The 60,948-nt window shown below is 40.3% G+C and overlaps 3 protein-coding genes across 3 annotated transcripts; 1 reads left to right on the plus strand and 2 right to left on the minus strand.

Moving 5' to 3' along the window:
- Nucleotides 1-32,089: 32,089 nt before the first annotated feature.
- MAIP1 (matrix AAA peptidase interacting protein 1) lies at nucleotides 32,090-39,245 on the minus strand. The gene is made up of 5 exons (XM_041403480.1): nucleotides 38,898-39,245; nucleotides 36,857-36,928; nucleotides 34,956-35,082; nucleotides 33,829-33,979; nucleotides 32,090-32,493 (listed from the first exon to the last, which is right to left on the minus strand). The coding sequence occupies exons 1-5, from the start codon at nucleotides 39,207-39,209 to the stop codon at nucleotides 32,415-32,417; spliced, it is 741 nt and encodes a 246-aa protein (XP_041259414.1). The 5' UTR covers nucleotides 39,210-39,245; the 3' UTR covers nucleotides 32,090-32,414.
- Nucleotides 39,246-39,275: 30 nt separating this feature from the next.
- Nucleotides 39,276-49,101, plus strand: TYW5 (tRNA-yW synthesizing protein 5). The gene is made up of 8 exons (XM_041403478.1): nucleotides 39,276-40,051; nucleotides 40,952-41,106; nucleotides 44,097-44,166; nucleotides 45,061-45,105; nucleotides 45,584-45,721; nucleotides 46,333-46,420; nucleotides 46,888-47,004; nucleotides 48,710-49,101. The coding sequence occupies exons 1-8, from the start codon at nucleotides 39,965-39,967 to the stop codon at nucleotides 48,964-48,966; spliced, it is 957 nt and encodes a 318-aa protein (XP_041259412.1). The 5' UTR covers nucleotides 39,276-39,964; the 3' UTR covers nucleotides 48,967-49,101.
- Nucleotides 49,102-54,656: 5,555 nt separating this feature from the next.
- On the minus strand, nucleotides 54,657-60,040 carry CUNH2orf69 (chromosome unknown C2orf69 homolog). Its single transcript, XM_041403691.1, has 2 exons — nucleotides 59,811-60,040; nucleotides 54,657-58,105 (listed from the first exon to the last, which is right to left on the minus strand). Exons 1-2 carry the CDS (start codon nucleotides 60,030-60,032, stop codon nucleotides 57,266-57,268), a joined length of 1,062 nt encoding a protein of 353 aa, XP_041259625.1. The 5' UTR covers nucleotides 60,033-60,040; the 3' UTR covers nucleotides 54,657-57,265.
- Between the last annotated feature and the right edge of the window lie 908 nt (nucleotides 60,041-60,948).

Genomic DNA, 60,948 nt, shown 5'->3' on the forward strand with positions numbered 1-60,948 from the left:
ATCTCTTGGGTCTTTTCTTCCACTAGCCTTGCAAAATGGTCAGGAGCACTCTCCTCAGTTACTACAAAAACAATAGGAGCAAGCCAGACTAAAAGAGGCTCTTGATACCAACTGCTGGTTAATCATTTGCCTGTTAAATTAAACATGTAAACAAAGCCTCACAGCAGAGATGCTTGTTAGGGAGTATTTATTAGCTCTTTCATGTTTCCCTTCTTAAAAGTTCTTTCATTCTTCAGCGTTGTATCTCGATGCTAATTTTATTACATTCAGCTTCAGCAATATAATCTTGTAGTATAAAGCATCACCAATGGTTATGCAAGAAAAGGAAATTAAGAGAGAGCTCAAAGGCAGATATATGTCTGTTACAAGGTTTGTCAAAAACATCCAAGTCCTGACACATGCTGTGAGTTGAGTGGCAATTACACAGAGCTGAGATAATCACTGGGTAAGCCTGTGCAAAGTAATCTGGTGAGCCCACCTGCATATGGTCCTATTTCTATTACCACCCTAAGAAGCAGAACTGAGGATGGACTCTGGCACCCTGTGGTTCCTGTACTTTGATGTATCTTTATAAATCCAGTGCCTGGCTTTTAGTGGCAACTTTGCTTTTTCTGTCACTTAATAAGACCCACGCTCAGTAACTTTAGAAATACTGCAGTTAAGAAGATATAAATGTTTTGCCGTAATGGTCATGACTACAGATGAATTTTTTTTTATTTCAGCAGCTGAACTGCAAATGTGCACAAGTGAGGAAAACATTTAACAGTGGTGTGTCAAGAGGATAGCTTAAAAAAAATCCCACCAAATGGTTAGGATTGAATAAGTAAATTCCAGTTCATCAAAATTGAGAACAAAATAACACGTAGTTGTCATTGATGCAGAAAGCTGGGATATGCTCTCTAAAACGTTAACTACGTATAGTTCAACCTATAATTCTTCAGCCCACCCTAACAAAGACTGCAAGGTAAGGCCCTTTTCAGTTATAATGCTGACTATGGCAGTATGACAGATGTTTCCTGTCCCACTGGCTCCATTACTGCTTCATTCAATGTCTGTGTTTCCAGCAAATGCTGGCTAACTGATAGGTTTTAATCTTTCTCATTCATGCTATTGTCTCTATATCAGGCCAGTTCAGATGCCTCCAAATTAGCTCAGAGCATTAACATTCCAGATTCTTCATCATTTGAACAAGACTCATGCATCATATTTTCTTCTGTGAGTTCTCAGAGATGATTTGAAGATGTTTTTCTGTTTAACATATGCTTGTGTCAAGAGCTACATGCTTTGAGATCTCCAGTACTTGCTTCAATTTTTCCTATTTTCCACTTCAATTTTCCAAATAAGCTTTTGGAATTGTCACCAGGAGGGAGGATCGAGGAAAAGGCCCCATAACTAAGTGCTGAGCTCACTTCACCATATGTGAAGTTGCAACTAGAAGCCAAGGCAGTTTTTTGTATCATCTAATCTATTGCAGAAAACACCAGAAAATGGAGGAGCCAAGGACTTACCAGGTACTGGGCCAATATGAGAGCACTGAAGGCCTATCCCAGCTGTCAGCAAAAGCATTGGGGAGACTGGATCTGGGCCTAAGGTTTTTAAATCTGAAGCTAGAAGGGTCTTGCCATAAGAAGAAAAACATAATAATCTTTATTTCAACACTAACAGTAGCCTTTTAAAATTGCTCCCAGTGTAAACAGCCTCATGAGACAAAGCCTGGTGCCCATGGAAAAAGCTGTGGTAAAATGAGACTGTTAAACAGTATGGAATACATAGTTCTGTGTGTGTGCGAGTGTTGATCCATCAGATCACATAACAGACATAATAATGACCTTGGACATTTTTGTAGATGACTTGGATGGGTCCTCTAATTCTACAGGAAATAGAGCCTGGATTGCCCAGATTTTTACAGCTCTTCATTCAGCAATGCCTTCTGTAATCTTATTCTGTTTAAATATGGGGACAGACAATCACAGAGCAATGGCACCAACCAGCAAGTAAAATAATTTGTACATGTTCACAGGACCCAGGCCTTGTGGTACAGCTAGAAAAAATTATAACAGATTCTCATACAAAAGGTTAGATTCACACACAGCAGAAACTGGTGCAGCTCTTTATTAGGAGAGCTCATAAGGGCTTCCTTTACGCTGTCAACTCTCTCTAGCCAATGTTATAGACATTTAAGGTGACTTACGAGGATATCAAAAGGAGTCAATTCACTCTGATTTCATGGCATTTTAATGGATTTCTTTTGGCAGTTTAGGGGAATATGAAAGGTTGCAGCCTTCTGCAATAAATAATTAAACTGAGTAGAGGGGAGCACTGTTGTTATGAATACATGAACTGTCTATTAGAGCTATACACACCTACAGAAATGAGGGAATATTTTTGGTCAGCTGAACAGGGGAACTGGAAGGCAACAAGCAGAAAGGCAGGTAACAGCCTAAGAAGGAACTATCCAATAAGCCAACAACAGCAGTCACGCCCTCACAGACAAGAACATGCACCCAATGAGACACGCACAGCAGAGAATAGTCTATGTCTAGACACATAGGATAAACACTGTACCTCTCATGTTGAGAAAGCCCCATCTGGGATCTCCTGTTTGTATGGGGATTTTGTAATAATCTTTTATTGCTCTACTTTCTAGTACTTTTCTCCATCTATATACCTTCATACTAGTATAGGTATTTAGGAAATTTAGTTCCAGATACTTCTCACCTGACCATCATTACATGTAAAATACATTGGTCTTTCACAGCTAAAATCTTGTGATCTAGTCCTCACTGAAATTGTCTAGCTTTAGCTTCCTAATATTAGATGCTATATATAATCCTCTACTAAACTAAGGGCTGCTAGAATTACCTTCCCCAGTTATATATTTGTTAGTAGAAAACAAGTTATCTCTAAATTAAAACTGAAACACAGTAAGCCTTAAACACCTCACCCTCAAGTCCTCCCCCAGTCTCAAAAAACATTTATTTTCTACATGTATTCCAAGTGTCCAACTGACTTTTCAATGCATGGACACCAAAGAGCCAGGCAAGTTACAATGTGGAATGATTTTGCTAAAGCTGTTTATAACTTTAATGTCTTCTCTACAACCACAAGACATTCCTTGTTTATATGTCCCACAAGCACTCCACTGAGCTGCAGAATTGCACTGGAAATGCACATGCACCTGCTCATTCAGATGGCCCCAGTCCCTGCCAGGGTTGCTGTATGCAGTGCTCTGGTAATTTTGACCAACATTCACACCCTGCATTTCCCTGTATAATCTCTTCCACCCCATTAGGTAACAGAATGACACCTGTACATCTCAATCCTTGCCAAATGCAAGAAAACTTATATGAAAAAAAATGTTCTAGAGCAACACAACATAAGGACTGGAGATTTAACACAACTCCTACTTAATTTCAGCATTCAGTCACCGCCACCCCTTTATCTCTTCTTGCAAGGATGGTGAACTCTCAAGGTTTACACAGGGAGCCAGAAGCAGGCAGGAAATCAGGACATCTCTTTCCAGGGGCTGCAAGGCCTGAACTAGTCTAAAACAAATCACTCCACCATATTACCTATGTGTTGTTATGCAAAAGCAATAAAAAGACAGAAGCTGGCCACGTGGAAAAACAAGACCTGGGATTCACTTAGCAGAAAGATCTAACTACCAAGCACTAGCAGAAACCCCCTTGTTGGCTGCTGCCAACACCTGTCAGCACCACTGAGATAACATTTGTTTCACACATGTCCTGGCTTGGCAGGCACCTGATTTACATTTTCACACTTTGTATCAGCTTTCTACACACTTGCTTTCTAGCATAGTGTTCATACATTAGACACCACTGTGGTCTCATTTTTCAGGGCTGTCATAGCTAGATTATTGCAGAGGACAAAACTCTTGCTCTGAAGTACACCTGCATCAAATCACAGTAACCTTGAGATAACATATGAATTAATGACACACAAAATTTAGGTTTAAAAGCCATTAACCTGTTAATAACCAAGCCATTTAATTTTCAGACTTCTCCTTACTGCACTCTAATAATGAACTCTGTTAAATTAAAGACAGTAACCAGTAACTATGACTTCACTTAAGAATTGCACCCATTCCTAACAGTCCTAAATTTGGCCCAGGAGCCACTGAACTCACTAATCCCATTTTCTCAAGTGCCAAGGTAGGATAGACGTGTGTCAAAACCCTCTCTTTTTAACAGCTTATAGTGAGCTGGCCTCCAATTACAACAAGGGCCAAAACTGTAAGGTATGTGTTTACTCACCCTGAAGGATGTAGTGAGAATGCTTTGTGTCATTTGCAGCTCCATGGGAAAAATGATGGACTGAACAAACAGGCAAAAATATTTCTGGCAAATCTCTTAACTGAAGTTAACATTGCTTTTCTGTGACCACTAGAGATGTATCACTGAAGGAATAATGCTAAACACTTTTGGACTGTGGCTTATTTGCAGTGACTAAAAAGTATTAATTAACTGCATTAAGGCAGAGGCATAAGTCAGAGAACATATATAATACAGGACCACATTCCTCAGAAATCTTGGTCTAAACTGACACAAGGGCACAGTGGAACAGAGAACCCAAGAGGCAAAATGATCTATCCATGGTAAGTCTGTTGCAGTGTTTGTAACAGTACCAAGGCATTTTGCCATTCAGACCCTGTTCTACAGTTTTTCTCCAGAACTCTTAAGTCCTACACTACAGACAGGTAGGGATGTCAGGATTTTCCAGAGGCATCTGTCTAGTGTTAACAAAAAAGCACTTCTGAGTAATATTTAAGCCACACATGAGTAACTTAGTTGTAGCTATGATTGATAATGCAAGACAGAAAAAATTAGCAACTTTTTCTTACCAAGTAGCTCTTAACAAAGGAGGCTCCACATCTGCATACGGGGCAGTCAGCAGAGCAGTGCAGAGACACAACAGATTGCAAGAACTGCAGCTATATATCTTGAATACAAAAGCCCTGACAGTCTCCTACAAACAGAGATGTGGAACAGATTACTGTATAACATCCAGACAAACTCCCAGAGAATTACACAGACAGATCTCCAATTGCATGAGTTCCTGCAGAGCAGAGTTTTACTGGGCAGCAGCAAACTTCTGGGCCCTCCAGAGTAGCCTCATCTGAGCGTTAAAGATTACAAACTCTGGGAGAGGTTATCACTGACCAACAAAAACTGTGTCCTTCCACCAGCACGATGGATGTTGCTGTCAGGGCTAGTAGGAAATTTCTCATGTGCTTCTGCCCTTGTGAATCAGGTTATTCTTACAAGAAACAGGTCTGGAAATGCAGAGAGCTGCACCCCTATGAGCTCGCATGTCTAGTGCAGGGATTAGCCCAGAAGGCTGAGGTATTTGTGTGGAGTTTGCAGTGGATGTTTATAAGAGATTTGTTACTCTTTCAGCTTTTCTGATGGATGTCATAGCTGAGGTGTTTTTTGTAAAGCAAGCAGAATAACCTAACCTGTGAGAGAAACCAGTGAGATCTTTCATGTGCCATTTTCACATGTGACTGCACTCACATGAAGGTATCCCTAAAGCAGTGTGCAGTTATGCCTCAATCCTTAGCCCACTTGTTTTGTTAAAGCAACAGAGCTCTAGTAGTGAAAGTGTTGGTATGGCCAAGAAAAAGAAAAAGGATGAGTGGGACAAATGAGAGGAAAAAGAATAATCGAGCAGAAAAGCTTGAGTCTTTCCTTTCAGAGGCACAGAATCAGGAGTACAGGAATTGGATGACGTTCCATAGGCCTCACTATAAGGAAGAAATCTATATTTGCCCTGCTAGAATGGTGTATATTAGTAGATTAAACACAGTTAATAAATTAATACTTTACATCTTCCTCTATGATGCTAGGGCAAACAGACTCTCAGTTGGATATAACTGATAGCAGAGCTTACAACTTTCAAAAGTCTCTTAATTCTTAGCACAATCTTGTGATAGCAATAAGAAAGTTCTGAAAATATCTTACCTGGAGAGAAAATGGAATTTTAAAACAAGAAAGGCAAATGACTACAAATCAGGATGTAATCATGTTACAAGCCCACTATGTGGTGGGAAGGATGGCCTGTCAGAATCCACACTTTTCTTGGAGCCATGTTTTTCATTAAGTCTGTGTCACAGGATATGGACCTATTTCAACAAGCACAGAGGTGTTCTCTGTACACCACCATACATCTTGCAACCCAGACTTCAGACAAACAAAAAAAAAAAAAAAGATTGACCTGTCGCTGACTGGTAATGAGAGCCCAAATTTGCCAAACTGTGTGAGAAAGTCTAGCCCTTGGCTACAAAGCACCTCCTGGAAGCTCAAGGAGTTCTGTTTTGAGTTAATCAGCTGCTTCCCAAAGGAAATGGGACTGTGACAGTCACAATGGAGGAGTAATTTTTTGTGTATGTACGCTCACGTCCTGTGTGACTTGTAAATTTATTAGCAGATTTCAAACAAAGTTGACAGAGGAATGGGCAATTCAGAGTTAAGAGGAAACCGGCAGCTAAATAGAGGACACTATCTTCAGCATCTGGCTGAGGGAACAGCTTTTGACATCAGAGAACATAGTTGGAATGCTACTCTTCTAAATTTGCAACTATAAAAAAGTCAAAGTTTGCATAAATCATGAAGCAGAAATCTATAGAAACCAGATTTGTTACTTCATTTGTTCTTTTTGTTCTGAAGGAAAAGTTCAAAGCTTCTCTGGACGGGATACTATTCCCACATTGATTTGTCATTGGTACACAAATCCCATTACTGTATCACAGCACATATAAAATGGGAGACTAAATGCTTCCCCTAAGTGTTTGAATGGTAGACAACAAATATAGTATTTTGCTTAAGAAGTTAAGAGGTTACTTGGGTACAAACACTGGAGCAGAAAAAGGTTATTAAAGTATTTTTGGCACCAGCTTCCTTTCTCCCTTGAATGGTTGTTTTAACTCAGTTTTCACTTTAACCTTGCCCTTCATCTTTATGGAATTTCATTGAATACAGAAGAAAGCTTTTTCTTTGCTGCCTATACTAATGAAATCTGTTGGTTTAGCTCACTCTGAGATGTAGGTGTGTCACCAACAGAGGATTTTGCTGCCAGCATGACAGCAGATATTGCTGTCAGTACAGCTAGACTCATGTTCCAGAAGTGTGTGACCCTGGGGTCATATAGAAGCATATAATTATAATAGAGGGCAGCATGTTTTAGAGAAATAATAAATTCTACAAGCAAGAGGAAAACAGGACCATTGCACAAAGGGCTGAGTAAATGTTACTTTGCTGATTTCCACCAGATGCTGTGTGTTTCCAGTGCTGTAAGTGCCATGTACCCTTCAGACTGGGATGATGCATCTCAAGCTTGGCTGAAAACATATCAGAGCCCTGATGGCTTTCACCTGACTGCGGTGCTCAGGGTGCTGTGGTGGAACAAGAAATCTGGAAGCATAAGGGAGACATTGTCATTCTGCAGTCTTTAATAATGTAACATTTTAAATTTAATTTCAGGGTTATAAAACAACCTTGAGAAAAGGCTTTCAGGTCTCAAACTAGAGGTTATGGAGCTGACATGTGCTTTACTGTCATTCTCCTAGTGTCAGGGTAGAGCTTAAAGAAGATGCTGAAAAGCAAAAATATCATCCTTTCTCCTGGTACTCACTGATCTCCATTCTCCTCTAAGTCAGAAGATGCCAGTCACAAGCACAGGCATATGAAGTTCTGGAGAATTTCCTGTGAGGAAATTATTTTGGTGGGTCCTGACTGAGTGCAAAGACGCTGCTCTTGCAGAATCTGTTCTGTACATAATTAACAAGATGAAAGTAGACACAGGGTAAAGCAAGTCATTAAAGATGACAAATAGGCTTTTTTCACCCAAGTTCATCCCAGCACAGGAAATGATGTGAGCTGTGAAGTGTTTTCACTGGAGAGATTTGCATCAAACACCCACTACCTTTCCTTCTCCAAACAACCGATGAATCCAACATGGCCACATATGGCACACTCCTTTCCTAATTTAACTCCTGTATGGTTGCCTCATGAATCAGATGCTTTGTTGAAAAGATTGTGCTTTGATGCTGATGGAAAGGACTGAGAATAGATACAGAGCTGTTCAGACACTGGTTCGGCTGAGAATTTAAAAGAAAACCAAAACCCTAATGACACATGGGCTTTAATTTGCCATCCAGCATTAGACATGGAAGCCACTCTCTCCAGTTCTCCACTAGGACCAGGGACAAATGGCAAACAGAATCAATCCAAGTTAAAATGCAGTATTTCTTTTGCTTTAACCAGCAATTTCAGGAAATGCTTAATCTTCTTGCAGTTTGCACAGAACAGACATTTATTTAAATAACAGTGGAGCAACAGTATAGAAGCTGACTGGAAAAACAGACCCTGATATTTTAAAAGATTTTAAAAATTACCACTTACAGCAGTTAGAGGTCAATGTCCCAACAGCAGTACAATATATAAAGCTCCTGCCAAATGATTTCTATCCAGCATGAGTTTTTGCACTGATACCACTAATCATATTTTAGCCTCAGTATAAGACAATTTTTGCAGAACTAATATTATTTTGCTACTAAAGACCTTTTCAAAATAAAAGATACCTCAATCTAATTATCTTAATGCCATACAAACTCTAGTATCAGTATTGACCTTTTTACTTCCTTTAGAAATCACAATCAACATCCATCCTGCAGATTAATCCCCTAAATTGTTTCCTTGTCAAAGTGTCATGCTTTTTCATTAGTGATTATAGCTAATTGCAATTCTCTCCAATCTGCTATGCAGCTAATTATCGAAAACAGACTTCACTGCCTGAGTATGCATGTTGTCTCTGTTATATGGTAAAATGCACCATCATTATTTGTATCACCATAGTACTTAGAAGCCCCAAATGATGCTCTGCTTTTCATCTGCTAGGCGCTGTACAAACACAGAATTAATCTAGCACTTCAGTATCAATAAAGGCATGTTCACATTTGAGTGCCCTGGTGCTTGGGTCTGAGCACACGTGTGCAGAAAGCATTGGATGAAAAGCAGACCAGTCAGTCCTTACTGTCTGGAGGCAGGAGGGCCATACAAATGAAACCATCTCATCCAAGATCATGAAAAACTTCAGAAGAGGCAGAAACCAAACTTGGAATCTTCTGATCCAGGTTTATAGCTTCACAAATAGCTCACTTTCAAGCATTTATAGTTCATACATGCCACAATCCAGACGAGGAAAACCTTAAACTGAGTTGTGATAACACAGCTGGCATTTCTTAATCACACAGTCAAAATACAGTCCTGGTCTCCAGAATATACGTGGAGTATTTTCTCTCTAAAGAGAGAGGAAAAGATGGGAAAGACATACAATCTGCTAGCAGCAACATGGAAAGAACCTGCTGTATTTTTACATATTTTTTCATGTACGTGATTACAGCCAAGAGAAGGGCAGTGAACTGACAGCATTATCCCCTTCATATAAGAGGTGGGCAGAGTACAGCAAGGCAAGGTTCTGAAAGGAGCTCCCAAGCAACTACCTGAAGCAGCCATTTTAACATCTTCCTGAAGAGGCACAGAGGTGAATTACAAATTACAACATTCAGGAATAATATTCCCAAAAACCAGAATAGGTTGAATTTTAAAGACTTTGAGAAAACTCACACAATCCTTTCAAGACACAAAGTAATTTTAAAAAAATTAAATTGAAAAGTTCACTTGAGATAAATTACTGCTCTTTTCACACAAAGCAGGACAAAAGCAGCAAGACTTGTGGGATTCTGATGAGAAGGAAAATTTAAACAAGAAAATATTAAACTGTTCTTCTTGGGGAGTTTAAATTGGTATAAATTGGAGATGGAAAGTGATTGAGACTGCTGATGAGATTTTGAAGGGAAGCAGATTCGATGATGTGCTAAGCCAGGCTGTGTCTTTAGGAAGCAGTCAGCATCATCTAGTGTGTAATTCATCAACATTTCTGGCTTCTTCAGTAAGCTTAGGGAATTTTTGTCAACATTTATCTGAATTTCCCACTATTCTCCAATAACATTACAGCCCCAAGAGATGGGCCTTCTAAGGGCCTCAAATCTCTGCTTGTTCATTACCTCCATCATCACTGCAACTTGCAAACACAACCTTTCATGCCAAGGGGGGCTTTCTTCATTACCATCTGCTTTCTCTCCATCCTCTTGCCTGGCTTCTGTACCACCACCAGTGCACAGAAAGGTACAATTTATGGTGATTTATAACCAAAGGAAATTCTGAAAATTATTTGTTGATTGGCACAGCAGGTAAGAAGTTCCTGAAGAAATTTACTCAGGTAATTGGACTGTTGTAATCAGACCATGTCCTCACTTACTTGTGCAAGTTTATCTGTCAATAAATGATCAGTAACAAAGTTAAAATTCCCCATTTTTCTAAAGCTAAAATGGCCAGAGCTATTTAAGAGACCTCACGTTCAAATACTGCCATATTACGAAACAGTGCTATAAAACAGAAGTTACTGCTATATACTCCTAATTACAGCCAACCTAAAGACCTTTCTGAGTGGAGATTTATATAATCATTACCAGATTGCTCTTATATTTTTATTTCAGTAAGTTGCAGTGCTGTTGCCAATTCATAAAGCAGCTTCAAGATCTGTTTGTGCTGAAAGACATTAAGATATAAGGGCAAGAAAATATTCACTAAAGTTTAAGGTCAATAATATGTCATGTGAAATATATACTGAAATGAATTAACTGCCAATACACCACATCAAATATTCCAGGAACTTTACTGTTTATGCCTGTTTAACTTTTATAGATATATACACACACATATATACACAAACACACTCATAAACATGTATTTCCCAAAAAAATAAACTTCAGATCCCTGGCAGTATTATCAACACATTACCATTCAGATATTGCATGTACCTCATTCTTTGGCCCGATAGCTATCACATGAACTTTGAAAGAAACAGACTCCTGTTTCTAATTAATAAGAGCATAAAAGTGTTTATGTAGGAGGAGAACCTAGAGAGTTTATTACACTGAGGCCTGTCCAGAGCCAGTGTGGTTTTGTCATGTGCATGTTAAAACGGACACAGCCAAGTTTGGTTACAGCCCGTAGAGCATCTGCAAGTCATTGACATACTTTCAAATGCTGCAGTGATAAACACACACAGCTCTGTGACCATCTGATGGCTACATCTCAAAGTAAATGAGGAGAATGCATTCAGAAAAGGAGAGGATAAATTGCTTGAACTGAATTTGGGGAATGGGGGGAATGAAGAGGAAGAAGCACAAAAGATATTTCTAAGGACCTGAGCAGAACTTATTTTGCACTCCTTATTCTACACAAAGTTACTCCTGCCACATTTAGATGGTGGAGACATAGCCCAGGGAAATATGGCTATTCAGACAGATAGGAAGTGAGTTTGCTTATCACACAGCTGCCTGACTGACCTCATCATAACTCCCCAAGGGAAAGCTCATTTTGGGCAGAGACTGATCCCAGCATAGATCTTGTCTACTCAAGACCAAACTTCTGACTCCAGCCTGAGCTAAGAGTTTATTTCCTCTCATACACTGGACAGGGCTCCTTCTCAGACATTGATTTTAATCACAAGAATTAGCCTTACTAGCAGTCCCAAATCAATCACTTCAGTGTAAGTATTATTTAAACATACCCAAAGAAATCCTTTTTGTCTGTTTTGCTTTGAAGTTAAGAATCTTTCAGTCTTATTTCAGATCTCTAAGGAATGAGAAAAATGTCCAAAGTTGGACCTGCATTCACACTCTCACTATAGTCAAATCCAATGAATAGTTTGGGTGGTAGAATTCTAGTTTAAGGTCTTTCTGAAATAGCTTGGGGTGTTGGTGACCCTCTAATCTGCTTTATCCATTCATACAAGATCTATTAAAGGACTAACAGGATGTGGTGTAAGTTAGAAGGAATGTGTTTGGACAAGCACTTTGCATTATGTACTTCTTGGCTATGGCTGTCAGCTTCTTTATGATTTTTTTTTTTCTTTTACAAGCAGTAAAACTACTCTAAATTTTCAGTGCATATAAAAAACCAGTAACAGCCTCCTTTGAAACACAGAAAAATGTGTGTACTTGAAAGAAAAGCTTAAATTTGGAAGTTCTACAAGTTCTATTGGTATTTCTGACATTTGCATCAACAGAGACCATCAGATGACTCCTCGTTGGTGACACCTCTTTGGAAAAGTCAGGTGATCTCTGTAGAGTTCCTACTTAGTCAAAAGTTATCAGTATGTTTTTAGATCTGGATTTATACAGCCTAGCCTCTTTGGCTCAAAACATTTCCTATTAAATCCAGAGGACAAGTGTTCCAGTCAACCACGGCCATACATGCAGTAAATGTACCACCAAACCAGCTTCAAGACTGCTCTAATTTACAGTGGTAGAAGTAGGGATGAGGAAAAGCCAGTTAAAAAACCTGACTGGCTTGAGGATTATGTAAGCAAAAATAGCTGTGATTTCTTGCCACAAAATTAGCAATTACAACCTGGAGGCTTGGCTATAAACTCCCAGGACAACAGTGATAGATGGATTGTACTGCCTTCATGCTTTTATCAAGGGACTGAAAAAGAGAAGATGTCATTTCTGTTGTGTCTGCTCTTTCATATGTCATAATGGCCACATTTTCCTATCATTTGACTGCCACAGTGAGTGCAAATGTATGCCCAGTTGTGGGTATTTTTCTCACTCCTAAGATGAGATCTAAATCTTATGGCTGAAAGATAAAGAGCAAGATTAATTGTGATCAAGAAGGTTCAATCTGCACAGATGAGTAGAAATACATTACTTGAGTCAATGTCTTCCTCATTGTTCTGCAAATTAAAAAACTAATAATAAACAGCAAACAGCTACAGAAACCACAAAAGTATGATTCCATAATGGTAAAAGAATGACAGCCCATATACTGGGTATTACTCCAGTCTGCTCAAGTGCCTCATGGTGGATTAACCTGACCCATTTCACTTTGTGTTGATGATGCACCAGGCACACAGGAGTTTAATTCATATTTCTGATATGCAGGGGTCTTGCACAACCTAAACTCACATTCACAGGATCTCACTTACAACCAGTGCAGCAAAAGCACTTCACAGGATCAGACTGAAAGATACACAGAGATATCAATGCCCACACAGGTTGCTTTGGCAAGAAGATGACATTGCAGAGCACACCTTACTACCATGTTTCCTAACATTGTCAAATGACATCATTGCTTCCTATGGTGCTACTTGTGATTCCTGCAGATATAAGCAAGAGTAGATAAAGGTGCAAATTGTCTGGAAACAGTCTTGAGTGAAGAAGTTAAAAAAAAAAAAAAGGGCAAACATGATTTTTTTTCAAGTAGTACAGCAAGCAATTTCTCCTAAAGACAGCAAAAGTCACATCAAATAATTTATTATTCTAACTAAAAACCAGTTGAGATCACTACTGGGAGGAGCTACCATCCATGCAGACAAACAGGTGGCCCTGAGTGGAAGTGGCATGTCAGTGGGACACTGTCCTTAACACAGGACACATGACAAAAGGAAGCTTGCAAACAGCTGGCTTTTTACTTACTTGTAGGCAGATGTGGACAGAACAAGCCCTCACAATGCTGGAGCAGTACTGTAAACCACTACTTCTGCAAAACAACAGTTCTGGGCATCTGGCCATGTGACTGAATACAGGGATGAGTCAATCCTAAACCTAGAGATGCTCAATAAACTAAACAATCAAAGGGTTTACATGCTAGGGAACTTGGATAAACACATCTGTAAAAATTTTAACTTCGTTAAAGATCCAACACCTCTATAAAAATACTTCTTACTCTGTTTATTCCTATGTAATGGCAGGCTTGATAAGAATCCTAAATATCTCAGCTGGGAAAGTGGAAAAGGTACAGTGACTGAAACGGCAAAAACTGAGCACCACTATCAGCTATGCCTGGTGTAGAGAGCATTGCCGCAAAACAGAGGCTTCAGCTGCCCAACAAGCAAACTACTTCCTCCTTTTGAAATTGTATTTCTGGCCTCAAAAATATAGAGACTAATGATAAGCATTCAAAAATATTAGATACATAAAAGCTTAAAGAAAAGTATATAATCCATAGACAAAATGATCATTTTGTCCAGTATAAAAAACTATGCCCAAGGCAGGGGGGGAAGTCACCCATGTTGGCCACTTGAAAGTCAGGATATTGGCTTTGTCCAAAATGTGCTGGTTAGTGTAAATCTGTGATTTCCACTACTACAGCTACCCATCTTGTCTATTTTTATGTGCTGTGCAGTCTATCAAGATTCAGCTAAGTACCTTCTTTTGTCTGGAACTCCAATGAGGATAGGATTAGAAGACAAAGACAGGAGCTTGATTTTTTTTTTTTATTACTCTCTGATGCACATCAAACAAGTCTCTCAGTTATACTAAACCTATCCATACCATCTGCGACCCACAAACTCTTCTGTGCTTCCACAAAGGTGCACAAGTATATCTCAAGCAGACAGACTCATTCTTGTACTGGGAAGTCCAAGGTGGAGTAGGCAGTGAAAAAAGGTGATGTCACAGAAGTATCAGCAAAGCAATATTTATACTTGAGAGAGGCAACTGCCAAAGACCTGGAACAACTCCTATTAGTATTATTGGGAAAAATAAAAAAGCCAAACAAAACTCACACTCCCCTTCCAACTAGTTTAATAAGAGAGTCCCATAAGGTTACAACACATACCCTTAGCTGGTGCCAGAGATGAAGTGATTATTCAGAGGACAACTTCCAGCTCCAGGTCAATAGTCTAAGCCATCCCCTCAGTGTTCTAAATGTCTCTGGGATGAAGAAGATTAATTCTGGGAGCACATTTGGCAACTCACTCAGCACAGGTTGTGCCATTTGCTCTCTGCACAGCTTTGTCACTGAAACTGGGAGATGCCCCCACAGCTCTCTCCAGTGCTCTCCTGCACGAGGAGCCAGCAATGCTGCCCACAGCCACAGCAGCCAGCCAGGCTGACCTGCACTGCTGTTCAGAGCACAGGCACTACAAACAGGATGGCCAGAACCACATCCTGGACATCTGTACTTTCCCCCAGCTAGCCCACCTCCACAATGTGCTCTACCATCAGTCTTGAGCTCCCATAACTAACCGCTGTTTTATTTAACTGCTTAGAGCAGAAATCAGAAAGGAAAAAATCCCTGTAGGGAGTATTACTAATTTAGTGAAATCCTGCAGGGACTCAAAAAATCTGCACTAAAATGTAGCATGCCCTGGAGTTTTCAAAAGACTAGCAGAGTTTGAGAGAAAACAGGTACTCTGAAGCTGTCACTGCTTTTCTTTGCAGAGATCCAGCTTTGTGGAAAAATGCAACATTTTGATTTGTGAATCTGATCCAATTTTTTTAACTGGGCTGCTGTTCAAAGTAATGTATTAAAGAACTTCCTCACTTCAAATTATTCTCCCATTTTAGCTTTCTGGAAGTAGATGCTCTCCACTGACCAGATTTGTTATTTTGGTTATTCACTATTTCCAAAAGCAATGACATTTACTCATTTAAGGGGCTCAGTTCTCAACTCACTATTATGCAGTCACAATTAAACTGGCCAATCATTGGTGTGAACTTGAAAACCTCAATTTTATTTTTAAAATGCTGTTCCCAACTGCAGTATAGACAGTTTCTGGCATGTAACAGGACATTGCATTGAAAGTATGGCAGAATTTAGCCAGAAGCTTTTCGGCACAGAGCCTATCACACCTCTTGCCCTTCTCCTGGACTAGGCATATTTCCTGGATGATCATAAGGCACATATAACTAATCTCAGTAACCATCTATCAAGAACTGAAAGAATTGAGCTGGTTGATACACACAGATTACTTCATAAATCACACCAGTCTCAAAGGCATTGCTTGCTGAGCAGTTTTAGAAAATACATCCTGAGTTGTTATATGTGGCTTTTGGAAACTAATGCAGTATTTATAAAACTGTACTAATAAGATTAACAGCTTTACTTTGTGCATCAAAAAGCTGAAAACTGGCACATCAATTCTCAATAAAACAGCTGAAGAAAAAAAAAAGCCACTTCACAGAAGCTAAACTCCGAAGTCCCAGCTGACATCACAACATCTTGAAGGCCAAGCCCAGAACCACAGAACACAGAAGCACAAGTCCCTTCTGCCCTACCCAGAGATCAGGGGCTTGGACATGCAAAGTTGTTCAGATATCTTCTGAGACTTCCAAGAGCACCTAGCCCAGTTTTGTACTTAAGAAAAAACAAAACAAAACAAAAAAACCCCTGATTTTAAGGCCCCCCCATGCATGAGCACATTTGAAATATTTGCTAGCAATTATCAGCTTCAGTGACCTGTACTGTGTAAGATCAGTTTCTGTCCTCACAGCTAAAAGCTGATCTGAGTATTGATATATATATTTCTGTCCAAAACAGGTGGCAGACAAACACACTCTATTTTCCAGCATGGGTCAATCACGTAGAGTCTGAGGGTCTGAGCACCTATTAGGTGCAGAGAAAGCCTGTCTATTATTTTTATTGATTTTCACTCTATGTAGCATAGACAAGAGATCATATTGAAGAGCAATATAGACTGCATGTCAATTCTGCATGTCAGAAGCAATATAGACTCAAATCCTAGCATTTACCTAGAAACCTCATCCTAGAAACTCATAGATGTGATCAGAACACCCTTCCAGGAAATGGCCTCACCAGACTGCCCCTGGTAACTTCAGAAGACAGCTCATGGGAGCTCTGCCCTGTTCTGGCACAGCAGCTCACGTAAGGATATGCTTTGTGTTTGTAGCAACACAGCTTTCAAAGACACTAAGTTAATGTACTGGGGATTCATGTACCTCCAAAAAAGCCAGGACTAAAGGCAGAAAGAAGAAACGATGGTCCAAAATACTTCTGTTTTTTTTCCAAAGCCTAAACTTGCAACTCAGCTACAATTTCCCCGAGGAGGTAATATCATGTTTGCACTGCAAGTTTTGTCTAGAAGAGATAAGTGATGGTTACACAACAGTGCAAGAAATCATTCTAATCTACCTGATGCCTCTGAAATTGCTTCCCTTGCAGCCAGCCTCCAAGACAGAAATAAACACTGTTGCCACAACCATGAAGAAAAAAAGTGCAGCAGCAATAGTTACAGAGGGTTGAAAATCCCTTTGAAGGTCCCAAAGCTCTGTCCCATGCCCAGAACTGCTCTTCAGGCGCTGTGTGGGGGCCATGGGTACTGCCCAGAGCTCAGCAGAGTTCAGTTGCTCTGTGCTGCTCACACTACACAAACAAGTGTGAGCGAGCTGGTGCTTCATAAACTGTCTGCTTTCATGCTGAGCAGGCAAAGGAAGAGCTTGCTTTGTGCTTAAAGAAACAAGAAAATTTGGTGTTACTGGGGTTAACTATGCTTTCAGTGAGCCACTGACTAGCTTCTTATAAAACACAGCAAAAAATAGAACCAGAACAACAGAACCCTCTTCTTCAGGATGGCATTGTGCAATTTTATACTTTTAGATTCAAGAGGCACATTGCTAGAGATACAAAATACATATAAAACACAACCATAAAACCCTTTTTCTGCTTGTACCTCTAAACCTTTCTCTGGGTTTTAAAATGGAGGACTCCTCCTTTGTTTTGAGCACATTTCCTCTGCATTTCATAAGGTGGGGGCTCCCTTTTGCTTGAGAAGGTTCTCTGTATAGAAAGTTAAACAATGAGTTTGGAAAAGTTTTGATTGATAATAGCTTACATATGGTGCTAAAGAAAAGGAGTCTATTTTAAGGCTTCTTCTTCTCCAAGAAGGGATTCTAAAGAGGCACCATGTGTTCCAAGCTTGCTGGCAACACTTGAGCCTGCTCTCAGAGCCTGCCTCTGGAACTGCTCCCTGGCTTGTGATGGAAACCATAATCCTAAGAGCAGTGGAAGTACATTTTATTTCCTAAGCTTGTGAGGCTCTGAGAATACAGCAGCAGTGGTGTGTAACACATGCTGTTCTGGAGGAGATTCCTAAGAAACATTCATTCTCTGGTCTCAGGTATATGAATACAGAGCCACAGATGTATTTCTTCCACACATAAACCCAGGGAAAAGGGAGGGACACTTGGTTGACGACTTTCCTCCCCACTGTTTGCTTTAAAAAAATTATTTAGAATATATTATTACAAGGAAACACATTTTAGCTAAAGAGATATTTTGCAATCTATTTGACTCAACTGTCTGAGAAACGAAACTGCATGAAACCTTTTATATTAAGATGAGTCTTCAGGTCTTTCACACTTTTCATCAAGATCTAATCCTAAAACATAATGTTAAGGGCACCAGGCACAGTGGCTTTCAGATAAGAAGCTTGTGTTTCTGGCCATAATCAAGAATTCCAGGAATTCTTCTTTCAGCAAATAACAAGCAGGAAGGACATAGTGACCTTGCAACATTCAACCTGCATCAAGAACTGTCTGCCAACTTAAATCTTGCGTATGATTTCTATGATGACACAGCATTTCCTTTTCTAAACAGTTGCATTGCTTTGTGTAACCGTTTAGGATATTATTTACAGAAGGGTGAAACAATTCCTATCAATGTAAGTGATTACAAAACTTGCCAAGAACAAAGTAAGATTATCCTCATCAAATTTTGTAAGAGAAGAATAGCTTATAACCATTTAAATACACTTTTGTAATGTCTACAGCTATGACAAGTCACTTGAAACCAAATTGAAAAACATGCAGAAGGGGTTTTTTTTGTTTACAAATTCTCTGAATTAAATATGCTTTCTATTATCAGCATTGTTCATGTACAAAACCATTTGATCATGGTAACAAGACTCCTAACAATTATCTGTCATCTGTGACATGTCACTTGATAACGCAGATCATAGTGTCTCTGTTTTCTGGGTATCTGCAACTACGTATAATGGAAGCATACAATGAGTTAAAGTTTAAAATATTATCAGTTACCCTTTTCCATTTTCAGTATAAGCTGAGAAGTAAGAAAGCACTAAAAAAAAAGTTGTCTGCTTTACTTACCCCAAAAGGCTTTTGACATAATGATCATCAAATGTCAGAGGTTCATAATATGACTTTCACTGTGATGGAAAAAGATAGTGGTTATCAAAACAGCAAACCACATTGCCTGGTTTTGGTTAAACTACTTCAGTGCTTGCATACTTCTTCCTAGCAGCAGCATGAATTAACTGCCATGGAATTTCATAAATATGCAAGGCCAAAGTTACCTCTAAAGTACAACAAAGATTATTTTGGTGTAAATTAAAACCACCTGAATTTGAATGCAAAATAATGGAAGTGTCATGTGCAAATCCACTCATCCAAAGTTCAATATTTTTGAAATTTCAAATCAAAGACTGGATTGGAGCCTTTTGTCTGATTCAAAGAAATGTTTTACTAAGGATATTAACTTCATTGACTTCATAATGCAGGTAAGTGAACAAAACAACTTGTCATTGGGCAGTTCATAATGCCAGCACCACCATTCACATCAGTAACTAGAGACATTCATGTCCCTCAGTCTTTTAAGTGATGGGTGACTGTGCAGTATTCATAGCAATAGCTTGTACTGGGAACATCAAATGCATTAGGCAACAAGCTTGGCAGAAGGGCAACCTTCTCATCATAATCCTGTGCAATTAATCCTGGCATTGTGAAGGATTGTGAGATTGATGTCTCACTGCAGGTCTTGTCATTTTAGAGATATTTAACATTGCGATATTGTTCTCACCCTTGTGAGAGTTTGTCCTGGTTAAACTGTAACAGAGCTCTTCCTTGCTCCTCAGTAAAGCTTCCCTTTTCCCTTGTGGCACACAGGTATTTTGCAGATCCAGGCAATTTCCAAGCGCCCACCCACAACTCCTTTCCCTGGATACTTCCAGCTCCAGGAATGATGTTTACTAGAAATGCAATTCATCTCCCTAGAAGAACACAGGGAGTGGATAAATGCTACCACTAGGGAGCATTTCACACTCTTCATAAACAGTTAATTCTAGTCAGTGCATGCAGACTTACAAAATGCAACTGCTAAGGAAGAACATATGCTTTCCATACATAAACAATAAAAACTTTCCAAAACTCTCTTTCAAGATTGTCTTTCTTCTTCAGCCTGAGCCAATGCATTCTAATCCCAGGAAGTTGTCTGCCACAAGTGATGCTGCATTTTTCCTTGCAGCCTTCTGAAGCAGTTTCCTTCTCTGTGAGCTATGCTTATCACATCCTGTGCTTCATTATGTTTCCAGGAAAGGCTCCCTAACACAAGCCAGTTCCTCTGAAGCCCTTTTGCTCCATTCCTTTCCTCTGCTGCTTCACCATATGAAGGAAGTACAATCACCTCAGTGAGAAGAGATATACCATGGCTGCTCTGTCCCCCCTTTATTACAACCCCAGCTGGCAGAGAGGCCAGAAGAGAGTCTGGGTCTTGCACAGCTTGAAACTTCACATCTCAGAACCTAGGACTTGAGCTGATTGATACCCTCAAACCAACACTTCCATCCAACTGTTTCTCTGCAACATCCTTCCTAAAGTACTTTAAATGCATAATGTCCATGTAATTAATGTACATAAAACCACCCTGTATCTGCCTTGCAGAAAATAGGAGATTTATTTTTCAAGGAAATAAAGACAGAAAGGTAGCTTTTGAAGAGAGACCCCAAACAGATTTGTCACCTGAGAGAGCAGCACATGGAGCTCCACACAGAGATGTTTACTTAGGCAGCCAGGAGCACAGCATTATGGTCATCAAGATAACTCTCCTAACAGTCATGTTAACCAACCATAACATTCCTAACAATTTGATCCCTGTTACCTTAAGCTATTCAAAATACACAACTCCTCAGTTTGGAGCCTGGCTCTCTGTCAAAACTCCAGAAGTGCTAACAAATTCCAGGTAACAGACTGGCTGAGGGTTAGGAATTTATTCTTAAAAATTCCCTAGATTACTTGTTAATTCCCCCAACCTTCCACAGATGTATGCAAGCATGTATGTGTAGAGGTAAAGCACACAGATTATATTCTAGGGCAGGAACTAAGCTGGTCAAGAGGATTTCCTGTTCGTTGAAAAGAAGTTGAAAAAAGATCCAGTTTCATTGTGTAGTTATTTCTTTGTTTAGTGAGAAGTAAATTTCATAATTGTCATTACAAGTGTAATACTCTAGACAGGCAAATACAAACTGAGTTAAGTTAAATACAAAGGCATCCTTTTTTTCATTTGGACACAGATCAAACATTCTGAGGAACAGTCTGCCATACAAGAACACCCTTCTACACTCCTTTCTTCCTAACAGAAAAAGTGGGTGCTGATTTTGTTTATACTCAAGGGACTGTTATGAATTCTGGCCTTGTCTTATGGAAGATGCAGTGTTAGTAAATAGTGGGAAGATTTGCTAATGGTTGGGGTTTATTTTAACATATACATACATACATACATATATATATATATATATATATATATATATATATATATATATATATATATATATATGGGGAATACTGAGAGACTGTCAGTGTTCCCAGTGCATTAAAATTCTCCTCAGTTGGAAGGAATAGAAAGGTTTCCCTTCCTAAGTCTGAAAAATGCACACAGGGTAAACTACTTTCAATACTATAAAACAGAGAAGATGGAAAAGTTTAAGCCTCAGGATACAGCAACCCGTAGAATTGCATTTAGATGGCTCTGACTTACAAAGTACAGTTTGGGCAAGAATGCCACCACCTCCTTGAAGAGGGTATGTGCCGCTTCGGAAAAGAGAATCTCAGCTGCTAACGCATAGATGGAAAGATCTGAAGATGTTTTTTTTGTTTTCCACAGGCAGGGCTGGTCAGCTGGCTCATGCTTGTGTAATGCCCCCATCTGCAAATATAAGTAAACCCTGCTATCAACTCCTGGGATTCTCATCATACCTCACATGGATCCTAAATCCTGATTTCCTACAAGCATGTGAACTAGGGACAGTCTTGGTGGCACTGGAAGACACCATCCTTGTCTTCAGTATCAGAGAGAACAGCTTTCCAAAATGTGCCTTTAATGAACATATAAACTTAAAGTCAGAATAAAACAAACCAAAAGCAGCCAGATCTCCGAGTTTAATTCATTAAACAAATATTAAGCCATTGCTATAATTTTTACTGTTTGTATTCAGGAACACTGGATCAGAACAACTACAAAAAACTAAGGGGAAAATGACTATGTAGTTTCAGGATGCCAGCAGCTATGCAGGTGATGGTCTGATGTAACAAGACTCATCTGGGGACAGGAGGCTGCCGAAGCACTGGTTCAACTGCAGAGACAGGCTCCACAAGGGAGAACTGCTGCTGAAAGAAGGCAACCCAGCACTGCAGGGCTGATCGCATGCAGAGATGCAATAAAACTGGTTTCTCACACTTTCACAACACTAACAACTGATGAGCCAGAGCAGTATCTGAGCAAATAACCCAAAAACCTCTGAGCACTTGTACTTGAAGCCCAGCCCAGCAGTTTTTTAAAAACTAAAACCAAGAAGTAATAGAGGGAATACATAGCCAACGGCGTGGCAAGGAGGATGAGTAAACCTTTCTTTGCCCACAATAAAGGTGTTTTCAGCAAGCTGCACTTGAGAGCACTGTAGTGAGTGCTGCTACGTGAGGATCCTGGGGAGAGGCAGCTCACACTGCAGCAGTGCTCCCTATGAGGGCGAGCAGGGTGAGCTTTTATCACTACTGGCTATTTTCTCCTTCCTCTAAGAGGCACAGCTGTTAACCAGATACATGAAGCAGGAAGTCCTTCTACTTTCCTTTTCTAGTGCTTTGGGAACAGTTAATGAGAAGTCTGGGTCAGAGCTTATAAATAATATGAAACTTAAAGTAAGCTAACAAATTCCTGCAGGAGAGAGGTTTCAAGAGAATGAGTGCTGTGTTTCTTCTTTTTTGGCAAATAGTACAGTACACAATTTGATTGCTGAACCAAAATACTCTGTGAGTTGCATGGCAATTCAAGCTCTGCCTCTTTTCATAAATGTCCTTCATGTGCTTTTCCCTTCCTCTCATCCTGGCTGCTAGAAAGGCCTGCCTATGGCCCTCTACATATCCCAGGGAACTGGTAAATAAGAGAATGATAATGTAAAAAAATAAGCCACTGATACTTAAGACTTAAATCAATATTAGAACAGGAAGCCTTAGTCTAGTGTATAGGTCAGGGTAGTATTTGAAATACAAACACTGGACAGCTTGGTTCATGGAGAGGGCTGGCTCGGAGAGCTCTGCTGCTCTGAGGAAAGCAGGATACAGCTGCTCTGTGCTGTAGATACAGCTCTGCTCCAGGCTGTTCCCCACAGAACACCAGAGAGACTATTTTACTGCTCCAAGACCATGACAGAGTAGAACAGGCCAGGCTTCATGCAAAGCTGGGGTTTGGACTGCACTCAGAGAAAAGAGGAAAATCATTGCTCCTGCTCTGAGACAAAAGCCACATGGACAGTAAGGCTCAAAAACATGTTCCTAGCAGTACTTAAGAAAACTTATCAAACTGGGAAACTGAGGCTCAGATTTATAAAAGGAATCTAAACCTGGAATTATAAAGTCTGCAATTTGACAAGCACTGTGGCGATAATTTTTGATTTAAAAAAACCCCAAACAAACAAAAAGCCAAACCCTACACAAACAGCGAATTCCCAGAAATTCACAGAACTTAAAAGCAGGAGTGGAACTCTGTAATCCATGGTACTTCTATGGAATATTTGGTAGCACTGGGGCTAGTACACACAGCAGCACCTTACCTTGTTGAGTGCCCAGGCGCATCAGTGAACTGCAGAATATTCTGAAGCACACTGAAATCAGAGTAATTTATAAGTTTTGAATCATGTTTTTTTTCATGAGCTGTTTTCAGTGAAAGGTATTAGGCAGCTGCACTGCTGAAGTCACTGCAAAACTTTAGGTACTAAGGCTTTTGGAAACAGAGTCCTCAGGCCTCAAACAAGCAAAATGCACACTTTAGAAGCAAAAATCCTAGCAGGGAGGCTCTGAACCCACAGAAACTGTATTAACCTGAGTCTGAAGAACTGCATTCTCCCACTGACTTCAGTAAGTGAACCTGGACATTGCTAAGAACTCCTCCACCCAATCCCATTTCCATCTGTAAACAAACATAATAAAATGCTCTGAAAGTTGCATGCAAAACAAGTTTTTAATTTCTCAGTGGTTTAGAAAGACCAGTTACCATGGTTGGCTTACAGGGCAGACACACATGAACATTTGTGCATGAACACACCACCTTTTTAGGGGTGATAGATGTGTTAGGTGTCTGTACCATATCCCCACTGCAAATACACTGAAGTGTTAGCGCATGAGATGCACTGTTAAACCACTCTCTGTGATCTGGTTAAACAGTCATAACCAGGAAAACATCAAGCTGTGTAGAAAGCAAAACCAACAATTGTTCTCATCCAAGAACTAAGCATGAGGAAGATGAGCAAAATTGAAGCACTTGAAAAACCAGGATTATTGTGCCACCACGTCATATATTTACAAGTGCTTTCTGACCCTTCTGAAGTGCTTATGTCTTATGCCCCATGAGGACTTACTTTGGTACCTGTTATTTTAAAAACTGCCTAAGGATGCCCACACACAGCTCTACAGTCCATGGTTTAAGAATTCTGGCAGACCCATCCCAGGATAATCTCAACTGTGCAGTAGCTTGCCCAGTGCCTGAAGAAACTCCATGCAGCACAGTCTGCTCTTTCCTGGGAAGACAAAACAAAACCCTGTCTCTCATCAGTGCTCTCTCACCAAGGACAGTATTACTACAAAAGTCACAAAAGTGACTTTTCTTCCACGTTTATTTGGTTTTGCTTATTTGCATTGGTAGAAATTGCCATTAAGAATATTAGGATGGAATATGGCCTTGAAAATAACAGGATGTGAATAATGGAAAGGTATTCAAGTAAATGATAATAACCATGCTGCATTTAATCCCCTAACACATACAGTGTATTCTTTTTAGGAATTTTGATCTGCATTTAGGACCAGACATACAAGTATCTACTGGAAACACAATCTTTCTAGACAATATTCTAGGGGGAAAAACAAAAACAGAAGAGGAGAAAGTGAAGCATGGAGAACACAGAAGCTAAAACTCAAATCCAGAGCTGTTTCACAAACTAACAAGCATAAGAAATTAATCCAAGTTAAGCTGCTACAGCAGACTGTACAACTAATGTGCAAGTGTTTGATGCATAGCAGAGAACCTTGAAAGAGAAAAGGCACGTGAATAAAATATGATTCAATAAAATAATTCATACTGAAATGACAGGATTTTAATTATGTGCAACTTCAGCCCTGTGAATATGAAACAGGAAGCACCTCAGGCATTTAAGGCTCCAATGACAGAAGTTATACATTTATTCAGTTATTTACTTTATGAAATATTAAGTTGGATGCAGCATTTGAAAAAAAAAATCATAACCATCAAACCCAAACCAAAACATAAAAACCAATACACAAGCAAATCCACAAAGACCATATATTTAGATGTGCTCTTCATCAATAATCAGGACTACCAGCTAAAGAATAACTGAAATAACAGCATAAAGCCACTTCCCTCAGATACCTGTGTGCTCCAAACAGCTGTAGCATCAGCACAGACATTGCAATAGTGCTGTCAAGACTCCAAAAGGAAATGCAACAGAAAGGTGGGCAAGAAGAAACAAAATATGTGAAAGTGCATATGTGGATTTCAAAACAGTCTTGTTCAGGGCTAACCTGGGAACATAAGAGAGCTCATACACTTGGGAGAGGGATGTATATCTGGATAAAGGCTCCAAAATAGTTCCCAAATCATTCAGGAAGAAAGCAAGAATGGTAAAGCAATTACATATGGTGATGTTCACAAAGAAAACAGGAAATATAGTCCACTGGGGAGAAATATAAAAGACTACTAAAACAGGCAGCCTGTTGTGAATGCAAACATGAAATTAGAAGAGAAAGCAATTCAAAACTCCCCCACAACAGCTCTTCCAAACCACAAAGCCCAGCAAACCAGCTAAGAAGCAAGCAGGCAACACTATGTATCTAAATGAATCCTTTTAAAATCCTCTTTGCTTTGTAGCTCATTCTACACCCAAATGGTACTGGGAGGGTTTTTAAAGTAAATGTCTAGTGAAAGTTCAAGAAAAATTTAAGCAAAAAGTAAAGATCATGTAAATGTAAGTTAAAGGGTCACTGTTTTAGTAAAGCAGCAGGGAAGCTAAAGCAAACAATTACGTCTTTTGTGCTCAAACAATTGGCTGGATTAGTGCTTGAATGGACACAGAAATTCTACGTATCAAATAAACTGTACTGAGAGTTGGGGTATCAATTTACATATGAAGAATATGACAAGAGATCAGTGCAGGAGGGGTACACAACTGTGACATGGTACACTGGCCAATTTTCAGATTCACTGGCATCTAGACAGGCCTTGACTTCAAGTGACACAGCTCTGCCTGTCCCAGCAGAGACATGCAGACAGGCAGCAAGATAAGAGCTCATGAAAATCTGAGTACAGGAAACTAAAGCTGGCCTTTCTCTGGCATTTTTTGAATGTCTGAATCACCAAATCTTTTTTAAGTAGCTTTGGGCATAATCTTTGAAACACAGATTTTATCTTTTTTCTGGGCAGAGGATGAAAGAAATAATCACTTAATGCACCATAAAGAAAGCAAAAGGAACAAGAAAGAAAGGAGAGCATACTGAATATAGTAAAAAGAGTAGGAATTCACAAGGTTAAGAACAAGGGGAGAACAAACCTATGGTGGTAATGTGTGACTGGACAAAAGAACCTACTGGTCACACACAGAGTCAGAAATAATGCTGGGGAGAAATCTCAAGTACTCTGCTACTATGCTTACCAGAAGAAATTAGATCCTACAAACTAAGCTTGAGAATTCTTAAATATGAAATTAGGGTTAACTATTCCAACACACTGGATAAATACAGCAGGCTCATCTGCAGCAGCATGCTTAGCTCTGGTTAGGCTGTTAGAGATACTGAGATTTTTGAGAAAAGACAATCAACTGATTCTGAGACTGCAATGGCATTAATGCATCTGTGAATGAGCGTCAGCAGCTCATCTTCTCAAATACCCCCTGCTAGATCTGCAAGGAAAGAAGAGGGTTGTGTGACAGTAAATAAAGTCACAAAGGCCATTTGACTACAGACTGAATGTATCAGTCTCATGAGACGGCAGTGACTACTGCTGGAGAGAAGAAATCCCTGGTTTTTGCAAGTGAAGGTTTCAGCACATGTGTCTTCATTTTGTGAAGTGTTCCAAAGACCTTTCTCACAACTGAAGCAAGTCACTGTAAATCCTCCAGAATTTGCTTCTTCCTGATACCCAGGACAACACCTCAGAAACCTACAAGGAATTCTCCTTGCTTCAGGTATGAGGGAGTTCTCTAGCCTTTTATCTGAGAGAACAACCTCCAATCAGAACACCAACCCCCTCATAATTTATTTTTCTCAAGTTTTCTAAACTTACTTTCATTTCAGGGCTGCTTCAGCTTCTGCTCTAGAGACAGAATACATAGAGCTTCCTTTTTATATGAATCCTGCATTACCACCCACCTTTGATCCCCTTCCTCTCTCTACTTCTGCTATTATAATTTCACAGACTTTGCCAGGAGGAACCATTAGATCACTTAAGCAGATCTCCAGTATAATGCAGGCACTAACTTTCACCCAGCTACCCCTGCTGAAAGCCATAAACCTCAGCGAAATGAAAGCAAGAGATTAATTGTACACTGCAGGAGACCCTGCAGCATGAGCTGCACTGGCAGAAAACTGGGCAAAAATATATGCAAATGATTCCATCAGGAAACAACAGCCTCCACTGCAGAGAAAGTCAGTCAGTGTTACCAATTTGGCATTAAAACCCCACTTCTTTCCAACACAGAATCTAAAAGTAGAACATGAAATATGCAAAAATGACTGATATTCTAATTTTCCCTTAGACATCTATGCTATGTCTTATGTAATGAACAATTTCTCTAGCCTTGACTAACTGCTGGTGTTTAGGAGAGAAGAAAAAAGAAAATACAAACAAAAACCACCACAAAACATGAACAAAGGAAAAAGCCCTCCCTTACTCACAGCAGAAATTATGCTAAAATTTTATTATAATTACTGTCTTAATGCAGCTGATACAAATTCAGACTTAACATCTGATCTGTAGATTTGCTCCTGAAACTTTTAAGTACATACACAGTAAGTTTACAATTCAAGCCACAATGGCCCTACCATATTTACAAGTACCGGTACAAATGCTTTATTACCTTCTCAGATGGAGGGCTGGAACCTTATGGCAAGATCATGGAAATCATCTTGCCTTCATCCTTGGTGAAATGCCACCTCCTCTGCACTTGTCTCTGCTGTCCTGCTCCCTTCCCTCATGTGCCTCTTGGCACTACACTACCAAGCTCACTATGAAAAGCCTTGTTCTGTGACAGCAGAGGAGGGCTGAAATGGCACAGAAGAAAATACAGCATGTCTAACTTTAGCTGCCCTCTATTTCTGATGGAGTAACTTCAAAGGCAGCAAAGAAGTCTGCTCCCATCAAAATGCAGAACAGTTTCCCCTGAACAACTTCAATAGGAGAACTTTATATTAGGAAAAGCACACACCACTGAAATCAGACAAAATACACATTAAGAGAAGCATTGTGATTAAGAGAGTACTTTCAACAGTGCTGCACAAGTTCACAGTGACTTACCCAACCTCTATCCTATGGCAATACTATAAATATCCAAAAGGCTGGCATACCAGCAATGGAAAATGAAGGTAAAAGACAAGGAGGGGAACTCCTATGACTTAGAGCAGTCAGTACTTACTGTGCAACAGCATTTGCCCCAGGTGCTTTTCCCGTAGAAGAACAAAAGCACAGCTGTGTAGGCAATGCTTGCTTTTTTAACAGCTAAATACCTCTTCCTGTGCCTACATGTGGCCCAGTGCCTAGAGATCAGCTATCACACCCAGGCACACAGGAGAAACGAAACTAAAAGCAGAACACACTCTTCTATCCCTTCTCTTTTAAGCTGTGAGCCATCATGTCGTTACAGCCAGGGAGGAATCTCAAAGCCCCCACCTGAAACCAATAGGGCACATGGGGCAGAAATCAAGCTTAATCACATAACAAACAAAAAAAGCAGGGGAGCTGTGAAGTTTTGAAAGAGTATGATCACTACCGTGATAAACAATATGACTTTTACTAATAAACAGATGTCCAGCCATACGACCTCAAAATAATTAACTAAATATAGTCTGAAGTGATGATAAGGTCAAGCTTGAACATGCCTTAAAAACTGGAGAAAGCTGAATGTGTCCCTTGAAGTAATCAGACAATGCTGGGACAGGAGGCAAAGGAACCACAATCAACATGAGAAACGTACTTCAAAATGTAAATATTAAAAATTAGCTTTGCTGCTGTCAGCCACAGAGGTGCCTGTGTGAATTCACACGTACAGCACATCTTTCCCACATTAAGAATGCAGATAAACTGCCACTGTAAAATGGGGAGGCACTGCAGAGAGAACACAAGACACTATCGTTGACTCATGATGAAAGCCAGGAAAAATATCAAGACTTTGTAATAAGACAAATCTGAATTATTTAAAAAGCACTTAATGCTTCTACCATTTTATCCTTTACCCCACTTACAGTCTGATTAATATCAGTTACTTCCCAGCCACAATAGCTTTGTGACCAAGGCCATCTACTGGTGAGTGGGGTGTGTGAATTAAGGGGAAGTTTGTTGGCCAGATTTAATTAGTGCTTGTCGAGATTTAGGAACATGTATTGAAATTGTGCCAGGCAGCTGTCAGGAATTATTAAATATGATCACAGTTTTGGATGAACAAATAAAAAATTAAGGCTTCCCAACTCCACATGGACCTAAAGAACCATGATGTTGCCCAGGGGAGAATCTGCATCCTGTTGTAGTCCAGACAACATGTCACCTCACTGCCCTGTGTAAAATGAATCAGACATGTCAGTGTTGCTAATAAACCATGATGTTGCCCAGGGGAGAAGAGAATCTGCATCCTGTTGTAGTCCAGACAACATGTCACCTCACTGCCCTGTGTAAAATGAATCAGACATGTCAGTGTTGCTAATAGAGATATGAATTTTACCCCCAAAATCATTACCTGGTAACATTGTTTTCAAGAACTAATGGGGTCTAAATGGAAACATTTGTAGGCTAAAACTGCAAACACTTGAAATGGGGATTTATTGGCTGCACACCATAGTTCCAATTGCACTTGTCCCCAGGCATTAGGCAACAGAAATGGACACCAGGCAAGGAAATTGAAGGGAAATTAAGGACACCCATATCCTTACACACTGTCATTTCCAAGATAATGTGTGAAACTGATCAGCAAGGGAAACTGGGAGCAACAGCAAGCTATGACAAAGAGATCCCTACACTGTTCTACTGTAACCTGCTGAGCATCATTATTCCCAAATCAGGAAGATGGTTTTAATAAGACATTTCCTTTAGCTCTTTCTTTCAAAATCTGTAAAACTTAAGTTAGCATTATGATTTTCAGAGTAAAGTATTTGAATGGCAGCACTGGAAATCCCCAAATTACAAGACAATATTCTCCCCATCTCTGAGATGAAGGAAAGTTAACCCTTCACTCATCCTTTTTGCCATAAGAATCTCTGGCAACCTTGATAGCATAGAGAAATATATTCATTAGAAACTAGCTTGAAGGAACTAAAATAATTTCTTATTGCTACTCTTGGATAGCAACACAGAAACCAGAAGTTCTTGTTTTGCGTGAACAAATGACACAGAAGAAAATATTTCCACAAGAGAAAATGTGGATGCCATAAAATGACAAATGCCCTTCAGTGGCCACCACTTCAGCCTGATTAATTGCTATGATGATCAGATTTATGACAGAGAATTTATGGATGGCAGGTAAAATGAGTCGAACCTTCCACATTTGTCCATTAAATGTTGGGTTTGGGGCTGGTTTGTGGAGGTTTTTCTGGGGTGGGGTGGTGTTTTTTCTTCTGAAGCCAGTATAAGAATACAAATCCAGTTTAATTACACCGGTTTTATTCAGTGTGGGAGAATGCCATTTTCCAATACAGCAAGCTTAGTAATTTATATGCCTTTCTGATTTATTTATGGTGCAATAAATCCATGGGTAATTCTCTGTCTGTTGGAAATTTGCAGTCTCCAGGATAAGTTTTTAATTGAAGATCAGAAGTGGGGAAAAAAACCCAAACCTCAAACTGCTGCCCCTTTTGGCTCCAACCCACAAGACATAAACAACTTCAAAAGAATAAAACAGTGCATGTAAATTTCCAATCACATCGTTTGCAGCAAAAGTGTGTTATCAACTAGTTGATAAGCTTTAGATGTTCCTCTCATTAAGTCATTGGATCAAAAGAGCTGAACTATGGAAAATCTAATTTATACCTTCAATTACAATTACCACGAATCACAGTAGTTACACTTAACACTTTCAAAACACTGCACTAATGTCTACAACATGCCTTGGTAGAAAGTTAGCTTTATATTTGAAGATGATATAGGAGATGAAGAAACCTGTTATGATCTCCTGTTGATCTACACAGAAAAGTCTACAGCTACTTACACCAGGATTCTCACATTCCAGAAACCAGATAAAATGACAACTAGGAAATTGTTCAGTTGCAACATCTAATTGTACGGACAATTTCTTTAACACCTTTAACACACAATTCAAACAGAGGACTTAATTTAACTTCACTGTCAGGTCCCCTTGAAATTCATGTTTTTAACTGATTTTTCTTCCATAATTCTCCAAACTTGGAATTGCCTATATATTACTGAATTGAAAGGAGGGTTTTTTTAAATTTTCCAAAACATATATCTGTTTGATCCATTTTTCCAGTGCAATGCTAAAAGCTTTTTCTTTCTCCAATCCTGTAGCAAATACTAATGGCAGTTCTAACTTTCTTAACCTCAAATATATTCAAAAGCAAGATTACCTCAAAATGAACAAGCTAAGAAGTCCATCTACCTCTATTTCATCTTGCATGTTATTCATTTATATATTGTACAGTCCCTAGGGAAAAAAAGAAACATAGGAAAGTAACTCAGAAAGGCCATCAGTCATTTAAGTGTTTATTTTCAAATAGTTCCATTTCTTGTCAGAATGTAAGAAATTGACATATCCATTACACCTGCCTGAATGAAACTGTGCTGTCTAAATGCCTTGGATGAGCACTGGAACGAGTTAAATTTCTACCAGCCCGTTCCAGGGAAAAGGCTTTGCTGTAACACTGCAGCACAGTGCAAACTTCAGAAAGAATTATTGGAAATCATATATAGAAAATTCATCCCTCTTTTGGAGGAAAGGGCAGGAAGGGAAGAAAAAGACCCAAAAAAGACTGGTATTTGTTACATCAAAACAATAATAAGGCTGTAAGAAGGCGTTTATTCTAATAGCCTTGGATGTTCAATCCGTGTAATAGTCCAGTCTGGTTTTGCTCCTTCTGTAAACTCCCTCTGGAACCTGAAAAGGGAAAGATAATAAGTAAAGAGTTGTAAAGATTTACTTGACCTTCAGGAGCTACTAATATGACAAGAAATCACAAAGAAATATTTTATTTCAAATTTATTGCTGTAAAAGCCACTTAAACTTTAATGCTTATGCCCCAAATTGGAAGATAAAAATTATTTCCATAGTAAGAAACAGAATACACTGACTTCAGAGCACTTTGGTTCATGTCCCACAGACAGGATTAGGCAGCAACTGTAAAGACCCTGATATCAAGAAAACACTCAGCTTTCATAGCAGGAATATGGATAAAGCTTTATAGAAGATTTTGATCTGTAAATAAAGGGTTTCATTTAATGGGATGGTAAGTGAAGGAAAATCACGGGCTCCATATTTTACTTGAAAATTTTCCTCTTTCCTGAAGAGGAAAACTTAAAAGAATTTAAAAAAAATGTTTAAAAGATAAATAAAAAAAAGTTTAAAAGATATTTTCAGAACTACATCAAAGATCGAGTTAACAGTAGTACTGAGTCTCCCCTATCTAAAGACAAGTCTGAGCTTCAAGCTGAATTCTCATGTTCTCAAATAATCTGCATGTCATGGACAAAAGCAGTATAGTATCACTGCTTTGCAATCCTGTGCAAATCCACTCCTGCAAAGTGGGATTGGGAAGATATTTAGGCTTAAAGGGAAGGCTCTCAAGGTTAATGGAACCTCAGAAACCTCCAACTCTAAGGAAGATGCTGAATTCAGCTAAGGGATGGATTCACAACAACATATCCAGGCAAAAAGCACTGGTCTCCTCGTGAGTGTTACCTTTGTTTCAGAGCTCCTCATCACCTAGACCCCATATTTTCAATTTCAAAGGTGGGTGTAGAAATCCTTGATCATATTGCATTTATCACACAAAAATCCTCTCTTCTCCCAGCTTCTGAGAATCTTATTTTCAATACATTTTTCCAACTGTACAGATATTTTCTGCACTGCTCTGACATCAGTACACCAAAACAGACATCATTTATAAGCATTCTTATGAAAACCCATCTTCCTAATGTGTGCTTTGAGGATCAGAAACCTCATTCAGTGTTCCAAATACCGCTCTTCCTTACAGAGGAAGAGTTCTCATTAATACCAACCCAGAAGCAAGGAAAGAACATAATGACGTTAGGGGTATTTAAAATATTTGGCCCTAAAACCAAAACTGAAAAGCTGGATGAGAATTAACTTAGATCAGAATCCAAGTAAATTAAAAGCACTGGGCTCTGCAGCGGCACAGTGGGAGTGCTTGCAGGACTGCCCACCCCACAGGTACTCATGGACACGGGAAAACAAAGGGACAAGCAAGCTTACTCATAGTTTGCTGTTAAAAGATGTTTCTTTTCTTTTGTGTTTTCATCTCCAAACACAATCTGGAAGACTTTGGCTTCACCTGGTACTTCGTCAGGTAGATTAGCACCATTCAGATACCAGAAGCACATCAAGATGCTAACAAACTTTCTTCCTGTTGGAAATAAATCAAAACTTAAGTGAGATCTCATGTTTCTCACCAGTCAATGCTCCTATTTGCTACCTACCATATATTCTAGTGAGACCCTGGAAAGGCAGCTGACTTCAGCCATAAAAAATACAGGATAGAATAATGAGTGATAAAGCTATTTTATGCCATACTCATGCTGTTTAGCAAGAATAAAAATACACTCTGTAAAAAAACATGTATTTTGAGTGTGGTGTGACATGTAAATAATGAAACTGTATTAAAAAAGTTGGTTCCCACAAATTCCAAAGATAACTACTGATATAAAAAATGCATGCAGAGTAGTTCAAACATGGGAGCAATCTAAGAGGGGAAAAAGAAATTCCCGTTTCCCAAAACAGGAAAAATGTTTACTGGGTCTGACAACTTGAAATGCTCAAGTGAATACCCAGGCACCCACACATCGTCTCCACTGTGTCTGATAGTGAACAGAGCACACAATCCTGGTATCCAACCAAAAGAAAACCTTGCTTGAGCTCAGCACCAGCTTAAAAAAACTCAAACCAATCAAGGAGTCCTAGAACAAAGTGTATTTTGTGACAGAAAGACTAAACCAACAAAATTTAGTTCATTATCCAGCCTTCACTATTCTTCTTGCAGGATGCATTTTCACTGTTGAAGTGAACTGCTTTTAACATATATTAGAATAATTGTTTTTGAGTGGTTTCACATTGCTGAGGACTAATAATATAAAATTCTGTACAAAGGAAGAGGAATAAGCAAAATCCAAACAGAAGTCAAAACAGTACCATGATGTATTAACAATAATCTGTCTCTGGTTTAAAAGGAAATCAATACATTTTATATGGATTAATTACAAATTGAGAAACAAGGGATGAGAAACAGTACTCAAAACCACATCTGCATGGAAAATCTCTGTTTAGTAGCAAACCCAGGAAATAAGACTGCTCATTGCTGAAATGTTTTAGGATTCTAAACATACCATCATCATCATAGTAAATGCGAACATCTCCTTCTGTTGTGTACATGATTGCATCAATGTCAGCTGCTAAAGCATCCCTGTGGCTGTCAGGGAGCAAAGAAATCTTTTCCTTCAGCACCTGAAGTACCTAAATTCAGAAAAACTGTCACTTAGTTTTTCATTAGGAAATTTAAGTAACAATCTATTTCTACTGCAGTTAATAAAATGAGCTGTACTGCTAAAACATTTGTCTAACACATGTAACAGCTAAAGTGGAACACTGGGAAGTTTGGGCATTCCTAAACCCTAATTCAGCAGCATTGAAGAAAGTCCATTTACTGCTCAGAACAAATGAAAACCAAGCATCTTTAAAAATGTTTAGAAAAGGTACTGTCAAAACAGCAGCAGCAACACAAGCCATGTCAGCCAGAACAGCCCAGTGAAGCTTGCTCCCACAATCACACTCTGCCTTCTCACCACTGAATTCTCACTGTGAGCAGGTTCCTAAGCTTTAGACTCGGTGTCTTTTAGCTATCTCTCACAAATTTCTTTGAAAATCAGGTTCATTACCAACGATTTTATCTTTGCCATTTTGTGATCCACACTCCATTTAGAAAAAGCTGAAACATTGCAACTGAACTGATTGAAACTGATTGAAAATTGTTCCCCTGGCAATTAATGTCCTTATGACACTCACATCCACATTATCTCAGTGTCCTATGATCCACACGCCTGTATTAAGTAGAAAATGGTGGGGTGCAAAAACTGCACAGAGGTAGCATCCCAAACACCATTCAAAGTCAAGGCACAAGAAAGGATGAAACTGCAGAACTTATTTTTAACTGATACTCATTTTTTACCCTAACTTGATCTTCTGTTTTGAATAACAAACAAATGCAGAGGTTACATGGAAGCAAGAGGCAACCTTCACAAGGAGACGCTGGTTTCTAGTACATTTTGCAGGTACAAAATTCACTGGTCAAAGAAATGACAAAGTAGCCTGGGATCACAGCCTCATCTACTACATCCTTGGCTTACATGAAATCTCTGCATCAATGTAAACCCGAAATTTTACAGTGACCAGAGCAAGTTCTTTCAAGAGGAAGCAGAGGAGAAGCCCTTTCAGAACAACTGCAAGAAACAAACTCACGTTTTATTGCTATCTCTGTTCAGAGAGAGGAGGCAAGACTGTTCAGAGGGGATGCACTAGAACAGCACCAGAGTTTTTGCTGCAAAGGCATGGGTGGCAATAGGACAGGCCACGCTGACATCCTGTAACAAGGCAGACAGAGACCTGGAGTGTCTCCTCCACTTGACTCTGATGCATCTGTTACCTCCATGCCCTGGGAAGGCCAAGACAACTTCAGCAATTAAAAATTCATAAAAACACAGAAAACACAGCACTGATGTTTAACCAGGTCAGTCACATCCCTGAGACCACGACACAAGACTGAGGCCTTCCAGCCAAAACCAGGAATCAGCTCTATGATCTGATGGGGGTGGGAATGCATCAGTGCAGCTGGGATGAGCACAAACCAGTTTCTTTCTTCACACGAATTGTGGTGCACACACTGAGTCAGCTTCAGCCATCTGCCTACACCTAGAGACACACAATTCCACCTGGCATTCAGAGCCCACTGCCTTTCCATCCTTCCTGCTACACCAGCAATCTTTCTGGCATTAGTCAACAGCTAAAATATATTTTATTTTGTTTTAAATACAGTAACTTCAAATTAAGTTTCATACCTTGAAATAAACATAAAAAAGCTGTAGGACAAAAAATTGCCCACCCTATGTCACATTACTCTGTTTTTCCCAAATTAAACCAAAGTGGCAACTTGTAGATAATGGCAGGCTGAGTGCATCCATGTTACTTTGTAAGAGACAATCAACTGCTAGAATAGGAGATGGAAAGCATTTACCTCTGCTGATACAAGTTCTTCCAGCAGCTCAAGTTTACGCTGAGACAGCAGCTTTGAAACAACAGAAAAGGCCTATCAAAATAAAACAGAAACAAAAACCAAACATAAACAAGTAACTCTAGGTTGGCTTATTTTTCAGACAAATCCATAAGTATATGACAAGCTATGCAAATAGTCCATGATTTAAGACTTCAATATTTGCAGAGGGTATCACCATTGAAATGCAATCCCTCCAGCATTACAAGAGTGATTTCATGAATTGATAAAAACATACGAGTTCTTTTCAATTTCTTGTTTAAAACATCAAAGCTTCCAATAGGTGAATTTATAGTTTACAAAAGAAAAAAAAAAAAAAGCTTTGCAGTATTTTGCATGTTGCTTTTACTAATTTTGATAATTCACACAGTCTTTCCCTGTAGATATTTTGTTCTCCTGCCCTATTTTCCAATTCATCTTCTGGTTTCAGTCAAAACTGATGCTGCAATTCACAAATTTTCTTTAAAAATCTGGTTTAGTCTCTAGACTTCAGGAAGGTCAGCTCTCCTTTCTCCCCTCAATTTTGCAGGCATATTGACATAAAATTATGCCTCTACATATTCAAGTAGTGCACTTGTGAAGGAAAGTGTATTTAGGACTCTACACCAAGTAAAAACAAACAGACACCAAAATAAAGCCTCAAAAAAACAGACCAAGGTAAAACAGGTGGTTCCACATATGTGTCAAATTATTTGTTTTGGGCTTTTTCCTCTCTTGAATTGATCCTAATCATTTTAACATTCTGTCCCCTGATGTGTTGTTTTGAGCTGTTTTTTTTTTTTGGCAAAAGTAAACATAACAATAAAGTTTCCCAACAGATAACTCTGTAATTTTCATATGACCATCTTTGAGATACTTCCCTCTTTGACACATTCTGTTGACAAGGCTTGGGCTCATAAATTTGGAGAAATAAATATATATACACCAGCTCTATGCCTGTCTAAGCTTGATCATTTCAGGAAAACCTGCTAAGAGGAGACACACTGCTGCTTGAAATCTCTATAACATTTGGAATCATCTTCCTTCATGATACTTTGGGGGATGGCTTAACCCGTTCATTTTAATTGTGGAATCTGGGAAAACAAGAAATTCCTGAAGTACAGCTCTGCTAATGTAATTTGCCTTGAAGTGTGGTGCTTGGAGCCAGCAGAGGGGCTGGGAATGTGCTGCTCCATGTATTTTAGACACAGCAGCACATTCGTGCTATGATGTCCACACATAATAACATCAGGCAGGACATCAGGAGGAATTTCTTCATGGAAAAAGCTGTCAAACATTGAAATGAGCTGCCCATGGAAGTGGTGGAGTCATCATCCCTGGAGGTGTTTAAGGAAAGACTGGACATGGCACTGATGCCAGAAAGTGGCTGATGAAGCGGTGTTTGGTGACACGCTGGACTCAACAGCACAGACACAGAGCTCCTGGAGTGGGTCCAGCAGCAAGGATTGGGCACTGGAGCATCTCTCCTACAAGGAAAGCTTATGGGACTTGTTCAGCCTCAAGAAGAGATGGCTGAGAGGGACCTCATCAATGTTTATAAATATTTAAAGGGGAGCAGTGCCACGAGTATGGACCACGTTCTGCTCGGTGGGCCAAGCAACAGGACAAGAGGCAATGGGCAGAAACTGATGCACAGGAAGATCCACCTGAACACAAGGAAGGACTTCTTTACTGCGAGTGTGACCAAGCACTGGAACAGGTTGCTCAGAGGTTGTGGAGTGTCCCCCACTGCAGATATTCTAGACCTGTCTGGACACAATCCAGAGCCATGTGCTCTAGGACGACCTTGCTGGAGCAGGGAGGATGGAGCAGATGACCCACTGTGGCCCATTCCTACCTCACCTGTTCCGTCAATCTGTGACTATCCCCGAAATCTTCTGCAACCTAACTGGTTCTATAATTCCATGAAAATAACCGCGCACATCGGCAGCCCCTGGGGAGGCTCAGCGGACCCTTCCCCTCAGGCCGGCCGCTCTCCTCGCCCCGAGGCCCCAGCCCCGCTGACCTGCTTGGCTCCCCGCGTGAACTCCTCGATGCTGAATTCGTGGTCGAAGTAGAGGCGGATGAGCAGGTAGTAGAAGCGGGTGCGGAGCCAAGCGAAGGGGCTGCTGATCCTCACTACCACGACACGCCGCTGAGGGCCCTCAGTCCCGGATCCGGCACTGCTGGCGAACCGAGCGCTGAGCTGGGGCGGACGGGTCCGGGCGGGGCCCGGCGGGCCCGGTGCGGCTGCAGCCGGCGGCAGGAACCGGGCGGAGCCCGCCAGCGCCCGCGCCAGCCAGCGAACACGGCCCGGAGCCGCGCAGCGCAGCGCCATGATGGCCCGGCCCGGCCCCGCCCTGTCCGCCGCAACTGCCGCTCCCCGGAAACACGGCTGCGGCCACCGCTGTTCCGGCGCAGGCGGAGCGGTCCGGGCTGGGTCAGGGGAGCGGAGCCCCGGTCACCCCCGGAGAGGGGCGGCGTCCCCTCTGCTGGCCCTGGTGGGGCCGCGTCTGGGTACGGTGTCAGTTCTGGGCTTCTCAGTACACGAGAGACAAGGAGCTACTGGGGAGAGTCCGCGGATGCCACAAGGATGATGAAGGGCCTGGAGCATCTCTGTTCATGAGGGGAGGCTGCGGGAGCCTGGAGGAGATCGTGAGGGGATCTCACGAAATACCTCATGGAAATACCTCAAAGGCGGCTGCCAGGAGGATGGTGCCAGACACTTCTCAGTGGTGCTCGTGACAGGACGAAGAGTAATGGCCATAAACTAAAAGATAATAAGCTCCACCTCAGCTTGAGAAAGAACTTACTTACACTGAGGGTGGCAGAGCACTGGAACAGGCTGCCCGGGGAAGCCATGGAGTCTCCGTCTCGGGAGACATTCAAGCCCCCCCGGGACATGGGTCCCCTGCTGCAGGTGCCCCTGCCGTGGCAGGGATTGGACTCGACGCTCTCCAGAGATCCCTTTCAGCCCTGACAATTCCGTGATCCGCGGGCTCCCGGCCCTTGCCCGGAGAGCGAGGCAGGAACGCTTGTGCGCGGGCTCTTCTTTCCGGGGGAAGCGGCGGGGCGGACGCGGTGCCCGCGGCCATGGAGCGGCGGGAGCTGCGGGAGGCGGCCGTGGAGCGGCTGGACGGGGTGACGCGGGAGCGCTTCCTCCGGGACATCTACCCGCGGGTACGGGGCGCTCTGCCCGGGAACCGCCGGAGCGGCTGGGGCTCCACGGCGACACAGGGCAAGGCAGGAGGTGTCCGGGGACCGCTCCTCAGCGGGCACAGCTGGGGCAGGCCGAGCCCAGGGTTTGGGTTTGTGTGTTCCTGGAAAGGTCCCTGATGCTTTGAGGGGAACGGGAGTTTAGGAGCAAGGAGCTTTTATGGGCAGGTCCTGTCTGAGCTGCTGGCAAGTTCTGACGGGTGATCTCTGTAAGAGTCCATTGCGTTTGGCAGTGGTTAAAAAGTTCGTTCTGCTGCTTTGTCGTCTCTTGTTTTAGTCCCGCCCCCCGGCCATTACCCGCACCCTCCGAGGTCCCAATGAAAAGCAAAAGTGGCTTTCTCCTTTTCGTGTGCAGGCTCGATCAAACCCGTGCGTGGTTGTGAGCAGTAAGGAACCTGGTATAGGTGGAAAGAGCTTCTCTCATGCGAACATAACAGCATCACCACAGCTCACAGGCTGCACCTTAACTTTGTGGACTTTGACATGTTTTTTGCTAAGCCTTGGCTAGAAGGATTAAATCCATTCCTTTGGCTGGATTCCTAAATGGCCCCAGCACAAAGTGTGGGCTATAATTGTCTTTGCCTCTCCATATCCTTAGGAGAGGATGCTTTTCGTTAGGAAAGAACACATAGTTAATATAGAAACAGTTCCATAATTTGCTGCATTTTGTTTCAGCATTCAGCATTTGATTCACATTGCTTGTGAACAGATTAGTAGTAACCTTGTGTAGTGGGTCCTGGCATTCAGCTGACTTGTTTGCTTTGATGTAATTTGAAAAATTCATTCTGGTTTTTTTTTTTTTTTCCTGTTGGATGCTGTGGTAGTACACCACTGAATTTTGTTGTTGTTGATGTTGTTCCTTAGAGAAAGCCAGTAGTGTTGACAGGACTGGAACTGGGTGCTTGCACCACCAAATGGACAACAGATTACTTGAGCCAAGCTGAAGGATCTAAAGAAGTGAAGATTCATGTTTCTGCAGTGCCACAGATGGATTTCCTCAGTAAGAACTTTGTGTATAGGTACTTCACTCCAAAGCCTCTTGTATTTTAAAGGCATGTGCTTGTAACTTACAGACATATAGTGCATCTGTTTGGAGCTGAGGGTGGGAATAGGAAGATAGTTTGTGAAAACATTACAGAATGTATCAAAGGGTTGTCCTAGATTTCTCCCACTTCTATTAATTCTACAGCCTGAATAAATACAGTGAAGGTGAAATGAGGGGCCAAACAGCACCTTAAAAATGATGTCATGGAGTGTTGTAAAGGTATTTTGTCAGCACACTCTTGTAGGAAATTCAAATTTGCAGCTGTTAATTGAAATGAAACCATAAGACCCTTGATATCTACACTTGATGACCTGGATTTTGTTGTAGTTATATGGTGCATTCTCAGTGTTGAATAGACTCACTGTGTGTCTGATCCCCTTTGAATGCTGGTGTGTGTGTGCCAGCCGTGGTATTCCACTCCAGAAAGGGTGTAACTAGTTAAAACCAAGCTCCTTTCAAAGTTAGCATGTGCAGCTTTCAGAATGTTCAAACCACTGACACCACACATTTCACCAGCCCATTTCACCAGCTCTTTAATCTTGATGTGGGCCACAAAAAACCTTGATCTCCTCTGGAGCTTCTCTTATGTAACTGCCAGAACATTCCTTCTGAGTTCATCTAATCTCAGTCATTGTGTTGTCCTTCAAGGGTAAACGCCTTTGTTTTAGCAGTCCTTTGTTTCCCCAGGTGGGAACAGGACGTGCTCAGTGTGTTAAACTTGTAAGCAGCTGGGAGCCTGTGCTGCATGTGCAAACCAGCCACAAGTCTCTGAGTGGAGCCTGTTGTTCAGGGGATAAACACAAATTGCAATCATGAGGCATTCTGCTCACTGCATGATGAGCTATTGAATCTCTGAAATGAGGGTGTACTTGACTAACTTTGCCTTATCTCCACACTTCATTTTCCCCGCTCCGTTTGGGGTTTTTTTAGTATCTCTTGCTGTGAGTTCACATACAGTTGTTCTGGAGTCTTAGTTTTAGCAGGTTTGTAGACAGCCAAGTGGACTCTCTGATGCTCTGGTGGTGTTTCATTAAAGCAGGTATCAGGACTTCCACATACTTCACTTGAAATTCAGGAAGCTTTGACCTTTTCCACAGCAAGCCCCTCATTCTAATCCGACGGGACCATAAGTAGAAACAAAAGAATAGAAACTCTGAGGACTTAACATGCAGTTCCATTAATTTAAACTGATGAACATTAGTAGTACTGCAGTTCTGTTGTGAGTTGCATGCTCTACTCCTGTTTTTGTGTTGGTTCTGGAACTCATCCAGCCAGGTTGTGACGTGCTGCAGAAATCTAAATGGTTTTCTGCTGTTTTAGCTTTGTAAGCAGGTTCACAGAGAGGTCAGATGAGTGCCAGTGCTACTGTAAGGGGGGAGATGGGGTGATGAGGGCAGATAGCAAGGGCAGAGCTCTGGTAGCACCAGAATGCATCAATTTAGGCTGTAGTAGAGCTGTGCTCTCACCTTCTTCAGCAGCAAACCTAAGTGGACATGGTAGAACAGTTTGGCTGAAGTCAGAGCATTGGGTTTTGTTTGGTTTTCCATTGACTTCAATGGGTTTTGTATTTGCCTATTTCAAACAAGCCTAAAATGTTTAGAGAATTGGTTTAAGTACTGTCAGATGGCAGGTTCACATTGTAGTAAAAAAGATAACACGATCAAGAAAAATTTTACTTGAGAATGGTTTCTTCTTAACCCTGGGCACTTGGTGGTTGCCCTGAAATGTGATGTTTACATGCAATGGTTCATTATCCAGTGACACTTAGTGTGAGATGGTGAGCTCATGAATGTAACACTGAATTCATAATAATGACTACATGGCCTGTTGCTGATTGTGCTTGGTTTGCCATTCAGCTATCAACTGATACCAAAATCTGTAATCTGCATGAAAAGCTCCCATTATGTAGATAAATGTGTAACACTCTTTCTGACTTCAGAGGGACCAGCTCTAATGCCCAGTGACTCTTCTTGAATCTTGTGAAGTTGTGTTTAGTAAATTTAAGGAAAACTACAAAGAAACATTTGAAATATCAAGATGCCTGTGTTTTGAGGAGCTGAAAAAGCATATATTCTTTTTAAAAAATCCATATAACTGAAATAAATTTTATAGATGTACAAATGAAGGTAGTTATCTGTGTTCCTGCACAAATTCATAGTAGAAAATGCATAGATACAAATATGTGCATCTTCCCTGTTGGAGTTTTCTTGATGCTGAACTTTTCTGCAAATTTATAAAAATATACAGTAAAGAAGCCTAAAAATGACACACTTAAACAGTTAAGCAAGTATTGCCACAGTTTGAGTCTTAATTTGACTGTGAAAAATGTTTTGTTCTGTGACTCAGACCATTCAGAACTCCTAAGCTCAAGAGGGGATCTTAACAAAGTGTATGAACACTTGATGGAGCAGTGTTCTCTGTGGTCCACGGTGACAGGACAAGAGGCAATGGGCACAAGCTGGAATACACGAGATTCTGTTAACCCCTTCAACACACACAGACACACACTGTTTTACAGTGAGGTTAGTCAAACAATGGAACAAAAGGAACAGGTTGCCTAGAGAGATTATGGAGTCTCTGTCCTTGGAGATCCATAAAACCGAAATGGATGCTGTCCTGTGCGAGCTGCTGTCGTGAGCCCTGCTCTTGGCAAGGGGCTTGGACTGGAGGAGCTCCAGAGGTGCTTCCAGCATCACCTGCTACAGGATTCTGTTTGGATATATATTGGAACAATTCACTAAAACAGAGAAGTTTCTAAGTGTAGGATTTCTGTCTCGGGAGAACTCTTCAAATATCTGCTGCAAACACTGATTAGTCACCATGTTAAGTTAAAAAAAATAAGAGAGCAGCCTATTGCGTCTTCCATTGCACTTGATATGGTAAGGGAGCTTATTACAAATCTAGAGTTTAGACCATGTGTTGTTCCACTGATTCATGGTATAAATTCAAATATTTGTATTTCAGAACTCTGCCTTTTGATGCATTTGTACGAAGAGCAGCTGAAGGCAAGCACAAGGAGTACTTTCTTACCGAGGTAATTGCCTTAGTGCCACAGTTTCTTCTGTTGCTTATTTTGCTGGTATATAGAGAGAAAAGTGATGAATTGCAATTTAAAGTCTTAAATTACAGTAAAGTCTCAAATTTTCAGTAAAAAAAGTTAATCTTTAATTTAACTGCCTCGTGGGTTGATGCCGAAGGAAAAAATGTGAGAAGTAATTTTTAGAAGTTTTTTTTTGTATGTGTGCAGTGTGGTTAGCTTCATCCTGTTTCTCTTAACAAAAACTGCTTACATGAGCAGAAATTCCAGTATGAAATTTAGAAATCAAACCTTGCTTTAGAATAACAACCATATAATTTGTGTGTTTTGCAAGAAAATGTCGTGAAGATATTTCAGAATTTGATGACTATCAAAATACAAATCCAGATATATTGTAACGTAATTTGTGAGTAGCAAATGTGTGGTTATCTCTACATATCAGTGTTCAGGCTAGGAATTTTTCAGATAACTGTGATTGGGAAGCAAATAGTTTTGAATGTAGACATGCTTTTTACCTTTTATGCTGTATAGAATGCTGTAAGTTTTGAAGCCAATAAAAATGGTTTTCTGCATCAATATACTGAAGAACTTAAATTATATAATCTGCATTTGCTTTGAGTCTGTTCAGTAACAGCAGTGCTGAAGCAGTTGACCAGTCTCTCCACACTTTACTCTTCTTTCAGTTAACTTATTTTTCCCTTTTCTCAAGATGAGCTGCAGGCATCAGTAAATGGCAGTATAACAAAGTAGCTGAATTTCTAGATGCCCTTTATTTGTATCATATTTTAATGAGATTCTGCATTGGATAAATGAGAAAATACAAGCTCTCTGTTTGTTTTAGTAATTCTTATTAAAGATCCCCAAACAGTAACTTTTTTGCGTTCTCTTCAGGATGAAAAGTACTATTTGCGATCGGTGGGTGAAGATGTTAGGAAGGTAAGTTACTGGAGATTACAGTTCTAATATTCTAAAGTTGCAGTTTAGAAATATTTTTTAACGTCTGTTGTCATCCAACTTACTTAGGGTCACATGGTTTGTGAATCTGAATGGATTTAGGTCAGAGTACTTCATTGTGTCTAAAATAGTTGCTGTTGCATGGGAGCTGAGCTGATCACTGAAGAGAACATTGCTAAAGTGCCTTTCTTTAGCTTTTGTTCTAAAGTAATATAAAAGGATTTATGCTGATCTCTTGCTCGTGCAGTGTGATTCCTAGCAGCCATGATGAAGAGCAGCTCTCTAGCTGTCCTTATCAATGGCATTTGGCAAGCCAGTGCTGAAAAGCATTGCTGATTTCAGGTGTTTGGCAGTGCTGAAGTTCTAACCCCGTTTCATATGATTGGAAATGACTGTGAAGTGCTCTCCCATTTAAATGTGCACAGAGGGTTCTCTAAGGGTTACACCCTTTCCGTTTCAGGATGTTGCTGATATCAGGAAGCAGTTTCCTATTTTAGCAGAAGATGTTCATATTCCAGAGTATTTTGAGAAGGAACAGTTCTTCTCTAGTGTCTTCCGCATCAGCTCAGCTGGATTACAGTTATGGACACATTATGATGTAGGTAATACATGGGTTTAGCATAAAATGTTGCAGATGGCATTACAGAGTTGAGAGAATAAGGTGCAAATCTCTGTCAAAGATTAGAGAATAATAACAAACTTCATGTTTTGAAATAGTAAAATGAACCACATTCAGTGGTGCGGTGAGGTTTAAATGTTGCATTGCTTAGGCAAAATATCTTAACTGGGTTTATGTCTAATTCCAGATTTGTAATATTAAAGGATGTTTTATTTTGTTTCCCTTTTTAAAACTGTTTTGAGTTTCAGTTGAAAATATGAAACACAGTAATTTTAAACATTTTGTCTTCAACATTGCTTTCCTTTTTTTTGTTCACTCTAATGCCCAGATTAGGATAAATTCTAGTTGCACAATACACTTACAACTGTGCAATGATTGTAGTGGCTTCTGGCTGCAATGCAATAGATTCCAAATAAGATTGTCTTCTAACACTGTGCAGTAAGTTCTGAATAAATGTATTTATAAGATAATTCTTAACATGTAAAGGTTTTATTAATACTTTTTTTTAAACTAATAATTAGATCAGTTGAAGTCTATATATTTATTCCATCAACCTTTGGCTGACATCTCTATTATTACACTCATCCCAGGTAATGGACAACTTTTTAATCCAAGTCACAGGGAGAAAACGAGTTGTTTTGTACAGTCCTCGAGATGCACCATATTTATATTTATCAGGTATGCATGTCACAGGTATCTAGATCAGAGATCTGGTGATCTTAGCTTTGCAGCTCACAAGTGTTGCACTGTAGAAAATAATGACTAACAGATGACTTGCTATAAAAGGAGTAATTTGTTCCTTTAACTCTGATTCTGTGTGCTTTAGTCAAAGCTAAGGAAAACAGCAGTTTTGCCTGATTATTTTCAACACCTAACTGAAGGAGTAAAATGTTCTGTCTGGGTTCAAAATAGTTATTTAGATGTCAGAAAAAGTGGTTTTTGATGTTAATAAGGTTGCAGTTACAGAACAAATACAGACAACAGGAGAATATCTCTTCAGTAAATGAGGGGTGTCATCAGGTTTTCCTGGTTTTGAGAAATAAACCAGTACTAAATTTGATTCAAGAACTGCCATCTCCAGCAACATGATAATGCTTTGTTACTATTGGAAGAGTGGGAATATTTATTCAGTGAAATTTTCCTAGGTACTAAATCAGAGGTGCTGGATGTGGATAACCCAGACATGGAGAAATATCCCCTTTTTGTGAAAGCCAAGCGCTATCAGTGTGTTTTGGAAGCAGGAGATGTGTTATTTATTCCAGGTAAGTAGTCAATAGTTCCTTACCATAGCATGGTATTAAACAGTCTTGTTTTTAATTTATGATTTCTGGAGATGGTAAGAGATTACTAAAGCATTTCTCTGTTATAAGTAGGAACATTGAAAGATGTTGGCAAAACTAATTTACTTTTTCGAACTGTACAATTAACTTGAGAAACAGTATTATTATATCTACCTACAAATCTTGCTTTCCCTCAAGTGTACACTCTATGGTCCTGAATTTGTGTCTTAATAGATTAATACTCTAAACTTACCATCTGAAATGACTTCAGTGACCTCAGTTTTTTAGTGATAGAGTGAAATACTATTTCTGTTCTTCTGTAGCTCTGGCACTTAAGCACCATGAGGCACATGGTCTGATGAGAGTTACGGATGGTAGAGTTCTTGGACCTTCTAAAGATTAATAATCCTCTTTGGGGAATGGAAACACAAGTCCTAATCATTGTTCTGCACAAGCAGAAAGCTGCTCCTGGGCTGACATGACATATTCTGGTAGTCAGGAAAAGGCATTTGAATTATTCCTATTGAACTACTCCTCCTTGTTACTGATTTTATTTTAACTCATTGTGAGCTCGCAGCAGATAAGACTTACCCTGTCACTTTTACTTTATCTGGGCCATATAAACAGGTCAGTAAACAAGAAGGTAATAGGTTTTTAGGAAGTAATTTTATAAAATTTTTTTAGCCTTTGAATTGTTACTTAATTTTGAACTGACCTTTATGTTTCTCCGTAAATAAACTTTTGGTTACAGTTAGATATGTCCATACAGTTATATGTCACACTGCTGCTGATGTCAGCATCCCTGTTTTCTGTTTATGGAGTCCAGATACTTGTTTGTCTTTGCCAGTGGGTGAGCAGAGTCAAACTTGAGACACACTCGGCTCTCTTTAAGACTGAATGGAGAGTATAGGGACTTCTGAGTGCAGAGAATGGGGCTTTGTCAGCATCCTGCAGTGCATATCACTGAAAAAAAAAGCTGTTTTCTGAGGAATGTGTTTGGTTATTATGAAGAAGGTAGAAGCAGCCCCTCTTCCTAACCTGAAAGAAGTTTCATGTTGATTTCTCAAAATAAACTTTTCTATGTCTTCAGCTCCTACAGGCAAATAAGATGCAATGAACACAGCATTCGTACTTTTAGCTTAATATTCAGATATCCTAAATATACCATTTTAAACTGATTCTTTAAATTTCCTCAATGAAACAAAGATGTCTTGGCTTCCTTACCACAGTCATGATTCAGCTGAAAAACCTCATGCCTTCATTATGAGAAGATTAGAGACTTTGCCTGAGTGAGCTGGCTGATGCTGCTGGTTTACATTAATGCCTGGACAGCATGTGCAAGGTTAGGGACTAAGAGAAGATAGATACCTGCATTTAGAGTGGAGGAGAGCAAGGGAAGGTGTCTTTCTTTCACCCGACACATGCTTATCCTTTGCTTACATTTGAGTACCTCTACACTTCAGCAATTGTTACTTTTATGAGAAGTTACGGATCAGCATAAATGTCTTGAAAAACTTCTTAAATTTGGTACAATGCAATACATTCATATGGATATCTATAAATAGACAAAAATACAGTAGTTGAGGCTTTTCTTCAACTAGATTTCGTTTGGGCAATTCTGACACTTGCTTGGAGTCACATGGAAGTTTTGCACAGTAATTTTTATTTTAGACATTTCTTGCTACAGCTCTGTGGTTCCATAATGTAATTTCTGAGGAATTTGGAGTGGCACTGAATGTCTTTTGGAAGCACCTTCCTGCTGAGTCCTATGATAAGACTGACACTTATGGAAATAAAGATCCCATGGCAGCCTCTAGAGCTATACAGATCTTGGACAGAGCCTTGAAAACACTTGAAGAACTACCTGAGGAATATAGGGATTTTTATGCTCGGAGAATGGTGTTACGTATCCAAGAAAAAGCCTACAGGAATGATTATGGATAAAGTAACTCACTGCAATTCAGCAAGGTCCCTTGCAAGTAGAAAATTGTATGTTAGTATGGAAACTGTCCATCTGTACTTACATACACTTTCTGTGAGACCAATAAAAACTGTAAATAAACATTCATATCTAACAAAGTTCCTCTTGTAGATTTTCTTCCTTTTTCATTTTTTTTCATGTGCAGTGAGGTCACAGTTTGCTTGATCTGGAGATGGTCTCTTTTCTACAGTGAGACAGACATTTGCAGTGCCTCCACTTACAACTGTACTTTTTTGGAATGTTCTACTTAAATTTCTCTGAACAAAAGTTTTGGTATGTGGGCTGACAGCACGTATGCTTAGAAGTAACTGCACGTATTTGTGAATGCAGCCTCACTAAATTTTAGGAGAGCCATAGTGGTTTCTGAGGAGGTCCAAGCAAGCCATTGGTGGTAGCTGTAATGGTCATGGTTTCTTTTTAAGTGATAACCTGGCAGTTAGTGTAGGGAGTTTCTTCTCCTCCTTGTAGTGAGACAGAGTGGGTATGGGAAAAAAAGCAAAAACTAACCATGCCAGATTACACTTAGAATTGTGCAGCAGCTTGAGTGCAGTGTAAATGATTGACCCTTTTCCTAGCTCAATGATGTGTTACTGGGGGGAATATGTTTTTTTTGTCACTGCCCCAGTGCTGTCAGATAGCATTGCTGTTCCTGCAGCTGTGAAACACTTGGCACTAATGTGCCCACAAATCCATTCAGATTTGTCCTGCTGTCCTACTACAGTCCTAGTATCTGCAGTGGAGTTCATAATTGTGGAGTAGACACAAAACCTGTCGGGGGTGCTTTGTTCATAAGAAAGGGGGTTTGCATAGCATCTTTTGGGATGGAGCCTGTTGTTTAGGCATTGTAGAACAGCAGATTGTGGTGCTTACAAAAGCCCTGTGAAAGGTGGGGATCTGACCAAAGAAGGATAGGCTAGGCATTGCCTCTTTGAAACACCTCTGATGGTATTACTTGTGCTGTTTGGGGATCGCAGCATTTATCTGACTTAGGTCAGTCTGTTACTTCTAGCAACATTTTTGAGAATTGTAACTTGTCAAAAGCTCTTAGACAAAATAAATGTGTAGTGTTAAAAAAATGCTGGGAAAAATCTTTCTTCAGAAGAGCTTCAACACTGTGCAGATTATTCTTCTAAACCTGTTCTTCTTGGCAGTTCAACACAGTGAAAATAGTCTGGTACCATGTGAATGGGCACCCGGCCACCTCAATGAATAAGCATGAATGGAACCAGCCAAGCGGCTCTGACGGGCATCATTGTACGTTCTGAGGGTAGAATTTAAATTTGGGATCACAAATAGGTCTCCCAAAATTTTTGTTCAGAAAAGAACAAGGATTGCTTGTGCATACTGTTGAGACAGAATCTCTCTGCCTGTTAGGCTGGGGTAACCTCTTGGCTTTGTTGTGCTGGTAATGTCAAGGGCCCAGTCTGAATTGCAGAGGTGAACACAGCATATTCTTTGTGTGTTAGGACTGAATTGAGAGGTTCAGAGAGCCTGCAGGGCTCAACAAAGCTGTGTTCCAGCATTGTGCCTGCACAGCCATCGCTTTAACTGCCAGCAGCTTCTCAAGATACTGGTACAGAGAATTACTGTGCTGATGCCTCCTGCCATTCCTTGGGTCTCCATTCACCAAAGGGAGGTGTCACCTTGCTATTCTCAGGCTCCCTCAACACTCGAGTGTAAATTTTATCTTCATGCTGACAACTTTAAAATTAAGCCTTTATTTCACTTGGAAAGAATTTCTTCAATTTGGTACTTAGTAACTTCTCTAAAACAGTTTCTCTGAAATGCTATAAAAGAAGACTACAAGCATTTTAAAAATGTATTTTCTTAATTTGAGTATAATCTGACTAGTGATAAAAATCTGGAAGTTCTTGTGTTAAAAAAAATAAGTTAGTGCTTTGTAACAACTGTGCAACATGGTGTGAAGCAGGCAATAAAGTGATGAATGAATGGTGAAAGCATTAAGGGATAACTTTCAGATAACATAGCAAGACATTACAAATAGGCATACTTAGAAATCCATTACTGAAATCACACAAAGAATTAGAGCCACTGACATTTTGTGGACGTTTGTCTGTTAGAGATCCTGCCACAATAAAACAGATGTTGTGTTAACGGTTATTAGAAAAATAAACACTGACCATCTTAAGCATTCCAAGCAGCCACTTCAGTGTATTTGTAGGAGTTGGGTGATGCAGAGTGCCCAGGACTGAAAGAGGAGTTGGCAGTTACATGAAGAGAATATCTGAAATTAGAAGTTTAAATCCAGCCTACCCCAAACCTTGAATTACTCTAAAAATTTGGTGACTGAGGCATTTAAAATAGAAATTCATTGCAAGTCAACACCTGGAAAGAATTATTTTTAGCCATATGAAATATAAAGGATGACAAATTATTTCAGATTTCATTTTTAAAAATGTGCTTGCTGTGGAAACATTCAAATGAAAAAACTGATGTCAAAATATTTTTCTTGTCAAACAATTGGGCGTATCATTAAAAATCTGCCAGTTGTGTTTGTGCTGAGAATTTGATGTACTTAGAACATGTTCCTCTCCGGTAGCTACACAGGGTCTAGGTTAAGTGTCAAGTTAAATGCCTAATGAGAAAGGGTTTGACTTGATCACAAAGGATCAGAAATACATTTGTAACTTTTTTAAAATATGCAGGATGAAACTATTTGTCTCATTCACATTGTTGGTTTCACAAGACTGATTTGATTAAGATGACAATGATTTTACCACAGTAGAGGTGATATTCCATAGGATGGGATCTCTATATGCATTACTTCACAACTTCAGAGAAATTCCTGTATACCCTTGATTCTTTCTTCCTCTCACCAAAATGTTATCTTCCCAAACCCGGTATGGTCCTGCAAATGATACAGGTGTCGAAGATACACATTCTGAAACAGTAGCTTTTACAAGGGATTCTCTAAGTTGGTGTCACTGAATAACCAAACATTCTGGTGTTATTTGAAGGACAGATGAAGTTTTACATTTTCTTAGTTACCCAAGTTTGTAGTAAAACTGTACAGTAAGGTCTCCTATTTACTTTGGGTCAGACTCTACAGTGGAGGCAGATTCTGAGCTCTGTGTGTAGGAATTTCTGGGAGCAACAATCTCTCCTAAGTGGCAATTCCTGAGAGCAACAAGAGCAGATGAGTTTGTTTCCAACTGTTCAGGTCTGTTCCTTGTCACAGATTGAAGCCATTAAAAGAACTGCTCAACCATGTCAAACGTGCAGCTCCACGTGCAGTGCCACGTTCATACAAGAATGGTCACAAGCTGTTGCTTGCAGTAATAACACAGATCATAGCAGTGGACAATTTCTGCCGTGAAAACAGTTATACTTCATCTGTCAAGCAGGACATGAATTGCTTTAAACTTCCACCACAAAACCTTAATGTATTTCTCACGATGGGGAATGGGAAAGAAGAGCTAAGCACGTGCTCTGTAAGGGATGCAACAGCTTTGTCTGACACCCAGGCTTTGGAGTATTGCTCAGAGCATAAACTCTAGTGTGGGAGAAGAGCCTTGGCCTGCCCTTCAGCACTGGTCTGTCTCTTGACTGGTTTTTATGTCTTGCAGCAGTGCTTTCTTGAGAAACAACTCAGCTCTGAAGTGCCAAGTTTAACAAAAGAAACTAGCAATCATGACTGAAAGTGCTCTTTTGAGAGCCTACTGAAAGAAAGAAAATTTATTCTGAACCTTAAAGTAATGGCACTCTGTTCCTTTTCAAGTACATAAGGTGTTAATACACATGAATTAAAACCAGATCATTTATGTTTCCATTTTTTGTTACCAGATGCTTTTCTGGTCATTTGCTTAAGTAGAATTTGATACTTTTTGGGTCACTTGGAAACATGTAATCAAGCCCTAATGACAGGAAATGACAAAGCCATCACTACCTTATAACCCACACTACACTGTATTCAAAATGACTGCCTGAATCAGTCTTCCATAGTTTCCACAGTGATGTGGAACAGCTAATCCAGTACAAGTGGGGTTTTTTTGTCAGCAGGAGGAGTGAATTATGCTGTTAATACCGACAGAATGAAGTCAGCCAGGAACAGTATGTCTGGCACTGGAATAGGCAGTGCCTGTCTGATACATAGGTGTTACATGATCTTGCCTTACTGGCTTCATGACTTCATGTTACTTTATTCCAGTTGAAAACATTCACCCTACCTCTGAACAGAGTTAAGAGATCAACAACACCAACCAAAAGCCAGCTTTGATCTTATGGTCTCCATCTGCAATATTCAAATGTGTCTAAATTTTCATCAGGTTATGATCATTAGAAGTAAATTTTTTTTATTTAATCTACCATCCTTACAAAAATGAAATGAGATTTCAATATAAGATTTTAAAGGATTGTGAAGTAACTTTGAAGGTAATTTAAAGAGGCTGTCTCTTATGGACTGCAGTCTTGAGACACCTGCCTTTGCTTTTGCATTGCACAAGGGCACCAGACACATATTTGTGTTTGTAGATTCTGCTAGGCTGGGATGAACCCAAAAGTGTCACTCACAACAGAGCACACACATCCCAAAATTTTCATTGTTAATAAATTCTTTCTTGTATTAACTGATAAGACTCCATGTAATTTAAAATAAGCATTCAAGGTTAATGAATGGGTATACAATTAACCTCAGTGCTTCAAATTTCAGTCTGTACAAGACAACAAACATTGGTTATGTGCAGAGATGAAGTAACTGTTACAGCTCCAAAAGAACCTCCATGGAAAATCTGAGTGCACGCTCATGCACAATCATTTTTATCTGCGTATATCCACAGTTGTAACAGCCTGACTCCTGAACTGACTTAGCAGTCTTATGTAAAATAATTTCTATGACTATTTAAATATATAGCACTGCTGTTACTTATCTCTATCAGCAATGATCTTTTGTTTAGAAAGACAGAACAGCTTACCATAAAAGTGCTTTTGCAGGGAGGCAGCAGGATTTTATCAATGGGAGGACAGAGAAAATGGCTCCTTTCAGCCACATGTTAAGGATGGCACTCTTTATCATCTTCCAAAATTAGGGGCCAACACTGATTAATGCATCAGCATTTGCAGAGATGTGACTAAATCAGTCCCAGATGGGAAGAAATTTATCAAACTTTTTAGCATTTTAGATTCACACAAAATAAAATCATTTCAGTCATCTGGACAAGTTCATAGAATCAAGCCTTGCTTTGAAAGAATTTAGCAGTCACAGTTTAGTACATGTTAGCATGTCTCAAAATGTACCAGAAACAAGCATGTAATACAAGAACACCAGTCACTACTGGCTTGTACTAAGGACTGTGTAAGGTTGCTCACTCCATTAGAAAACAGAAGTGTCTTGAACTACACCACTATAAGCAGAAGAGCCACCTAACTTTAGGCATTTACATCTAAGCTTATTAAAAATTGCCTTTACAGTTAATGCTGAAAAACGAGCATATGCAAACTATGACCCATTTTATCCTAATGTAGAAATACCCCACCCTTGGCTGCTTCATGCCAGCTTTCCTGTGTTTGTGGGATGCCAGTAAGCTGTTTTAAAATTATGGATGCTGACTACACAAATACAAAGCCTCCTTGAAGAAAAGTCATCAAATAAATCTGATTTTTAAACTACTCTCCACAAACACCTGACAAAGCTTAATCCACAAAACTGCACATTCCTCGTTTAATGGTTTTATACTCACATCAAAGTGGTTTCACCCATTAGAAATAGTTTATTTTCTACATAGTTTGCAAAATTTATTTTTAGCATGCATTGTAATGAATGACAGAGGCACATTCCAACAGAGTACTACAGCTGTTTAAAGAATGAAAAACAACCAGTCAGTTTTCCCTCCACAACATGAGGTCTCATAACAAGATTAGTTTTACAACAAAGTGCCTATTCTTCAAAGTAATGCAGCAACACTTGAGCCTATTTAACAGTTATTGTAGGCAGCCTCCATCAAACAGGTTAGTATTATTTTAACAGGACAGCCATCCAGAAACTTTTGAAGACAATGTCAATATTTTAAAAGCTATTTCCAAAAGCTTGCAGCGACGTAGTTCTGATGTTTTGGCAGGCACAGAATTGTTTAGAAATTGGTCTCTGATCTGCAGTGTTATTGGACTGGGCAAGTGTTAGCACACCCAACTTAGCCTAGTCAGTCTGAAACTGAGGGAGCAAAAGCAATAGAAAGTTCTGGGGGTTTTGTTGGTTTACTCATTAAAATACTATTTTGTAAGTGGATGGTTAAATATATTTCAAGCCATTTGCAGGCTTTCCATTAAAACCACTTCTTTAGGTGACCCATATTTCCTTTACAGAAAAAATACCTCACATATGCTGCAAATGTTATCAAAAGGACCATAAAGGGGAAAAAATGTTCCTTGAAGCACATCAAGGCTTGTTATAAGCCTATTAAGATGGTAATCAACAAATAGGATTGAACGAAACCTCCAAGAAACAGCCTAAAATAAAAAAGGAGATGGAACTAAATTTCAGGTTCTTTACAGTTTGTTTGCATGTTGCACTTTTCTCCATCAATTTAAATAGATTTCTTTTGATGAACTAGGTACATTAATCTAATTATTAGTGATAGAGTTCTCTTTCAAATTGTAGGGTCCACACTGTATGTATAAAACTTTCTATCACCCTTAATATTTTGAGTGTTAAGAAAATTTTCTTAGGAGTACAACACACTTTTCTCATTACTCAGTGATCACTGATGTGCACAGTTTCTGCCAAAAGTTGTCTGCAGGGAACCTTGTAAGTTTTAATGATGCCAACAGAAGAAACTTCCTTTCCACAGTGTAAATCACAGGAAACAAGGAACAGGGCAGAGATGTCACTAAGCCATCAAACATAGAACCAAAGTTGAATAAAATGCCTTTTTTCAGAACTTAGCCACAAATGTTTGTGTAATCTTCACAGTGTTTTGCTAACTTGCTTTTGTATTCCTATACTTCCAGGAAATCCAAAACCACTTGGAGTTACTGGTTCGTTGTTAATGGCTGCAGTTGTCTTTAAGAATAATTCTAAGCTTTGTAGCTAAATGGGAAGTTACTTGCAACAGTAGAAAAGTTCCATTAATACCATCATTGTCTATCTCTCAGTATTTCTTTCTTAAGTACACTCAGGTTTGGTGTCTGAACCAGATTTCATCTTTTGTATCAAATCTGACTGGCTTTCTATTTAGAGGAGTTTTTTCTGTAGGGAAAATTAGGCTCCAAAAATAAGGTTCTTGGATGGCTCTAGAAGCAACTACTGCAGTACATTTAAAGGAGATAATAGATATTAAAATGGAGGCATTTTGAAAGAGCTACAGTCAACACAGTCTGAATTTTTTTAATGCAACTTGTAATAGATTATGTGCTTATGGCTTGATTAAGAGCCACATCAATGCAGCAATTACCAAGTAAAACCTTGCCAGCCCAAGGTAGGGATGTCACCTCTTGATGTGACAATGAAGGTATTACTGCTGGTCCTTCCAGAAGTTAGCAAAGCAACAGCAAGGTATCTTGAAATACAAACAAGCTACACACTAATCAACAATCCTGGTTACTTAACATAGCTACATCACAGTTTTCAAGCCCCCAGGTGAAATGGCTGTTCACTAGCAGATACTACGCAATTAATTAATCAAACTTTAGAGTGACAGAAATGGCAAGGCGCACATGAAGACGAGAAATGCATTGGCACTATTATTCCAAAGGTGAGTATTTGTGACTTTGTTTCAAACAGGAGAAATGTTACAATCACCTAATAAAACAGGTCTCTGCAAAATATATAACTAACATTCTTCTTACAATCAATTTCCTTAAGCCAAAAAACTAACCTTACATCTGTAATTGACAAAGAGCAATAATTTTAGCCCTGGAAGCCACTCAACTGAAGTATCTACACATGTGAAGTTCCCAAGTACTTTAAAGTCCTATTAAATGCAGTTTATGATATTAGACATCCAGGACTAAAAATTCTGCCAACAGTTTAAGAATAAACATTCACATTTAACAAAAAAAAAAACATGCATAGGATTGTTCTTCATAACACTTTTTTCCAGGAATCGAAAAACAACATCTGTTATAGTTTTGGGGTCCCAATAAGCCTTTTTAATCTACAGAAATTTATATATAGTATCTATTAGCAACACAGAACTGATTTAGTATTCTGTTTAGAAAGCATCTGCTCAAAGCTGAAAATCTAGGTGACAACATTTACAGTGTTAAAAGTGCTTCTACAAAGAATATACTGTTCATATACACACAGTCTCAAAATACTTCATGAACTCTGAAATGGTTGTCTAAGGAGGGAACTTCATCAGCAAAATGCAGTTGATCATTTATTTCCACACCAAATTCTTCAAGTATCTGTACAAATTTCTCATGCTCTCTCCCAATCCATGACCTCATTGTGTCAAACACTTGGTACGGTGTAACGTGGGCATGAACTTTAATTCCTGTCTCTGCAAGTTCTTTCAGCATTTCAGGGTAAGTAACCCAAGTATTGCTTCCTCCCGAGTGACCACCATCCAGCCAGTAAATTGCTTTTATGTTTTTTAAGAAGGCATCTGTATTCTTGTCTTTTTTGGCCTCCTTCAGCTCATAAAGCAGCTGGTTCAAAACCACACAACCTTTACTGAAGCCAATCAAAGTAAACGACGCTGCACCTACAGCAGAGGGTACCATGACGTTCCCAGCAGAATTATTAGAGCATTCACAATCTCTCTCCCTTTCTTTGGACGAGCAGCCATTTGTTGTAGGAACAGACTGTGGCTGTGATTTAAAAGCAGCTATTTTTGCATCCTTGCTGACACTGTGCACACTTTTCTGGGACAGCAGAATATTCTGAGAGAGTCTGAATGCATTAACCAGCAAAGCATGGAGATGCTTGAAAGCTCCAAAATCAGTGCTGTGCTCTGGTGCTCCAAACATGTTACTTGTCACAAAATTGTCATAGCAACTGAATTTGTGCAGGTGCATTCGAGAACACTTTATGACCCAAATAAAGCTATTGGGGAACCGGCGAGCGAGTATGGTAGCAACATTTTCAAAACTCCAGTGCTCCCACTGAAAGTTTTCTGGGTGGCAAGACATGATGTCATGATAGTTCTGAAAAATTAAAAAAATAGAAAAGATGCATTACTACATTGTGAAAAGATTCAGCTCCAATGTACTCCTATTTAGAAAGGAGAAAAGAGTCCTTTTTCACAGAAAGGACTGTAAAAAACCCCATGCATTAGAGGCTCCTACTTTCTAAGTTTGCAGAACAAGAAACATATAAAAGAAACTGGTATATTTTGACTTGCTTCCTTTAATATTTTTTACCACATATTTTTAATACCCCCAAGATCAATATAATGAAGTCAGCACATGAAAATATTCATACTTTTTGTTGACTTCACACATTGAAATATTATTCAGCTTAGTGTGACACACATAATTTTACTGCATTATCTCTAGCTACACAGGTACTGATTATCTTTCTACAAAACAAAAACAAACTTAAAACTTTGTAGCAAGTTTTCTGGATTTTATACAGAAAGAAAAATATCCCCTCTCATTCACCTGCAGGAAATTTTTTTGCCTTGTTCACATCCATAGAGGGCATAGATTGAAAGAAATTATCCCCAAGTCATGAAAGAACCTCATGTCTGAAATCTTAATGGCAAAGAATACCAGTTCATTTATTTTACTAAGGAATAATGAAGCCATATGCAAGAACAGCAATCAGACAAGTCTTCACAGGCCATCCCAATCCTTAAAATAAAAACACACAAAATTCTGCATCTTTACCTGACAGAAGGGAAAGCCTTTTCCCTTGAAGAAGGCACTACTGCTGCTTTTGAGAAGCAGTAATTAAGACAATTGCGATTAGCTGGCTACCAGAACATGTTATGTTACAGTGGTCGACCAAGTCCTTGGGGACAGCACTTTGGAGCCTCTGTAATTTCTTGCCAACTCCAGAGACCACAGGACAGGCTGAGAAAGCACCAGTGCCTGTTGAATTCCCAAAGGGCAGTGTCTGGGATGTCCATACAGCTGCACGGTGCTCTGCCTGGGGAGGACAACCGGGCACCTTGGGGTTTTGTTGTCCTGTCTCCATTGACACTTTCTGCCACGCTTCCAGACACTGCCATCCCTGTCACTGTCACCCTCAGGCAGCGCTATAGGGCTGGAGTGACTCCAGAGGAGGGCAGTGGAGCTGGTGAAGGGGCTGGAGCACAAGTCCTGTGAGGAGCAGTGGAGGGAGCTGGGGGTGTTCAGCCTGGAGAAGAGCAGGCTCAGGGGGAGCCCTTACTGCTCCCTCTAAGTCGCTGAAAGGAGCTGTAGCCAGGTGGGCTCGGTGTCTTCTTTCAGGCGACAAGAGGACACAGTTTTAGCTTGTGCCAGGGGAAGTTTAGGTTGGGTATTGGGAAGCACCCTTCGCAGAAAGGGTGGTTGGATACTGGAATGGATTGCCCAGGAGGTGGTGGAGTCACCGTCCGCGGAGGTGTCGAAGGAAAGACTGGACAAGGCGCTTAGCGCCAGGGTCCAGCTGACGTGGTGGTGCTGGTCATAGGCTGGACTCGATGATCTCCAACCTCAGTGATCCTGCGAGGACGACTCTCCTCCCCTCCACCACTGCTCCAGCTGAGGTTTCTGGAGGGCCCCTTCCCGCCCCCCGTGCCCGACCGTGCGGGGCACCGCGATGCTCCGGCGGGCGCCGGGCAATGCCCACCCGCACAGCCCTTCCGGGGACGCGTCCCTCCGGCGCCGCTTCCCCGCTCCCGCCCCGCGGCCGCTCCGCCGCCCGGGCCCCCATCTCGGGCCGTACCTGCACGTCCCCCGGGAAGTACACGACGTGGTGCTGCGGCGACGGGGCCGGGCCGCGCGGGGCGGGCGGCGGCAGCAGCAGCAGCTCGTTGGTGCGGTGCGGCTCAGCGCCCGGCACCTCGGGCAGCCGCAGCCACGGCGGGCTCAGCCGCGCCGCGGAGAAACCCCCGCCGCCGCCCGCAGGCCCCGCGGCGCAGGAGGCCGGCGCCCCGCAGAGGCTCATCCCGGCCGGGGGCGTCGCACGTGCGCCCGCCCCGCGATGACGTCACGAGGCTGTTCAAAAGGCGGCGGCGGGAAGCGCGCGGCGCCGCGAGGCGGGGAGCAGGTGCGCTCGCGCCCCCCCGCGGGGCGGCCCCTGAGCCCTGAGGGGGCCGGGAGCGGCCTGGGGATGGGGCGGCAGCTCCGCGGGGTGTGGAGCCTACAGCACCTGGAGGGATCTAGCGCTCCACTTGGGGCGGTTAGTTTCCAAACCGGAAGGTATGTGCCTCCTAAAGGTGCTGGTTGTATTAAAAAAAAAAGTTAATGAAACGATAGCTTTGAAATACTGGCGTTGGTTACGCTAGTTCTGCTGCATTGGAGGAAAAGCTTTCCCGTGCACTGGTGAGAACTCTGTATTTTACACGGCAAGCAAAGCAAGGAAACAGAGCCTTTATTTCTAGGCATTCACGGTCCCTTTTCCTAGAATTTTGATATTTCACATATTTATTCCTTTATTCTCTCGTCTTAGTCTACTTAAAAACACTTGTATGCAAACCTAGAGAACTGCTGAATGCTAACCCTGTCTTCTGTTAGCTGAGGTGCTCAAGAAGGAGCGTTAATTAAGCACTAATTGCTTAATCAAGTAATCAAACTATTGACTGGTTTCTTCTTGTTGGAAAATTCAACAAAGAAATATGATGACATTAAGGTTATCTGTTAGTGTAGCAAGCTAGAAACCAGCAGAATACTTGAGAGTGCCTTATTCACGTTTATAGGAATAGCAGAAGCAAATTAAAATTTTTGGTGATTTAAATTTTATAGGTTTTTTTGATTAAAACAGCTTTTTAAAAAAATCTTAACTCCACTAACTTTTTTTGTATGGAAGTTGTCTTTGGTACGGTCACAGCGTTTTTCTCAGACTAGGAAAAAAATCCAATTTT

The sequence above is a fragment of the Onychostruthus taczanowskii genome, unplaced genomic scaffold (assembly GCF_017590055.1).
Source record: "Onychostruthus taczanowskii isolate IOZ18803 unplaced genomic scaffold, ASM1759005v1 scaffold20, whole genome shotgun sequence".
NCBI lineage: Eukaryota > Metazoa > Chordata > Aves > Passeriformes > Passeridae > Onychostruthus > Onychostruthus taczanowskii.

Excerpts from the sequence above, each read along its gene's own strand:
- MAIP1 (XM_041403480.1), bottom strand. The coding sequence starts at position 39,209 with ATGGCGCTGCGCTGCGCGGCTCCGGGCCGTGTTCGCTGGCTGGCGCGG. Across the intron at positions 35,083-36,856 it reads AAGAACTTGTATCAGCAGAG|GTACTTCAGGTGCTGAAGGA; the intron begins GTAAATGCTTTC and ends TTCTGAATTTAG. Across the intron at positions 32,494-33,828 it reads CTTTTAACAGCAAACTATGA|GTTCCAGAGGGAGTTTACAG; the intron begins GTAAGCTTGCTT and ends TTCCCTTTTCAG.
- TYW5 (XM_041403478.1), top strand. The coding sequence starts at position 39,965 with ATGGAGCGGCGGGAGCTGCGGGAGGCGGCCGTGGAGCGGCTGGACGGG. Across the intron at positions 40,052-40,951 it reads TCCGGGACATCTACCCGCGG|AGAAAGCCAGTAGTGTTGAC; the intron begins GTACGGGGCGCT and ends GTTGTTCCTTAG. Across the intron at positions 41,107-44,096 it reads AGTAAGAACTTTGTGTATAG|AACTCTGCCTTTTGATGCAT; the intron begins GTACTTCACTCC and ends TTTGTATTTCAG.
- CUNH2orf69 (XM_041403691.1), bottom strand. The coding sequence starts at position 60,032 with ATGAGCCTCTGCGGGGCGCCGGCCTCCTGCGCCGCGGGGCCTGCGGGC. Across the intron at positions 58,106-59,810 it reads ACTTCCCGGGGGACGTGCAG|AACTATCATGACATCATGTC; the intron begins GTACGGCCCGAG and ends TTAATTTTTCAG.